Source organism: Mesocricetus auratus, unplaced genomic scaffold (genome assembly GCF_017639785.1).
Source record: "Mesocricetus auratus isolate SY011 unplaced genomic scaffold, BCM_Maur_2.0 Super-Scaffold_4256, whole genome shotgun sequence".
Lineage (NCBI taxonomy): Eukaryota > Metazoa > Chordata > Mammalia > Rodentia > Cricetidae > Mesocricetus > Mesocricetus auratus.
Genome location: NW_024429182.1, coordinates 48532892 through 48600997, shown reverse-complemented (window position 1 = coordinate 48600997; position 68106 = coordinate 48532892). Strand labels below are relative to the sequence as shown.

The following is a 68106-nucleotide window of genomic DNA, read 5'->3' as shown; positions in this document are numbered from 1 at the left end:
CAAAGAACCCAAGTTCAAAGGTTGAGGTAAAATTCTGCTTCTCAGACAGGCTGAATAGCAAGCAGCTCACCTAGTTCACCTCCTTGCATCTCTGGAGAAGTCCTTGTGCATTTTTTTCTATCCCCTTCTTAGAAACCCTTCTTCACCTGACTCCTCCCTACAACTTCCTGTCAGCAAGTTGCTCACCCACCCTCCTGGTGGCAGGGGAGTTTAATTTAATCAAACACATCTTTGCATCATTAAACAAATGTTCCAGGCCATAAACAAAAGTAACGCACCTTAAAATAATATTCCACAACACTACAGCACCTTCCTTACCTCTGAAACCACATGCATGGTCTCTGGTCCCAGCCAGGTATCCAGCGTCTCTTTCAAAGATCGGCCAATCTGGGTCAAAAGGTCAGCTGAGGCCTCCCTCTTCTGCTGGCCAGGTGAGTCTCGATAGGACTGGGATGATGACGAGTGGAACAGGAGGAGGACCACTAGGACAGCTTTGAACACATGCCTGCTCCATGATGGACTGCCGTGTGAGCCGGCCATGTTTGCGTCTGTCAAGAGAGGGTCACAAGGTAAACAATCGGTGATCCAGACCCGATGGATACTTTTACTCTCCCAGCTGATCTGTTATTCCCTTCTCCACCCCCTGGTCCACAGTAAGCATCCCAGTCAAACCTAAAAAGAGCTGTGTGCTGAAGAAAAAAAAAAAGAGGAAACAGGACTTCAGCTCTAAGCTGGCATAATCATCTGATTCACAGTTTCAAAGTAGGCAAGATCTCACTGCAGCCGATTCCTCCAGGGCTAAAATCTGAAGGCCTGTCTCTACGTAGGTCTTAGGCACCATGGACATGAGCGAATTATAAGTCTCTAAAGGCTTCATCCCAAGAAGCTTATAGTGTACTGAAGACAAAGCTGATAGACAAGTGTAACTTAAAAATAGCTGGTAAGTAGGATTACCACTGTAAAATAAAACTCTGTTAACAGAGCATACAAGAATGACTGCCTTTGCAACAGTATCTCAGCAGGGCTGTTTTGCAAGGTGGTTTTTGTCCCTGGCCCCTGTGGGCATAGACATGAGGAAACAGTCTGCAGATGAGCACTTGTGCAAGGTCGCTGGGTTTAGAAGGATTTCAAGCGAAGCCTCTGCTTCCAAATCCTACCCTTGCCTAGGGGTCAGAGTGTTCAGTGGATCTCAAACAGGGCTCGGTGGCATCACCTGAAAGTGGCACAAAGTGCCAATATCTGTGTCCAAGCACACTGGTTCTAATGGCATTGTCTCTCTATGACCTGGTCTTGGGCATGAGCTCCTCAATGATTAGACTATCCAAAGTTGAGAACCATTCTAAGAATATAGGGAAGGGCTAAACTCTTGTTTCTCCTAAACTTTCACTCAACGGTCCACATAAGATTTGTGCTTATTTGTGTGAGGTTTTTTTGTTATGTTTTTTTCTGTTCTCATCCCCAGCAAGCAAGCAATCCATTCCGCACTGGACATCTTCTAATTCAACTTGGTTTTGACACTACCTACTTGGAGGCAGAGTCACATCCATTTGCCTATTTGGGAGTGGGAAGTTGAGGTCATTCTGTGTCAATGGCTATGATACAGTGTACACAAAGACACAGACACACAGACACACACACACACACACACACACACACCAGCAGTTTGGTTTTCATCTATCCTTTCTGGCTTAGAGCTCACAAATCTCACATAACTTAATACAAGGAAAGAACAAAAAATATTTTGTCAAAATAAACAGCCTTTTAGCCAGCCTCTTGCAACATCTTCAGAGGATGAAGGGTGAAAGACAGCCCTTTCCAACATACAGTTTATGTTAATAAGACAAATTTTAGAGATCTCCCCAGATAACCTTAGGATTAGAGGGGTAATTGCCAGCGGGACCAACCATGTCTTAAGAGTGATAAGACTTTCATCCTCAACCTCTGAGGAAAAAGGGTGGCTAATGATTGCATTGATTCCCATGACTAATGGTTTGGTTGAACACAGCTATATAATATGCCCATTCATTGGTGGGTTTTCCTTTCCAAGGTTATTTCCTGTTCTTTTGCCCACTGATATATTACTAACATCTGAAGAGATGCTGTACCACAATGATTAAAATGTTAGCTGTTGTGGGGGGGGGCAGGTAGCTCAATGACAGACAGATGGCTTGCCTAGCATGTGTATAGCCTTAGGTTCAAGCCCTAAAACAGGTAGGTAAATAACTGCTAAATAAAGTTTATATTTACAGAATCCATAACTTCTGGTGATTATTTGGATGTGAAATACCTTTCCTTGTTTTTTTAATCCCGTGCTTCAACTAATAAGAAACATGTAAATAAATGGCTGTGAAGTCTAACTTATAGACAAGTAATGTCTATCTAAAAATTATAGGAACCAGCCCCAGGAGGTTGAAGTCAAGGTCTATCATGATGTTCTTGCTAGAAGGAAAAAAAAGAGGGAGCTGCATGCCTTGGATAAGAAGACTCCACTCAGCATGTTATCACCCCCACCCCCACCATATTTCACTCTCTACAAAACCCTTTTATATATCTGCACTCCATAAGACGGAGATTTGAGGCCAGCAGGCCCCTGTTTTCTCAGAGGCAGGCCCTGAATGAATCTCATTTCCTCCCCACCAATTCTCTCCTGAGTATTTGCTTTCAAGCAAAGAGAGGAAGGACCTGTGTCCACAACTTCAGATTCCAGCCACCAAGTCCCAGCTTATTTAATCTGTTCTCTGTCTGGATATAAAGTCAAGGTTGCTACAACCCCTTTATCAGGTTCAATTAATGGGCTAAAGAGAGTCAAGAGTTCAGGGAAATGTTGTGGAAATTACTTTAACTAGGCAAAGATGTATTACATGTGTTTATGTCGCACTTGTTTAATTATGAAAAGATGTGTTGCAGTTGCACCTTGCCTGTCTAAGGCACCGACTGGTCTAATAAAAAGCTGAACATTCAATAACTACGCAGAAAAAAGGATAGGTGGGGCTGGCGGCAGCGAATGGGTAGGAGGAGAAATCTAGGCTCAGGAGAAGAAGAAAGGAGAGAATGAAGGACACACTGGGGCAGGGAAACCAGACACATGGAGAAGCAGTGAAAGTAAGATTCACAGAAGGAAAGAAAGGTAAAAAGCCCTGAGGCAAAAGGCAGATGAAGACAAACAGGATAATTTACAAGAGTTAGTGGGACAAGCATAAATTAGGCTGAGCACTCATAACTGATAATAAGTCTCTGTCATGATTTGTGAGCTGCTGGGTGCCCCCCACCAAAAAAAAAAAAAAGCCTGGTACAGGAAACCGGCTGGATATTTGCAAATATTTATTATAAAGGATATTGGTGTATAGCACAAGGGATAGGGGAGGGAGTGCAGAGATTCCATGCCCTACCCGGTGTTCCACACTCAGAAGGCCTCCATATGTTTAGTGACAGGAAGCTCTCCAAACCCTGTCTTTTCTGGATTTCCCTAGAAGTTTCATTATATAAGTATGATAAACCAAATCTCTGGCCACCGGGATCAATTCAATCATTAGCCACTCTTCCTCCTCAGAGGCACCAACTCTTTAGATATGGTTGGTCTCCTGGCAATTACCCCTGCCAATTCTGTGGTTAGCTAGGGAGCTTTTTCAAGACATTGCAGAAAGTCAGGTCAAACGGCTAATTTGACAAAAGGTATCGTCCCATATATTAAATTACAAGGGATATGTGAGCTCTGAACCGGGAAGGACAGATGAAAACCAAACCTCTGGGGTGTGTGTGTGTGTGTGTGTGTGTGTGTGTGTGTGTGTGTGTGTGTGTGTTCATGTGTGTGTTCATGTGTGTGTTCGTGTGTGTGTGCATGCGCCCGAGCAAACTGCCGGTATGTGTGTGTTATATCATACCATTAACACAAAATGACCTCAATTTCCTGCCAAAATAAGCAAAGGGTTAAGGAACAGCCCTGAAGGAAAGATTATCATGAACAAAAAGCAGGCACTGCACTAATCTCAACCTCACAGGTACTTACCCAGGTAAGCATTGTTACCCCCTGATGATGAAATCCAGGAAGAATAGGCAGTATGTGGGAAAATCCGGCTGTGAATTCAGGTGCGTCTAACGAGCACTCCTTTGTCCACAGCCACTCTGTTGTGCTGTGTTCAATTTAGAAATTACTGATAAAGTCATATAACAGATTATCCATAAGATAAAATGCACTGGGCATCTACCATCCATCTCAGGGAATTATGGTGAAAATTTACCCAAGCATTTTGTGCTTTCTACTCTGATCTCATTCATTAGCACCATGCCATGGATGAGCTGAGATCCAGCAAGTACCAATTTACTGGCGCGGGTGAGGAGCAGGCAAGAAGGTTCCCAGCGCCTTTTGTGCCATGCTGCTGGAGAAATGTCAAAGGCTCTAGCAGATCCTGTTTTCCCTCAAGCTCAAAAAGGGACCTGCCGTTCCAGAGTCTGTGATTCAGGGCTGATGAACAGAGGCCCAGGCAAGTCCTAAGGGGAGGAAAGGCCAGGTTTTGAAGTGTTTGTGGTTGCCCGGGTACTGCGAGAGTTGGCCACAAACCTAGAACCATCTGGATAGCAGGGAGGGAAAAGAAGATGTTCCCATTTGGGCAGAGAAGGCTCCAAAAAAAAGACTTCTAAAAATACTACATTTGGGGTAACTTCTGGCCCAGAAACAGCTGTCCCTCACCCCTCCCAAGGCCTGTAAGGTCAAGAGCAGTTGCAAAACCCAGAGTTCAAGTGGAGAACCTTAGGCTTGGAATGCCTTCCACTCTTTGGCACAAATCAAGAACCAGATGGCTCCCACCTGCCACTGGTGGGAGATGTGGGAAACGCAGGTGAGCTCCTGAGTTATCTGGGTCATGCTGGGGCCTTAAGGAGCAGGGTTGCTATCTTGGGTTGGGTCCTGTATCCAAGGACCTGCAACAGGAGGAGTCAGGTGCGGCCTCTTCCCTGCCAGAAGGCCAGGGTGATGTGAGCTGCAACCCCCGTGGCAGCCTGCTGTGTTTTCCATGCCAGCTTCAACTGGAAGTAGCCATCTGCCCCAGTCTGGGGGACCCTGAAATAAACCCTCCACAGTGAGGCCAGCACTGTTCTGCCAGGTGACCTGAAGTGTTCTAGAAAATGTCCCTTACAGGGTTCCGGAGAACGTTGGTTGTGAGGACAAATGGCAAGCTGCTCTCTTTACCAGTTCCCTTCCATCTTTCTTTCCTCTGTTTTTCTTTCTTTTCTGAGAGAAACCCAGGCAATATGACTCTCACCCACTACCATCATGCTTCCTCAGGCCTCTTAAGAACTTTAAAGTTTTTTGCCAGGCTTTTGGTGGCGCACGCCTTTAATCCCAGTACTCGGGAGGCAGGGGCAGATGGATCTCTGTAAGTTTGAGGACAGCCTGGTCTACAAAGTGAGTTCCAGGACAGCCAGGGCTACATAGAGAAATCCTGTGGGGGGGGGGGAGACAAAACAAAACAAAACAAAAACAGCAAAACCTTTAAAATTTTGTTGCCTAAGCTAGGGTCTAATGTAGCTAATGCTGGCCTGAACTTCTTATGTATCTGAGGATGACTTTGAACTCCTGATCCTTCTGCTTCTACCTCCCAAGTATTGAGTTTACAAGTTTACATATGTTGCACTGGGGATTGAACCCAGGTCTTTGTGCATAAAGACAAACACTCTACCAAATGAGGTACATTCCAGCCTTCACTGAATTATTATTATTATTATTGATTTTTTGGAGACAGGGATTCTTTGTACCCCCAGCTGTCCTGGAACTTGCTCTGTAGACCAGGCTGGCCTCAAACTCAAGAGACCCAACTGCCTCGGCCTCCTGAGTGCTGAGGTCCTCATCAAATTATTAATGCAGAAAGATGTTATGATCATTAAGAGCCAAACAGCTTGACATCTAAAAGATGGAAGCATGTCTGAAACTTTTTGCTTACTCAGACAAATAGGAGGTACTTAATAGTAAGTGGTAATATGTATAAGTTATCAAAGCTTTGTTTGTATAATGATTTTTAATTATCAAAGTGATTATTATCTACCTCTTGTAATTCTTACGGCAGTGTGTGTGTGGTGTGTGTACCTGGAAATCAAACTGAGAGCTATCACACAGGCTAAGTTACAAAACAGAAGAACAGTGTATGTGTACAAGTGTACACGTGTGGAAGTCAAAGACCAACTTGAGTAAGTTGGTTCTCTCCTTCTGCCATGTGGGTCTCAGGGGTCAAGTTCATCAGGCAGGTGCTGTTTCCCCACGGCGCATCTTACCGGCCTTAATTATCTTTATTGTTATCATTACGCCTCATTTTGCTTAGAGCAGAAGCTGGACTTGTTCCCTGAGCCCAGAAGCTCAGGCTTGCCCTTTTGCTGGTCCCATACTTCAGTAGTGCCTTAGTAATACCTGCTCTCTGCCCACGGGAACACAACAGTCCCACCAACCACCATCGGGCTCAAAGCAGAAGACACCCAAATCTCCCAAGAGGAGCCCTCATAGCAAGAGATGGCCCTCCTGCTGAGTTTGCAGGTTATACACCAAGGAGGTAAGAGGAGACAGCCCAACAGCGCTGGGAGACTGGCCACTCCTATCCAGACAGCTGCAGTTCCGCTCAGGCAGGACAGTCTCAGCTGGGGGAACTGCTTTTACTTACTATGGTGGTGAAAAGTCGATATGTCTTTAGCTGCGGTTTGCTCAGCCAGGGTAGGGTGGGGTTGTCCACACTGCCCCCAGACAGCACTCCTTCCTCTTCTTTTTCCTCTCTCACTATAAATCACTACCAGAGCAGGAACTACTGTGGTGCCCTCTGCTGGCCCCACCTGCCCCTTCACTCCTCAGCAGTCCTGTGGATCGGCGGGCCTCAACACTGGACTGCCCATCTGACCTGCCTGCACAGCCTGTTAAACAAGGATGTCTGCCCCACCCAGACAACCCACTCAGACTCTCCCAGGGAGGAGCTCAGCCTTTTTTTGTTTTTAAAGCGCCCCAGGATTCCTGAGGCAGAATCAGACAGCAATTGCAAAGGTCAGAAGCCCAGAGAAGAAAAGTGTATTTTAAGCAAAGCCTTAGAGTTCTCTCTGTACAAAGGACATAGGCTCAATTCTATCACAAACTAGCTGTCACTACCTTTGCACCTGTTACTTAACTAACCTATCTGATTTTCAGTCTCCTCAAATGTAAATTCTGTTGAAACCGGGTTAAGAGTTGCTTTGAGAAAGTGAATCGTTTGTGCAAGCACCCTGTTCACAGTTTGTGCCACAGCCTCCCAGCAACTCAGTCCAACTTGACGTGAACTTTTCTCGGAAACCTCAGCACCTAACATAGAATGACTAATAAATGCTTGCTAAAAGAATATCAGAAGCCCGCCAAGAAGCCACAAGGGTAAGCCATAAAGACTGGGGGGAAGGGGGTATTTGAATAGTGAATCCAAATATACAACAGCCACAGGAGAAGCAAGGCTGCGTTGGAAGATCCTAAATGCGGCGAAGTCACCACTAAGGAGAATGAAGTCAGCGATCTGGCAGGTCGGAGGCAGCCTTAGCTAAAGCCCTGACAGCTGCTGCCCAGCAACTGTTTGGGGGGCAGGGTAACTGCAAAGGGGGGCAGTCCTGCCGCTCCCTTCCCAAGGCCCAGACTCCCGACGACAGGTTGTCAGTGGCATGTGCTATTTCGAACAACACATGCCCTGCCAAGCGCTTCATAGTGGCGTCGCAAGGCCAGTGAGATCTGGGTGCCCAGAGAGGGGCTCCAACTGGGGTGGCAGGAGGCTGGATCATGGGGCTAGGGTATGGCTCAGCACTGACTTCATTCCTAAATCTGGCAGCTGCTCCCTCTACTGGACCTCAGCTCTCGAACCCACTTTCTCCCGGAAACCCTCTTCTCCTGGGTTACCTAGTAACAACGCCTCCGGTTGCATAGCAACGAGGATTCGGGTTCCAGGCTGGCTAAGCCCCAAGCTCCACGTTCGACCCCTCCCCACTCAGGCTCACAGGCCTCGCGGCTCCGCCCTACTGCCGCTTGCAAATCTGTCCCTTGAGCTGCATCCACAGAACGGATCTCGGCCCGCACTCACCCTGCTCCGGCCACCGCTATCCTTCACGTGCGACTTCGCTGAAAAACGCGCCAGCAAACCCGCGCCTCAACTCCCGGGGTGTTGGTTTAGAGTCTGCGCATGCGCGGGGCGAGTGCGCTGGGAGACAGGCGTGCCCCTTTGCTGCTGGAGAGTACGCCGTGGGCGCATGCGCTTTGCTCGCTCCATTATGGTTTGTGTGTATGCGTTTCCCTCCCAAGCTTTTCCAAGGGAAGAATGGCGTCGGAAATTGGAGCTGGAACGGAAGCAAAGCCTTTGGCAGAAAAGGGGAAAAAACTATCGAAGCCGTGGCGTAGGGAGTGTCGGTGTTTGGTTCGGGATTAGGTGCTGATCCGAGTCTGCCACGCATTTAAGGCAGCACAATTTCCCGAGCCATGGATGCTGCTCCTGCGGCATCTCGGGAAGTGCATTTCTTAGGCGGGGCTCTGGAGAGCACCTGGAAGGTTGAGAAACCTTTTGTGCTGAAAAGGTGCAAAAGGTCTTAGTGGACACTTTAGCAGGGCACTGTCTTGGGGTAATGCATCCGCCACGGGAGAAAGCAAAACCTCACTCCAGTTGTGCAGGTGCCCCCCCAAGCTTTGCTTAGACTTAAAAGCAACCCCAATCCCCCACCCGCCGCCGCCGCCCTAAGGTAGCTTTGTGAATAGGGTAGGCGCAGAGATTTAAAATTTTAACTTACATGTGTTTGTTTTGTGGGGGAGTGTGTGGGAGTTTGCGCACCACAGGACTGCTATGGAGATGAAAGGAGTCTGTTCTGCTGTGTGGATCCCATCGGATTCAGGTTGTCACGCTTGGCAACAAGCTCCTTTATTGCTGTGCCGCCTCAGCTGCCCAGTGTGGTTGCTGTTGTTTTTAATTCCCGTCAGTGGCTGCCATAAGACAGCACCACCCCCCTTTAATGTTAAAAGTCCTTCAAAAGCAAACTCTGCCCCACACCATCCTCGAATCAGCCTTCCAAGTCTCCCTTCACCCCGAATCGGTCGCCTCATGCAGTTGTTTCTCCATCAGATGTTTCTCAGACTCATCGTCTTCATCTACACCTTTGGCTGCTTCCTGCCTCCCAGTCTGGAGTCTTCCAGAATCCGTGCTGGTAGACTCCTCATCCTGGAGTCTTCTAATAGTTGCAACTTGATATTTGCTTGTGAAATTTCTCCTTCCAATTCAGTTTGCCTCTATAGAAAAGATTCCAGGCATGGTGGGGTAGTGGTGGTGCTTCTAGGTTCTTCCCAGATTGCAAGTACCATGGGAAATTAACATAGGGCCAAACTTTGATGTAAGATGGAAAAAAATGGAAATGTATAGGAACATGGGAAGGGAAGGGAGGCCCTCACTCTAAAGTCCAGTTAAAGCCTCCTACTAGCTTAGAATCAAGATTCCAACACAGTTAACAACGACTCAAGGCATTTCTCTCTTCCTAACTGTAAGCCTACAAGTTTCTAGGAACTTCACTAGAAACTCCCATTTACAATAAGAAGGACATGTCGTAATCCTCCCCCACTCTGTGTAACCCTAGTAGATTATATGGCTAACTCAGTCACTTTTGGAGCCACCCTAGAAACTCACTTACTAGAAAGAGAGTAAAGGATAAAAACCATTCTTAACAACCCTTTACTGTAACTTAAGAGCCACCAGAATGTTTTGTAATTGTGACTCGAGATTCCTGTATACATACTTGGTTATGTCTTATTCTTTCCCTGTGTCTTTCTTTCTTAAATCTAGTTCCATATATATATCTTTAATAAACCTCAACTCTGCTTCATACTAGCTAGCCTTAAATTCTTTTCTGGATTGAAAAAAAAAGGATCAAAGGTGTTGCAAGCCTTTAATCCCAGCACTCTGGAGGCAGAGGCAGGTGGATCTCTGTGAGTTGTGAGTTCAAGGCCAGCTTGGTCTACAGAGTGAGTTACAGGACAGGATCAAGTTTTACCTTTCAGGCTCTCTAGAAGATTAAAGGAACTCTCCAACTTTTGTGAGTGGCAGTGTGGAGCCTGCCACCACCAACCCAGGGAAAGAGAACAAGTTCATCTAATCCTCCGCTGTCAACTGTTTCAGCTGGCAGTTTCAGAGACTCTGCTACCTTAGCTAATCCTCTGCTGTTAGTCCTTACCCATGGCTACTGACTCTGCCCAGAAACAGAGATATTTTGGGGGGTTTTGCCAATGTGCCTCCATATTTCCTAAGGAGCAGCAGAAGCTCTTGCTTTAGAACAAGGCAGAGAAGTCCCTTTTGAGGGACTTTCGACACCTTATCACTCCTTATCACCCCTGACTTCCTTGCTGGAATTGAGGAAAATGACTCACCAAAGTATGGCATTTGGCATATGTTCTAGTTTGCTTTCTATTACTATGAAAAACACCATGACCAAAAGCAACTTGGGGAAGGCTTTATTTGGCTTACGTGCCCTGATCACAGTCTATCATTGAGGGAAGACAGGGCAGAAACTAAAGAACTTGGAGGCAGGAACTAAGCAGGAGAGGCCATAGATGAATGCTGCTTCCTGGCTTGCTCAGCCTGCTCTCTTACACAACCCAGGACCACCTGCCTGTGGCACTGCCCCTAGAGGGCTGGGCCCTCCCACCTCTATCATTAATGAATAAATGTCCCATAGATTTGCCTGTGGGACAATCTTGTGGAGACATCTTCTCAATTGAGGTTCATTCTTCCCAGATGGTCCTAACTTGCATCAAGTTGACCAACACTAGCAACAGCTAATGTACCTCTGAACTAGAGACTACCAGGAGCAGGCTGAGAAAGCAATGTCTCTGACCTCTAGATCCTTCTGTCACTTGTCACTTTTCCCCACCCCCAAGTGTAGGGAGGGGCCTTCTCTAAGTATCCATATTGGCCTAAAGATAGTCACCCCCATAAAGGAATCCTGTTGTCATGAGCCCCTTGTCTGGAATTCCAATCAGCCTGGGAAGGTTTCCTCACAGGGAAGAAGACATGTCAATCTAACTCTTCCCCCTTTCTTTCTTTATGTTTGTTTTGTTTTGTTTTGTTTGTTTGTTTTTCAAGACCAGGTTTCATTGTGTAACTCTGGCTATCCTGGATCTTACTCTGTAGACCAGGCTGGCCTTGAACTCAGAGATCCACCTGCCTCTTCCTCCTAAGTGCTGGGATTAAAGGTTTGTGCCATCACTGCCTGACTTCTTTCTTTCTTCCTTTCTTTCTTTCTTTCTCTTTTCTTCCTTCCTTCCTTCCTTCCTTCTTCCTTCTCTTTCTTTCTTCCTTGTTGTTTGTTTTTGTTTTGAGATAGGGTTTCATATAGTTCAGGCTAGCCCCAACTCAACTGTTCAGCTGAGGATGACTCATCTTGCTCCTACCTCCAGAGCACTGAGATTACAGGTGTTTACTGCCATGCCTGCTTCAGTCCTGAGGTGGAACCTGGGGCTTCATGCACACTAGGTAAGCCCTTTAACTAACTGAGCTATGTCCTCAGTTCATAATTACACTTCTGAACATCCTCAGAGCAACTTTTATTATCTGAGAGACTGTGTGTATACAGGAATGGAGCCCCATGACCTTGATAAGTGAGGCAAGTGCTCTGCTCTCTGCCTCTGAGATACATCCCCAGCCATGGTTTATCCCAAGTTCATTTCTCCTCTTTCTTTCTCATTACTTGTCACCACTACACACCCAGAGGCCCTGAGCTCCCACTCCCTACTGCAGCCCAGGATGGTATCAAACCCTCATTTACCTGGCCCGTCACTGCTATAGTTTTGTGGGACTCTGGCTTATATATGTTTAATTAAAATTTGTTTTACTTCTATTTATCTACAACAATTTTATTTCATAGACTCAAGTATTAATATTTAAGAGAATAAAATGGTTTTCTTTCCTTTATGCCCTGAGTCCTTTCCATTGTTAGAGGAGCTGGTCTTTGAAACTAAAAAGGCTTCAGGAGCCTCCCTTTTCCCTGACTTCAGGATACTATTTATATCACAACTATAAGTTCCCTAGTATAGACACACTTCTGATGCTGCTCATGTGATATTACCAATTTGTAATACAATACCTACAAGGCACATGGGACTAATAATCACCAGAGGTCATAGTCTATATTCTGTTTCTGTAACAGAATACTAGAGGCTATTTATAAAACAGCACAGATTTGTTTAGCTCATGTTTTTGAAGGCTAGGAAGTCCAAGTGTTAGGAATAAAGCCAGTGGAGGACCTTGGTGAATTCCATGGTGGGAGGGACAAACATGCCAAGGAGAAAGAGTTTGAGTGGGAAGTTTTACTAGAGAGGTAGGGGAGAGGGGGAGAGAAGAGAAAAAGGAGGAGAGGGGGGAAGGATGCAGGCAGGGAGGGAGGGAGGGAGGAGGGAGGCAGGAAAAGTTCTGCCTGCCTTTTCAGAAGAACATTGGGAAAGAGAATGAAAGTGGGTGGAGTTTGCTCTTTTAAAGGGTCCTTTGCACCTGTGTGCAGACTAGCAGTGATGTAGCCACCTTGGAACACTGGGCTGACCACGGTACTGCCTGAGTGCATTCTGCCAGGTGACAGGTCAGCATAATGCCTGAATCCTTATACCAAGAACAGGTCTCCAACACCTGAAGAGTGCCATAACATATACCACAGCAAACACAGCAGACAGAATCACCTGGTAACTCCAAGCACGTATGCCAGACAGGCGTGTGTGTGTGTGTGTGTGTGTGTGTGTGTGTGTGTGTGTGTGTGTGTGTGTGTGTGTGTGTTTACCACTGTGAGCATGTGGGGGTCAGAGGACAACTTTCTGGAGTTAGTGTCCCCCTCCTTTTTTTAAGGTGGCATCTGGGAACTGAACTTGGGTCATCAGGCTTGAACAGCATATGTGTTTCCGTGCTGAACCACCTGGCTGGACCTATTTTATTTTTGTCCTGCTAGAGATAAAACCCAGGGTCTTGCACTAACTAAGTAGGCACTCTGCTACTGAGCCCTGCCCCCAGGTCTATAGAACACGTTTTTATGACAAAGCCACTCCTTTCATAATCCACTAACTGGTTAATCCCATAGTGTATGGGGTCAGAACCCTCACACTCAGTCACTTCCCAAAGGCCCTCTCTGTCAACACTGCTGTATTGAGGGCCATGCTTCCATCATCTGTGTGTGTGTGTGTGTGTGTGTGTGTGTGTGTGTGGCTTTTCTTGGGGAGATGGCCAAAGAAGTAACTCCATCCAAGCCTAGCTTGGTGAAGTAGTGAGTTTATAGGTGTCACTTAAAGGCCCACGGGTAACTCAAAGTCAACTACGTGACTAAAAAGCCCACCCCAGCATGAAGGCAGACTCACAAGAACTGCTTCTCTGGAGCTCCCCGGCCAACTTGCAAGCAGTTCCACTAAAAGTCTTTCCTCTCCTCAAATAATTTGCTGCTTTATAACAATAGGGAGGACTTCTGACAATCTTGTAACATTCAGAATTTATTGAACCTGGTAACTATCACTAACTCCTTGAGTCTTAGGGTAGCCTCCCTTCTCCCTCTTGAGGAAATGTTTCAACTCAGAGGAAACAGATACTCAAAACTATCCTGTTCCAAACTATTTTGTATGTATCTTCAAGAGGAAACTTCTGAAAGTATGGTTATCAGTTCATAGCTCAAAATGCAGTGTAATGCTACTTTGTTGCCATTGATTTATTTCCTACCCTGTATCTAAATACTTGAGGTGCCTGGCCTGTCAGGCAGCCTGCCATTCAGTAAACAACACTGACAATGTCCCTGCTAAGTGTCAGGCAATGGGAGACACTCTTGAACTCTTGAGAACTAATAAAGAGTAGTACAATCTAGTAGAGGACCCAGATGCCCAAAGGACTTCCCAAATAAAGAATTAAAACAATAGTTACTCAAAGTGTGTTGGAGAATTACAAAAACCTGTGAGAGGTCAAGAAAGGTGCTGCAGAGGAGGCTATACTTAAGATGAGGCTGGGGTTTGCACTGGAGGGTTTGGCCAGGGAGGGGAAAGGGAAGTTGCTCATGTAGACATTTTGAGCCACCACTTGCAGGTATTCTGGGGGCATTGAAGGGCCAGTGTGGCTGAGAAGATGGGGTGAGGCTGTAGAAGAGGTTGGCTCACCAGAAACCTGTGGTCTCAGGACTGACACCTGTCCCTCATTTAGGTCTCAGCAAAAATGTCACCACCTCTGGGCTGGTGAGATGACTCACTGGGGAGAGGAACTTAATGCCGAGTCTGACAACCTGACTTCAATCCCAGGATCAACACGATAGAGGGAGTAAACCAGTTCTCCTTTGACCTCCACACATTCTCTCTCTCTCTCTCTCGCTCTCTCTCTCTCTCTCACCTTAAGTGCTAAAAATAAACATCACTTCCCTGCTGTGGAATAATCCTTCTCTACACTGTGAAAATGTGTTGCTCTCATTGTTAATAAGAAGTTGATTGTCCCAGAGCTAGGCAAGATTTGAGGGGCAGAGAAAATGTTGGAAAGAAGAGAGATGGAGTCTGTGGAGTCATAAGCCAGATGCAGAAGTAACATGAGGAGTTCATAGATGAGGTAAACAAGTCTCGGGGCAGCACACAGATTAATAGAAATGGGTTAATTTAAGTTGTAAGAGCTGACTGGAGCCGGGCAGTGGTGGCACACGCCTTTAATCCCAGCACTTGGGAGGCAGAGGCAGGTGGATCTCTGTGAGTTTGAGACCAGGACAGGCTCCAAAACAATACAGAGAAACCCTGTCTCGAAAAACCAAAAAAACAAAAACAAAAAAACAAACAAAAAAAAAGAGCTGACTGGAGACAAGCCTAAGCTATCGGCCAGGCATTTATAATTAATAGTAAGTCTCTGTGTGTTTATTGGGCAGCTGCAGTCCCTACACCATAGTCATATTAACTTTCCATTCTTATTACTTATTTAGAGACATGTCTGTCTTTCTACATATCCCAGACTGTCCTGGACTGGAATTCGCTCTGTTGACCAGGCTGGCCTTGAACTCACAGAGATCCTCTTGCCTCTGCAGCTGAGTGCTGTGATAAAAGGCGTAAATGAACATGCCCAGAAATTTCCCATTCTTTTAATATCCACACAAGACATTGGAATTACATCCCTTCCAGTCTAGAAAAGAGACTATTTAAAACGTAGCAGGCAACGAAACCAATGGCTTGTCTAAATTCACAGAATAAGAGTAGAGACAGAACCTGGGCAGTGTTAATTTCTTTACCCATTCACAGGGTCACCTGGCATCGTTTCTCAAAAACAGGCCAAGGAACACAGGCCTCAGAATCACGCCCACAGACTCTCTAAGGCAGACCCTAGAAATATGTATTTGTATAAGCTTCTGAGGAAATTGTCCTGCACACGAACGTTTCAAGTACTACTGTGCCCCGGGTGACAGCAGCACAGCGTCAAAAGCAGCCTTGGCCAAATTCCTGGGTTTAAGGTTCCCACGGCCTCATGGGAAATGTAGTTTCGGCTGGCCTTCCCGCCTCCGGCCTCTTGGAGAGCTCGCCGGAAGGAGCCGAGCCAATGCGGAAACAGCCGAGTGTTCCGAGGCGGGCCTTTTCCTGCTCGATTGCATGCTGGGAAAGGGCAGTTTCCGTTAGCTGCTGAAGGCTGCGGCGCGCCACCGGCCACCTCCCCACGTGAAGCAGTTGTCCGAGCATCGCCACGCCGGGCAGCTGTCTGCCCGCGTCCGAGCGCCCCGGAAGCGGCGGGGGACCGGAAGTGGCCCGCGGAGGCTGCAGAGCTAGTCCGGGAGCCCGCTGTGAGGCGACTGGCAGCGCTGCGACGGCGCCATGTCCCTGATCTGCTCGAGTGAGTGCTGGCTGCGGCGGGAGGCGGGAGCGTGGCTGCGGCCGGGGCCCCGCGGCCCGCGGCCCTGCGTGCGGGGTGCATTTGCGCCGCGCTGCGCAATTCACGTAGCTGACCAGAATGACTGTCGCTGTTTTCCTGAGCGGAGACAGGCCTGAACGGGGGGGGGCGCTGAGAGGGGGGAGTTGATGCAGGGAAAAACAGCTCTTGGTGTCGGAAAACCGAGGACGTGTCCAGGATCCACCTTCGGTTGTGATCTGGACTCCAGCGGTCTGGGCCTCAGTTTCCCCATCTGCAGCATTCATTGAAAGCATTGCAGTGGGTTTTGCTTGGGAATGTCGCTTAGGAGTCGGAGTTTCTGCGATTTGCAGAGATCACGCAGTGACTTCGAGACGAGGCTGGGAGCCAGGTGTCTGGCTCCCAGCCTCGCGCAGTATGACTAATGAAAACAACAGCGAACATTTAGAAAACCTGTATTGATTTACGACGCATTTCCAAAAGATGATCTCATTTTATGCTTACAAAAATTGTGTGAATGGAAATAAAGATCCATGATTTAGAGAGAGCGTCAGAAATCTTAGGAAGAATGAGGTTTATCCAGGGATGTGCGGCACAGCTGGGCGATGGAGCTCGGTTCTTTGAGCCCGGATCCATGCTTTCCCATGCTGTGTCCGTCTTGTCTTTGGGTGTTTTATTACGGCATTGCGGGTGTTTACCTTCTTGTTATTTACCACTTTACTAGCTTCCCCTCCCTTTCTATTCTCTTCTCAGAACGGTGCATTAATTCCTAGAGGGGAAGGAAGGAGGGAAATGACAAACAGAAAAGGGAATTCACACTGAAGAAATTGCAGTTTGCAAAGTATTTTCGAACGATTTGTTTCCTTTTAATCTTGAGAGAGCACGCTTAGATGCCCTGGGCCATCCTTTCTTTTGTAGGAGGGGAAAGCTCAAGTGTTCAGTGGTTGAGTATGTGAGATAAGCCAACAGAATAGCACAGGAAAGCTGTGTTTCCTCCCATACTTGATTACTTATACATGGGAGTCCTGCAGAAATAGGTGACTCTAAGGGACGCTTGTACAGACCCCTGTGCCACAGAAGAGAGTAGGAGCTTGAGGCCTCGGGATGGGAAGGTGAACAGAATTATGCGGGGAATAAGAGCTGTTCTGTTCTAAGTCTCAGAAGAGTCTTGAGTGTGGAGGTGGCTTTCACTCATCTGCTGAGATGAACCAATTGTCCCTGCTTAGGGAACATTAGAGAATCAAGAGGGCCTGAGAAGGTCAGAGAGACCTTGGTTCTGAGCTTGCTTTTGAGTTCTTCCTTTTTGGTAGTTCAGCATGCCCAGCCTCCATACTTTGGGATATTTTTATTGAGGTCCAGGACATATGTACTCATTTACCCTGTTCTGATGTTTATCAGTGTCTGCTTAGTATCTGCATTGTCCTGGAGGTCAGTGACAGCTGTGGTGCCCATCTTCAAGGGTACACAGACTATTCTTTCAAGTGCTTAGAATAGAATCTTGCTTGGCACAAAGTAGCAGGCACTATGGAAAAGTTTTTTTAATTTATCAGTGCTTGTCACATTGCTTAGTAATTTTTCTGCCTGTTTATCCATGTAGGGCTCCAGATGAATGGCAGGGGTTTGAGTTGTGCTGTGTGCACTTATTTGTCATGTGCCTAGTCAGTTGTATTTGTTCAAAAATGAGATGGCAGGGCACACTGACCACTCTTTACAAGACTGACACATAGGATCTGGGAGCTATTATTTACTGGCTTTTATTATCAGCAGACTAGAGAATCTAGTTAAGTAGTTGGCAAGCATTCTAGGGCCAAGTACCAGCTGGCTTGCTGTCACAGACCTCGCTTCCTGATAGCTGAGTGTGAGGACAGGGTCTGTGGGGCTGACACAATGAGGAGTTCCCTCTAGCCCAGGCCACCTTTTACCCTGTGCTCATCACCTGCCTTTCTCTATAGTCTCCAACGAAGTGCCAGAGCACCCATGCGTGTCCCCTGTCTCTAATCATGTGTACGAGCGGCGGCTCATTGAGAAGTACATTGCAGAGAATGGCACAGATCCTATCAACAACCAGCCTCTCTCAGAGGAGCAGCTCATCGACATCAAAGGTGCCCGCCCGATAGCCTGAATCCAGGGCCAGCTCAACTCAGCCTTCAGGAGTGGGAGGTGGAGCCAGTCTGGTGGAGAAGATGGTGGCTGTGAATGAATAAAGGAAAGAGGGGGAGGGGGAGGGGAGGGGAGGCCCCCTGGGTTCTGGTTCTTCATACCTGCTTTGCTGCCTTTCTTGGCAGTTGCTCACCCAATTCGGCCCAAGCCTCCCTCTGCCACCAGCATCCCAGCCATTCTGAAAGCCTTGCAGGATGAGTGGGTGAGTTCTGTGAAGAGAATGCGCCTCTGGGCCTGGGGATTGAAAAGATGGGACCTCCCTCCTTTTCTTTTTATTTTATGTGTGTAGGTCTTTTGCTTACATGTATGTCTGTGTATCACTTATGTGCCTGGTGCTTGGGAGGCAGGGGGGAGGGTGTGTGATCCTTCGGAATTGTGGTTACAGACAGTTGTGAGCCACCATGTGGGTTCTGGGAATTGAACCCGGTCCTCTGGAAGAACAGCAAGTGCTTTTAACTTCTGGACCATCTTTCCGGGCTCTCTTATTTTCTTGAGTTAGGACCTTGCTTTGTGGCCTAGACAGGCCTGGAAACTCATAATGCTTCTTCCTCAGCCTTCTAGTGCCTAGGATGACAAGTGCCCACCACCAGGCCTGACTCTGGGGTTACACAGGGCTAATGTAAATGCTGTACCACTGAGCAGCCCCCTCGTTTCTTGCCAGCCGTATTTCATTTGTGAGGAGCAGGATGGCAGCACAAGAGGAGCCTGGTTGTTGGAAGTCTTACAGACCTGGATTCCAAAGTTTTCTCCGCTGTCAGCCTTTCTGACTTGGGGCACACAGCTCAGTCTCTGAGGCTTGACCTTCCTGACTAGGAAGTTCTGTCTGTCTGTACTCTGTAAGAAGTAGAATAAAATTGACAAATTTTCCTTGTGATATCAGGGACTCTTTCATTACGGAGCACTGCACTTGCTGAGGGTAGCCAGAAAATAACCACAGCAGCATTACTATTTCCTTTCAGAGAAGTGATGGCATTAGCGTGTGTGATTTACTGCCGAAGTAAAGCAAAGATTGGGGCTGGAGGAGCCAGATCTTGCTTCTGTCTGTGTGTCCAGGGTGTGGTGTGGGGTAGGAGCCTGAATGCCTTACAGGGCATTCAGGGTCATCATATGTTAGCTTGGGTCTCTGAGTAGCTCGGGTTGGTTTCAGTGTAGAATAGGAGGTGGTGTCCTCTTCTCTAGGGCTGGCCGAGTTCTCCAGCTCTCCCCCAGTCCTCACAGTGGCCTACCCTCTCCCAGGATGCAGTCATGCTGCACAGCTTTACCCTTCGCCAGCAACTGCAGACAACCCGCCAGGAGCTGTCCCATGCTCTGTACCAACATGATGCTGCCTGCCGAGTCATCGCCCGTCTCACCAAGGAAGTCACTGCTGCTCGAGAAGGTGTCTCTTCTTCCCTGCTGTCCCCTACCCTTTGCTGGCTCTGATTTGTAATGTCCCATTTCTAACATCATCTTTTCTCTCAGCTCTGGCTACTCTGAAACCACAGGCTGGTCTCATTGTACCTCAGGCCGTTCCAAGCTCACAGCCCAGTGTTGTAGTAAGTGTTCCCTTCTAAGCCCCAGTAGCTGTCCTTACACAGGTGTCTCTAGTATTGTGAGCTCCTCCCACTCTCCCTTTCTTTTCTCCAGGGTGCAGGAGAGCCCATGGATTTGGGTGAGCTGGTGGGAATGACCCCTGAGATTATCCAGAAGGTGAGTTATATGCTCTTCTGCTGAGACTGCCACACGCCCTCCTAACTTAGTGCCATGGGCCTTGGGGCCAGAGTTAAGAATCCCGCACTCGAGCTTTCTGACTAGGCTTACTTTAGCCTGCCCTTCTCTGTCTCATTTCCCTTGTTCTAAATAGAGTGAGGTGTGGACTTCACAGGCTTGTTGTAGGGAAGATTTAATTACTGATAAGGGTGGCTTGTGTAGCTCTTGCTGTTTTTGTGTTCTTTGCTGATATTAAGCCACTTTGTAACAGGTTTGGGAGCTTTACCTACAAGATAGAAGTTATCTTAGGATAGGGAGTCTGAGACTGCAAAGTCAGAGCTTAGAAGGGGCAGGGCAGGCTTCCAGATGGCATCTCAGGGTTCTGTTGAATTTACAGTCTGCATTTGTGGGGTCCAACAGTGTCTGAGAAGTTTGTCATTTTTGTGCCTTAGGCCTGGTCCCAGAGCACAACAGCCTAGCTCTGCCCCTACTAGCTCTACCATTTGTACTTTAGTGACCTTGACAAGGGGGTTCTTTTGATGTTCAGTTTTCTCAGTTATACCATAAGGTCATGATACCTCACCTTGTAAGACCAGGGTGGAAATGTGACAGCTTTAGCACATAGCTTGGCAAACAGCATGTTTGGTGATACTTATTATACCAGATGCAACAGCACCCAGTGTGCTTTATCCTTGCAAAATCATTTCTCAGAAAATTGTGTTCTCCACAGCTTCAAGACAAGGCCACTGTTCTAACCACGGAGCGTAAGAAGGTGAGTTGATGCCTGGTGTGAACACGTGGCTTTTTGGAGGAGGGGCTAGTTGAAGCCTACATTCAATTGCTGCTCTTTGGGATCTTTCTGTTTTCTCAGAGAGGAAAGACTGTGCCTGAGGAGCTGGTGAAACCCGAAGAGCTCAGCAAGTACCGGCAGGTGGCATCCCATGTGGTAAGTAGCTAGGGCAAGGTGGGCCAGCACAAGGAGCAGGGGAAAATGCTGCTCAGGCCCCTGGCATGGTTTCTTGCCATGCGGTGAGGGAGTTGCTGCATCCAGGCAGCCGGCCAAGCTGGATGGATAAGGGATAAAATTCACTCTTGTTCCTTGGTTCCTTGGCTGAGGAGGAATACCAAAGGCCTGACTGAATTTTGTGTGGTTCTGTCTGCAAAGGGGCTACACAGTGCTAGCATTCCTGGGATCCTTGCTCTGGACCTCTGTCCTTCGGACACCAACAAGATTCTCACTGGTGAGTCTGGGCCTGGCCTGACAGGCCAAGGTGGGGGATGGCAGGAGCAGGGGGAGGTGCAAGCCACTGGTACTCTGCATGGATTTGAGGACAGAAAAACCTTCTTTAGCACAGGGATCCTTATAGGCCTCAATCATTTTTTGTCTTTTTTGGATATTTTCCAGGCGGGGCAGATAAAAACGTTGTTGTCTTTGATAAGAGTACTGAGCAGATCCTGGCCACTCTTAAAGGCCATACCAAGAAGGTCACCAGCGTGGTGTTTCATCCTTCTCAGGTAAGGAACTCTCGTAGCCACTCTTGTCCTTTCCTAAGTCCAGTTCCAGTGGTTTCGAATCTCAAAACCAATCACCCCCAGTCTCTACTGTCTTGATGAACTGAACTGGGCATTGATGGGTCTCTGTGTAGAACCCCAAAGCCATGGCCCTCAAACCAAAGGAGAAGGAAAATAAAACCAACAAAGCACATTCACAACAATTTTGCGTTAGGAAAAGAAACCAAAATCCTAGATCGTTTATAATAAACTACAGACAGTAAAGCTCCATGTAGTCCCGGCTGCCAGGTGTCTGTTCCCGTGACCTTGTAAGGTTGGGCTCAAAATTGAGTGTTGACTGTTGAAAGTGGTGTGAGTTCAAATAGAAAAGAGGATAAAGGCAGCTCATTAGAGGAGATTAGTGGTCTCATAAGAGTTGAGTGCTGTGGCTTGGTATGCAGCTACGTGGGTGCTGCAACAGTGCCTCCCAGTTAAGTCTCTTAGACTTAAGAAACTGAGAAATAGAGGACTGTATGTGTCTTAGTGTTCTGTTGCTATGAAGAGACACCATAACTACAGCAACTCTTAATAAAAGAAAGCATTTAATTGGGGGATTGCTTCTTACAGTTTCAGAGTTTAGTCCATTATCATCATGGCAGGCAGCACGGTGGCAAGCATGGCACTGGGCCAATATCTGTGACAGACACACTCACACTGGGTTTGACATGGCTTTTGAAATCTCAAAACCAACCTACTCCCAGTGAGATACTTCTCCAACAAAGCCACACTTTTAACCCTTTCAAATAGTGCCACTCCCTGGTGATTAAGCAGCCAAATATATGAGCCTATCAGGGCCATTCTCATTCAGACCATCACAGCGATAGCAAACTGAAAAGCTAATTCGGATTGAAAGCACTAGTTTCCTGCTTATTTGGCGTTAATGTGACCTTTGGCTTTTATGAACATGTGTTAATGAAAGAGAATAGTTGCTGCTTTTATCTTCTGGCTGTTACTGTCCTAACTAGTTGAAATAATTTGTTTGGGAAACTAAATAAGCTCTCTGTCTGCCCCAGGTCTTTTGGACAATCAACTTGCCCTTGAAGTCTAAGTGTGAGGAACATGGGAGTATGACCTTATATCCCTTTACAGGCTCAGCGCTGCTCAGATCTGGGCCATCTAGTACAGTAGTCTTTAGCTGCAGGTGGCACATGATTCAGTCCCTCTGTTGCACTAGCCACATTCCACCCAGCTTTAAAGGGGGGTAAAAATAGTTCTCACTGCAGTTGTCCTTGGCCTTTTCAACAGCAGTTTTCTTGTCGTTCTTAGACACTGTAGTTCTGATAGGTGGTTGCAGGCAGACAGGGACTAGAAGGAGAAGCAGTTGCTTGTAGTTGTGGCTGTCTTGTCACTATGGAAAAGGGTGTTATAGTACATCTCACTTTCTGGGGCCTGAGTCTTGCTTGCTTTTCTTTCAGGAACTGGTGTTTTCTGCATCCCCAGATGCGACTATCAGGATTTGGTCGGTCCCAAACACGTCCTGTGTACAGGTTGTTCGAGCCCATGAGAGTGCAGTGACAGGCCTCAGCCTCCATGCTACTGGAGACTATCTCCTGAGCTCCTCTGATGATCAGGTGCAGTCCCATTCAGGGCCCCGAGGAGGCTGCTTACTCACCCTGGGAGGAGGGGCCATCTTGCTGGGGACAGCCAGATTCCCAGAGTTCTGGAAAGGTTTCTTCTCTGTTGTGGGAGCTAACTTTGCCAGTAGGTGCTGAACTGGGATCTCAGCCACCAGATCTACCTTCTTATTGGCTTTTTTGTTTCATCTCCAGTACTGGGCCTTCTCTGACATCCAGACAGGGCGTGTGCTCACCAAGGTGACAGATGAAACTTCCGGCTGCTGTAAGTATCCTTAGAGGCACTGAGCTCTTTTGTTTGCAGTTTGTCTTTAAGTTTTACTTAGTCATTTGCTTATTTGTTCTAAAGACAGTGTGTAGCACTGCACCAGTGTAGAGGCCACAGTGGCTGCTGACTACAGATCCCTGTCCCCTTTCCTCAGCTCTTACCTGTGCGCAGTTCCACCCTGATGGGCTCATCTTTGGAACAGGAACCATGGACTCCCAGATCAAGATCTGGGACTTGAAGGTAGGACATGCAGGCCTCTTCTGGGGTCCAGAGGGAGAAGGAACTGATGAGGTGTGGCAGCAGGTCCCAGGGAATCTCAAGGCTTAGGAGAGCCTGGCTCTGTTTGTGTGGCATGGCAATGCCACCAGGGAATTGTGGGTACACAGGATACGAAGTTTGGTAAGCCCCGTTTCCTTCCTATCTTAATCGTGCATAATAACTTTATTGTCCAACCACCACCTGTAGGAGCGTACCAATGTGGCCAACTTCCCTGGCCACTCTGGCCCTATTACCAGCATCGCCTTCTCTGAGAATGGGTACTACCTGGCCACAGCTGCTGATGACTCCTCAGTCAAGCTCTGGGACTTACGCAAGCTGAAGAACTTCAAGACATTGCAGCTGGACAACAACTTTGAGGTGCACTCCTCCCTGGTCTCAGTTGTTTGTCCTCACTCCCTGATGGTTTCTGAGTTCATGTGAGCTGCTTCTCTTTGTCCCAGTTGCTCTGTGGCTTGTGGTCACTTGTAAAATTGCCTCTCTTTGGGGTTTGGCAGGTGAAGTCACTGATCTTTGACCAGAGTGGTACCTACCTGGCTCTTGGGGGTACAGATGTCCAGATCTACATCTGCAAACAGTGGACAGAGATTCTTCACTTTACAGGTAGAGGCTGGCTGTGGCTTACCAGGGCTTTGTACATCTGCTCTAGAGAAAAGTGGGAAGCTTCACTTGGGGGGAAGCTCTGGGCTTGGCCTAGATATGCCCAAACTATTCCTCCTTTTGCTGTCCTGGGAGTGGAACCTGACCAGGTTTTCTACTACTGAGCCCAACCCCCAGGCTGCTTTTACTTAGGACTGGGGGCAGTAGAGCATTGTGGCCTAGGAAAAGTATTTGTGAGTCTGTTTGGCTGTGAGTAGTGTTACTAGCTGGCCTCTCCCAAGTTGTGTGTTGGGGGGCAAATTATGTAATCTCTCTGGTGCCCTAGAAAAATTGGAATGACAGTCACTCAGTGGGAAATGTAGGGATTTACATGTAAGTGCACGCGACTCGGGTTAGCAGTGTCTTATGGCATGTTTGGTGTTGCCTCTTGATTTGAGCAATGAATAAGAACCAGTCTGGGCAGTAAGGAAGTTTTTATTAATTAATTATTGATTTATTTGATTTTTGAGACAGGGTTTCTGTGTAACAGCCCTGGCTCTCCTGGAACTCACTTGGTAGACCAGGCTAGCCTTGTACTCACAGAGATCCGCCTGTTTTTGTCTACCAAGTGCTGGGACAAAAGGTGTGCACCACCACACCCTTCATGTTCTTTATCTTCTGTGAATGTTTTTGGGGTCTATCGTGGGTGAGTGATGAAGTTTACAGTCAGGTTAGGCAGGACAGGTGGAAGCTGCTTTAACTACAACACAAGAATAACTAGAAGTAATAAAGGGAAGTCAGGCTGACAGTGTTGCACAAGAGAGTTTCTTACCTTAGAGTCACCTATGGCCTTGAGTAGCTAAAGCTTCAACTTTAGGGCATCTTGCTGGATGTGATAGCTCACACCTGTAATCTCCATTTTTTATAGCTAAAGCTAGAGAATCGCCTTGAGTTTAGGCCAGTTGGGAGGACAAGAGGACTTTTGTCTGGAGAGTTAGGGAGATCCGGGTGTTTTCTTAAGTCTGGAAAGAACCTGCCCTGGTTCTCCAGTTATCTGAGTCCTGTGAGGAGGATAGCTCAGCATTGTCTATTCTGGATCCAGCCCTGTGTTATATGCCCTGGACTTTGACATCTTTGAACTAGAACAGGCTAATGGACCATTCTGGGTCCAAGCAAAGAGCTAAAGGTAAACATACAGAGTGAACACTGAGGTTTCCAGCTGAAGTATGCTTACAGAAAGCTCAGATGAAAGGGGATTGGTATTCTTCTGTTAATTTACCCTGCCAGCAAAAGGTTGAGTGCTGCTGCTTCCTGCCAGGTGCCGAGTGCTGGTTAAAAATAAGTGGTGAACAGAACCCTGTCTTTGGGAGGGTGTCTTACAGTGCCTTCCGACCCTTACCATCTGGGCTTGTGCCAGGATCATGGCATTCAGAGTCAGTGTTCAGCCCCAAAGAAGAAACAGCCTTCTTTCTCATAGTTCCCTTTTTTCTCTCCTCAGAACATAGTGGCCTGACCACTGGAGTGGCCTTTGGGCACCACGCCAAGTTCATCGCTTCAACTGGCATGGACAGGAGCCTCAAATTCTACAGTCTGTAGGCCCTATGCCTTCTCACAATTCTGGGCCTCATCTCAGTAGTGGGTTAGAGTTGGGGGGGTGGGGGTGGGACCTTAGGAGGAGGGAGGTCTGGTGGGGCGGGGGCATTCACATCATTTCATTCTGGTCTGGATGATGGTCTGAGCCAGGGCACATGGAACACTGCTATCCATGCAGCCTTCAGGCCTCAGGGAACGGACATGGAGGAACTGTCGCCCTGTAAATGCTCAGAGTCGTAGTCCGGCACCTCCCCCATTAGTGGCAGCTGTTCCAAGCCTGCTCTGTTTCAGCTCTTCTGAGACAGGGAGGTGAGCCAAGGGAACTGTGAAGGGGAGGGGCAGGAGGGCTTGTGCTGGTTTTTGTAAGCAGTGATCTAGTTTCATTAAAAAAAAAAAACCCACTCAGTAAATCCTGTCATCTCCTTGTGTCTGTCTGCCAGAGAGACCCTGAGTTGGGAAGATCAAGGGAGGGACCAAAGTGTGGGACACTGGCTATCAGGAAGCCTCCCCTGCAGCAAAAATAAAGCCTAGAAGCCATTTGTCAAGAGTCTCCCCTACTCAGGCAGGCCTTGACCCTGTTTCCAGTGCCTCCATCAGTCATGCTGTGCGTGCTCCCTGGCTAGGCCCCTCTCACAAGCCTGAGTGAAAGGTGGTGAGCAATTAGATTAGCTTTAGCCTGTTGGTGGGTTGCTGTGAATGGGTTGCCAGGGGTACTTCAGTTGTAGGTGACACAGACTTGTTCCCAGCTGGCAAAAGAGATTTTGACTGGCAGCTAATCCGTTGAAGTAGAGCTGCTCCCCAGGGAGACAGTTAATGCACGGTAAATAAAAGTTAGATGGTAACGTGGGGAAATTAATGTAGGGTCCTGTGACTGCGCTTTATTTAGAAGTTATCTGGGGACAGGGGCTAAAGGGGAGGAGAAAAGTTGTAGGTAGAAGGCAAGAATGTAGGTTATGAGGTTAACATAAAGGAGGCGTGGAACGGAAGGAGTTAAGTGTGGTTCCCCAAGGGTAAGTTACCATTAGGTGTGCCCGGGAGGGCTTTAGGACCATCCCCAGGATGCTGGTGTTGGGAGCCTGCTGTGAGGTTAGGTGTGTGTGCAGAGATGGGGTGAGGGAGGGGAGTTTGTGTACAGATGAGAAACTGCTGGGAAGGAAGAATGAGAAGTGATGTGTCACCTAGAGGTTGTCAACAATCAAGGTAGTCCTTACTGTAAGCACAGCACAAAGCCTCTGGGTATATGCTGCCAGGCAGTCGTGTGATACAGGACATTGGGATTTACCTGATCTGCCAGGATAGACAAAACCATCTGCTGTAGTTACTGTGCAGCCTGCTGCTCCCTGAAAGTGTATCCAGTAAACTTACAGTGACTGGGGACATAGCTCAGTTGGTAAGTGCTTTCTAAGCAAACACAAGGCCCTGAATTCGATCCCCAGTGCCTAATGTAAAAAAGCCAGAAATGGTGTGAAGTATGTGGTATGTGCAGAGATTGGGCAACCCTAGCATATGCCAGAGATGTAGACAAATAGCCACCCTTCTTTATAGCACACCAGTTTGTACCTCAGGACAGAGATGGCCAGGAGGTGCAGGAACGAGTGTCTGGAAATGTGCCGCTGGTCCAGTGGCTCTCCACCCACTCGTGTGAGAGAACATTGACAGTCAATAGGCCCAGTCTTGGGGGTCTCTTATAGTTGCAGCTGCTCTGATGGAAGATCAAACAAGCAACTCTCGGTGGGGACTCCTAAATGGCTCCACCTTCTGTAGGCACCAGCCACACCAATCCTAGTATTTAGGGTTTAGGAACATTACTGGGTGACCAAAGAGAATGTGTTTGCTTTGAAATGGATCAGTGCTGTACTCTAGGAGCATTTGAGTCTCTAGATGTTCAAAGCCATGTCCTTTTGCTGTGGAACTGACAGGGAATCTATATTGTGCTTGAACTTGGAGCATCAACCAAAGAGATCACTTGGGTGCAGTGAAGTTAACCTCTGGCTCCCAACTAACCTGGCACCTTGGCGGAGCTCCTGCATTGCATGCCCTGGCCAGCAGGTGGTGCTAGTACCGTTCTGCAGGTGAGAGTTTCAGAGAAGCATCTTGTGCTAAGGCATCCCATGAGTTGGGATTTTAAGCCTAGTTTCAGAGACAAAGTTAAGGTAGCAATGGGCAGCTAGTGATGTCCACAGGTCTCTGGAGTCATGTTTAGTAGCAACTAGCATCTAGGCCAGATTTGACTCCCAGCTCTCTTTTTACAGTAAGTCTGTGTCAGTTTCTGTATGAGTTTGTGGTGCCCACCTGGAAAGGCTGAGAACTAAGTGAGCTATTTCAAGGAATGAACACAAAGTGGCTTCCCTGCCTTGTGATGGCTACCAGTGACACCTATGGTTGTACAGTTTGGCCTAACATCTCCATCCTTAAGCCTGTTATTAAAGGTTATCAATCCAGCCAGGCTTGGTGGTGCACACCTTTAATCCCAGCACAGACCTCTGAGTTCCAGGACAGACAGACAGGGTTATACAGAGAAACCCCTGTCTTGAACAAGCAAAAAAACCAAACATCAATCCAGGGAGGGAGGCAAGATAAAACAGAATACATCCAAGACTGAAACTTCTACCCCCTCTACCCCCATACTAAGAATTTGTTCAGCACACATTAGGAAAAGAGACACTTCTCGTTACTGGGGCAGAGGATTTTTTTTAAGTCCATCAGCATCTAAATCAGCACGCTTTCTCTTTGCCCACCTCAGTGCACTGGTCTGCCCCTGCCTTACTCTGGATTGAGCCTCTTGGAGCCTACATGTAGACTTTCCTGCCTTTGGCAGGCTCTCAGCTTCACTTTTGGTCTCTGTACTCATCTAGGCGGAATGTCAGCATCGTCAGGATTCTGTAGAAGTTCCCAAAATAGAAGCTGTTTTTGCTTCCCAGAGTTTTGTTTTTGTTTTAATCCCATCTTTATGACTTGTTCTTTTTCCTCTCACATTGGTTCAGCAGTGACTTAAGTGCATAAAAACATAATTTGGTATTTTGTTGTTTACTTCTGTAGACTGGTCTGGCATGTCTCATTATTGGAACAGAAAAGGCCCTTTTGTGGTGCACGTTCCTGCATGAATGTCTGGATAGAGTACAGCTTGAGCTGAAGCAGTCAATTCTGAAATGCTCCTTTTTCATTGTTTTTCTCATGTATGTGTGGCTTGTGCCCTTACACCATGACAAGTGTGGAAGTCAGAACACAGCTTGCAGGGGGTGGTTCTCTCCCACCACACAAGTCCCAGAGACCAAACTCAGTTGATGGTCTTGACAGCAAATTTGTTTACCTGCTGGAGTCTGAGATGTCTGGTCAGCCCTCACCTCCTTTAAGTCAAAGCACATGGAAATAATTTGCCCTCAGTGTCTAGTGGGGAGTGTGAGGAGGCAGGGAACCCCTTGGGTCTCTAGTACCTGTGGCCCAAAGGAAGGAAGAGGAAATCTAATGAGCTGCAAGCAACGCTGCTTTCTGGTCAGGAAGAATGACCGTTTGCCCACCAGGTCTGACAGCCTGTCACAGGCTCAGGGACCTGCTCAGGCAGCAGGTGGAAACAGGGAACTGTTTCTCCCCCCCCCCCCATGCTGAGATTAAAGGTGTGCACCACCGCCAGAGGGAAGCTGATTTCTGTCTCCCTTTCTCTCTGGGATTAAGGGGGGTGCTCCACTGCCGCTAGGGGAGCTTTTTCATTTGAGCATAGTTCACGTAAGATTTTGGTATCTAGGCATGTACCTTCCTAGATACCAAATGTTTCCCACCATTGAGAGCATAGAAAAGTTTGTTGCAGAAAATTTGTTGTTCATGTCTGTTTTTATCCACCGAACCCTTTGATACAGAGGGATTGACAGAACCTATACACCATTTGAATAGTTATTACAGAGTTCCCTATCAAAAATCACTTGCTCATGTAACTAGAAAGAGTAGCCATTGCATTGTCAAAATAAGAGCACCAAAGGACAATTTGGTGTGCTTATGATTATACAGAGGAAGGACTTTGCCATATCCAAAGATAAAAATGTGAGGGAAAATCTGTGGCTATATAATTTTCTTAGAGAGATGAAACACATAAAGCGCCCATGGCCAATTGCTGAGAACTAAGGAGGTTGCTTTTTGGGTTTGTGAATGCTCTGTAGACAAGAAAGAAATGGAGAGGAAAGACACAGCAGGTTATAAGATGTAAGCTATGAAAATGTGTAGCTTCTAATAGCAGAACCAGGGGCTGGAGAAGTGGCTCAGTGGTTAAGAGCACTGGCTGCTCTTCCAGAGGTCCTGGGTTCAATTCCCAGCACTCACATGACTGCTCACAACTATGTAACTCCAGTTCCAGGAAATCTGACACCTTCACATCAATGCTCATAAAATAAAAGTCAAATTTTAAAAGCAACAAAACCACTTTAAGACAGTGGTGGCTGCCTCTGCTGCTCAGATGGACAAAGATCTAGAATCATCAGGAGGGGTAGGGAGGACAGGTCCCCACAGTCTCAGTCTACAGTCATAAGGGATGTGGGCTTCTGTCTGACCTAGGAATTCTACCTAGAGAGCAGTGTGCAAAGAAACCCACACTTGTGAAACTGCATTCAGCAGTTGGTACCTGAAGTGCTCTGCTTGGCTTCCTTCAATAGATCAGATGTGCCCCTAGTTCAGCAGAGAGCTAGACAACATAGATGTTTTAAATGATATGAAATGTGTAGGAAATATATAAGCTAGTTAGCAGTCCTGTTATAATCAAGTATTGTGTACTATGAGTACGTGTGTGTATAGGCCACACTAGTATACACTCAGCACAAACTTGTACGTATCTGTGACACTACATCTCACATCATGGTGGCTGTGGCATCAGGAGTGACTGGAGCGTCTAACTTCTGTTATAGTTTTTACAGAGACACTGTCTTATAGGTGTTGACTGAAATGTTACAGGGTACCTGACTGTGTAATGGCGGTCACGATTCTGAAAACACATCTGACTCCAAGAACAAGTCTCATGTAGCTCACCCCTGCAATCCCATCACTCTGAGGCACAAGAATCACTGAGTTTAAAACCAGCCCAGGCTATAGAGTAAGACCCTGTTCCCTCAAATACACACAACCCTTGGATAAGACATGTGTCAGGTTTCATGACTTCGCCACATCTGCATTCAGTGGTTTTCAAACCAGCCTAGGCTATAGAGTAAGACCCTGTTCCCCCTCAAATACACACAACCCTTGGATAAGACATGCGTCAGGTTTCATGACTTCCCCACATCTGCATTCAGTGGTTTTCAAACAATGGTTTATTGAACCCACTTAACATCTGGTGCCTTCTCAGAGTTTCTGGGCCCAGGCCCAATTCAGACTCACAAAGACATCAGGACCAGGGTGGTGACCAGCAGGAGGAGCAGCACCCAGAGCAGGGGTCTTGAAATAGAGTTCCTGCTGGAGCCTGTCAGAGCAGGGGTGGGGAGGGTACACCTGGAGCTGTCTGTCAGATAAGAGCCTGGGCTATCTTTACTTAGTTTCTCATCTAGTGGAGTTACGCCACCTCTGAACTTCCCTGTTTCCCGTTTCATCAGCATTTTTAGAGAAGGCCATGGCCCTTGGGGCACCCCCAACCCCTGGTACCTGAGGGCTTGAGTTTAGCAGCATCCTCAAAGCCCACTGCTCCTGGAGAACTCACAATGTCCAAGGCATGGACAGTGCTATTGTGGTGACCAGTGGACCGTCGGTGCCCTGCCAAGGAGAAAAACTCTGGCTTCCATCCGGTGGTCTGAGAGTCAGCCACAGGTCTAAGGCTGTATCAAAGAATAACGCTCCCACCCAGACTCACTTGCCATCCCAGAGTCACATACAGTAGAGCATGTTTCTGATCCCTCAGGGTAGCAGACAGAGGCACTACAGAAGAAGTAGACCTGATAGAAAGAAAAGCAGTCAAGGAGTGGACTAGTTTTTTGTTGCAGCTGGGCTGGTAGCACAGAGGCAGGGTTGAGGGATTCCAGTGCAGGACTGCAGGGAAAGACATGGGCCGGCAGACTTAAGACCACAGCTGCTCCATACTGGTGGGGATGCAAACTGTGTTGTTCCCAATTTGGAATTCAGATCTTCCTCTTCCTGAGAGCCCAAACCTGCAGTAGAAGACACTCCCCGCAGGCAGGAACTGCTGCATTCAAGAGAACTACAGCCGCCTGCCTGTTCTCTGCCTTCTGGCCCTAGGAGCAGAACTGTTGCAAGGCAGGGTGTTTTCTCCCCACCCACCCAGTTAACGGGAGCTGAGGTTTAGCCACAGAGCCAGGCAACATGTCTGCTATTTTCTCTACTCCTCTTCAATACCTGGAGGCAGAGGGGAAGACAAGGCACCACTGCTTTCAGGAAGCAGAGCCCAGGGGAGGTGGCCAGAGGCAGCACCAGCCAGAGGCAGCACCCGTAGACCTCAGCCACGGCACCCTCCATATAGGAGGTCAGTGCCTCTTGGCGTGGGAGGCAGTACACAGGCAAGATGGGAAAATGCCAACCTGAGTGACCCTGCCTCAGCTCTGCCTGCCAGTTCATACCGGATTAGTTAAGGGCAGTGATTTAAGCAGGAGAGATCTGTGAACAGTGGGTGATTGATAGGATATGCTGGGCTACCAAGCATGGATTGGACTATATAGTGTTACCTACAGTGTCATCTGTACACCACACAGAAGGTTAAACACCCCAAGTGCATCCATTTTTTTTTTTATCTTTTGGAGAAGTTGCTATGTTATAAGCCAAAACAGAAGAACAAGGAACACGCTATCATTTCTAGAATCAGAAGTGAGGTCACAGGAGAACACCACAACTGGTGTTGAGATTTAGGGTCGATTGAAGCCACACTGGTGTTTCCCTCTAACATGTCTTTTGTACAGATTTGCATGTGTAGGGAAATGTGCATGCCACAGCACACGTGTGAAGGTCAGGCAGTTTGGAGACTCAGTTTTCTCCTTCCACAATGTGTTTCCATCCAGGAATCGAACTTAGGTCACTAGCCTTGGCACCAATTACTTTTACCTGCTGAATCATCTTGTCAGCTACTTCTCCCTTCTTTCCCAAGTTGTTTCCGGGTCCTCTCTCCAAAGCCCTCGCCTCCTACCCTGGCTTCTGTCCACAACACCTGGGGAAAGCCAGCCCCTGTGCTGGGATCTTTGCAGTGTGCTGACTTCCACTCCACAGTGGGACGGGGCCCCGAGGAATGCAAGGTCTTCCTACCAGTCCCCTAAGGGTGCTTCCGGCGCTGGAGTCAAGGAGAGTGAAGGTAGTGACGGTGAAGCGCCGGTAGTGAGACCAGAAGAGCAGCTCCGCCCTGTCCAAGGCCACCATTTGTGTTCTGTAGTTGTCACCCTCGAAGGGACACCTAGATCAAAGAGAAGTCCAGATGCCTCCTTAGGGGGATGTGGCTGGCAGGAGCCCCCTGGGGTACAACTTAGTCACCTGCTGCTACTCACCCATCTGACAGAATGGGCCACTGGGGCTGTTGGAAGGGGTTGGCCGTGGGAGTGGCCCAGCACTGGTGTAGCATCAGGACCATGCCGGGGTCGGTTCTCTGCAGGAGACGGATCTCCACATGGACTGGTTCTTGGAGCAGTCTCGCAAGGGGATAGTCACGCTCCCGATAGTAGGAGCTGAAAGTCTTGTCTGTGGAGAGAGGGGCTTACGAGCCTAGGGCAGACTGCATCAAGGCATTAGAGGCAGGAGGGAAAAAGCAGTGGTGGGCTGGGGTGAGGGAGGGGGCCGTACCCTTGGCAATCCTCAGCTCCAGCCGCAGGGGTCCAGACTGGGTCACAGGGGCAGGTGGTTGGGGTGAGAAGATAGATGCCTGAACAGGCAGGAAGTCACTAGCGTTGAAGATACAGCGAACATGAAGCCTGAAGTCCAAGAGCAGGAAGTTGGGGAAGGCCACATTATCAGAGCACTTTGTTTAATCAACCACATCCCATCCAGGGATGCAGTGGACAGCATCTTCTGCCAGGTGCAGAGATGTTCCCTGAGTCATCACTAGGGTCATGGACATCACTGTTCACCCTTTCCTCTCTTCTGCCCACCTGATCTACACAGCTTGAGCTGGCTCTATCAGGTCCTACTCTGGGTGCCAGGTACCATGGTATCAAGACAACAGGGCTCTGTCCTGACACTTGAGGTCTTTGAAGGCTGGTGTGAAGACCTGGATTGTGGAGCCAGGAACAAGCCTCGTTTATCCCCTTTGCACTACTAAGGGGTTCTAGTGAGGACTGTGTGAGGCCACAGGACTCTCAGGACCTTGCTTTGCTTGTCTTTGCATGTAGCCTACGAATGTCTGGTGTCTCCCTCAGTAGCCTGAGTGTCATGTGGTCACCAATACATGCCTCCAGGGTTCCATGCCCAGTGCCAACTGATGGTGTGTTATGCAGCTGTTGTGAAGGTCCTACCCTCTGCCGTCTTGTACCCCTCTAACCTAACCCTGACAGGCTCCAGCCGTTCCCTACACTTCTGTTCCCCCTCCCCCAAAGTCCCCAGTGCTGTGCTGAAGCTGGTTGCTCCAAGCACTTAAGTCCAAAAGCTTAAAGCATGCCACAAGACTTGTGTCCCCAGCTCTGGGTCATAAGTACTTTGTGCTAAAGTGAAAGACTTTTGTTCTCTGATACCAGTCTCACACCCCAACCCTGTGGCAGATGGAGTCGGGGAGAAAAGGGCTCCCAGGCACTCACATGGTGCCAAGCACAGGCTCTGGACAGCCCATGGCTGATGCACTGGCTGTCTCTGGCAGAACACACTGACCGGAGCTAGCTGCCTTGTTCTGAAATCTCAAAGCCAGGTGTAACAAGGGCAGGCTCCTTTGGGGTCACCCCTCCTGTCAACCCTAGGCAGCTGGGATGGTTGTGGCCCCTGAAAACAAGCACAGGTTCAGGAGGCCTCTCCCTTTAGGGTTCCTCTCCTAGTTCCTTCCTCCACCACATCCTTAGATGCTTCGGTCTGAGGTATAGTCACGTCCTATGTGGTGTCATAATCTGTAGGCAATAACCACAGCTTCCTGGGGCCTGGAAGGGATGCCTTCAGTTACTGAAAGCTTAGTTCTTAGAGGATAAAGGCAGGGCTCACTGGGAGAGCCGCAGTTGGCTTTGCCTGGGCCTCATATACAGATAAACACAAAGGACTTAGCCTCTCATTTGCATGGTAGGGGAGGCTCCAAGACATACATTCGCTCATTTAGGGCCGGTCACACAGATAGGTGACAGCAGAGTTGGGATTTGCCCCAGCTGCCTCCAAATCTGTGCTGAGTTCTCCTGCAGCCCTCTCACTCACCGGAAGACACTGTCCCGAGTGATGGAACCCTTTGGCCCCTTTTGGACGTCAATGTTAGACACCAGCTGGTTCTCATAGATGAGCTGCTCACCAACCACCTAAGGAGGAGGTAGTGAATGAGTGAGATCCCCATTCGCTTCCAGCCTGCAGCCTACCTCTAACTGAGGACGGAGAGGTAGCTAGCAGGTGAGGCCTCCCAAGAGGTGGGATTCACCTCTAGCTCAAGCTCCACTCCTACCTGGATTGTCGTTCCACAGAGGGTTAGAGGAACATGGAAGACCACAAAAGCGCTTGTCTTCTGGGTAGGGGGGCATCTGCTGGGGGCATAGGCCAGGTGGATATTGTTCAGCATGACCCTGTGTGTCAAGGCTGTTTCTTGGGATATGGCCAGGGTGAAGTAACCACTTCTGGAACACTGGAGAGTGGCTAGGACAAAGGCAGATTCAAGAGGCAGATCAGAACATTGGGACTTTGTCTCTCCAGGGCAGAGACGGGACGGGCTCTGTGGGTGACAATTGATTTAATCACTAGCCGGGAGTCAAAGGACCTGAACCCTCTTCTTCCCTGTGGTGGTCTCAGCAAATGCCCTGCTGGGCTGATGGACAGAGCTGATGAACGAGACAGAACTGACTTATGGAATGCAGATGTTTGAGATCTGTAGGTCAGGGTCACTAAGGAGGAGCCTAACAGTTCCCTGGGGCAGGTGCTCTTCCTGACTGAGGGTGTCTGCATGCACCTGGGAGCTGGGTTCTCTTAGGCGGCATGCAAGGCAGTTCAGCTGGGTGGAGGGGAGACTTCCCTGCCATGCCAGGATCCAGAGGAGCATGCTTGGCATGAGAGGTTGTACCTGTGTTGCCATAGTAACAGGGTACTTCTCTGGTGTTGTCGTAGCAGCAGCCAGCCTGCTGACAGGCTTCCTTGGAACTACTTTTTATCATGCAGGGAATGTGCCCAGAGGCTACCTGACACTGCTCCTGGGTCAGATGGGTCCCTAGGGTTAGTGACAGAGCAGTGAGGAAATGATTGCTCAGAGCACAGAGGCCCCAGACACAGGCATGTGCACACAGAGGGCTCCCACATACCTACAGAATCCAGCTTAGTCAATTCCAATGGTTCCAAAGTGCCCCACTGGGGATGAGGCACAGTGGGCCCAGCAGGTCCAGGTCCCGGGGATGGTGGAGCAGGAGTTGAATGGATGAAGCTGTGCTCTGGGTACAATGTGCTGAGAAGAGGCGTGTGGCCAGACCCAGCCAGCGTGTGGCCAGACCCAGCCAGCGTGTGGCCAGAATTGGTATGTGGGACAAAAGTATGAGGTGTAAAAGGTTGAGGTGTAGTGGGTGGAGCCAGGTAGGGGTCCGGAGTCACAGTGTGGTCTGCTTTAGGACAGATCAGAGTGACATCTTGTGCTGTATCCACGTAGCCATTGGGTAGTACAGCTTGCACGAACACTCTCAGGTGGAACCGTCCATCCTGCAGGTGAGAGTGCCGTGGAGAGAAGCTGAGTGTGGCCACCTGACAGGTCAGGTGAGCGCTGGGCTAGAGGCCAGAGCATGGAGCCTGGCTGTTGATCTGTCCACCTAGCCCCGGAATGGTTGCCTGTGGTGTTAATGGGAACTGAGCAGCTCTGATACAGGGAGTCGATTTGTGGCGTCTCAGGACCTAATCTGTCACCTACCCACTCCTCCACCATCATAGGCTCTATTCTTATGACCATGGGGAGCTGTTAGGACAAGCTCCCTCTGTTCTCACAGGTGTGACTGTCCTTACCTTCTGCAGCACATGGCAGCCTCTGTAGTCAGCTGAGAATACTGCAGGGTCATGGGGCTCAGAGATGACCCAGTGGTAGCAGATAGAGCAGTTATTCACCTCAAACCGGTTCCCAAATTCATCTGGGTAAGGGGAGGAGGCAGGAGGACTTGAGGTACTGGAGAGTGAGAGGTTGCTGGGAACTTCTGAAAATCTCTGGACAGAGGCAGGACCTAGTTTTGTTTGCTAGATTGGCTATGTGGCCTTAGGCAAGTGTCTTTCCCTTTCTGGTTTTCACTTCTGCAGGGGTTAAGTGGTCATTGGTTCTTTGTACCTGGGGTAGAGAGTATTCCCAAGGTGTCAGGCAGACTGAACACCTTGTAGTCTAAGTTTAGTTATCTCAGATCTTGACTGAGGCATCCAAGATCCCCAGGAGGCAGAACTTTCTTAGGGGTGGACTAAGGGCAGAGTAAAAAAACCAAGCTTATTTGCCATGTTAAGGGGCCCTGTTAGGTGCTCACTCACTTTGTGAGCTCAGAACAGGAGTACCAAACACCCCACCCTGTGAGCCTGCCCCTCACCTTTCCCTTTCAGGGTACAGGGCAAGTGGGGTGGGGGTCACCTTTGCAGACGGGACTCTGAAGCTGCAGATTCAGTTGTCACACAGAGTCCCCCATCCCTGTTCTCTACATTAAGTTCCATTCCTCAGGGCTCTCGAATTCAGAGTGTGGTTTGTGGGCCTGGAGCTTTGCAGCCATAAGATAAGGCTGGAAATTCAGAGCCCAGTAGTTTTGAGTCATAATGCCCCTTTCTCATAGGTAACCCCTGTGCAAGAAGCCTGGGAAATTCTGCTCTGGTTACCTCCCCATCTCTGGGTGGTGACAGGGCAACAGGCTGGCTGCTGCAACCCTCTGGATGGCCTCTACTCTTCCTGCTCTCCCTTCAGGGAGGAGGTCTAGCTCCCTCCTTGCTGCATGCTGGGCTTGGGGCTGGGACGGAAGTTGGGATAGGCCTATGCCAGCACTCACCCAGCACCTTGAATCGGATAGTCTGGTTTGACCTGGGGATCACCAGCAGCTGCATACCCTGCACCCCACAGTCATAGCTGTATTCAAGGCCAGGCTTGGAGTGTAGATGCTGACCCAACCTCAGGGGAGTTGCCACCAGCAGAAGCACGGCCACAAAGCAACCCCAGGCCATGGCGGAGGCTCCTGCCAGTACACACCACAGACACCCACAGCTGCTAGAACTTCCCTCTCAGCTGGGGAGCCGGGCCCTTATATGGATCAGGTAGCAAGCAGCAGCCTTTGAGGGCTAAGGAGATTCACCTGCTGGGTAGCCACTTAGTTTACAAGGGGCTATGGAGAAACTCCTTCCCCTGAGGCAGCAGAAGGCACCTTCCATCCTGGGTCTATCAGAGATGTTCAGAAAAGCTGCACTTGACCCCTCACTCCGTTCTCTGTGGCAGCTGGGACTGCCTAAGGATTTCTAGTCAAGAGGTTGCAGGCAGGCTATAGGACAACAGTTACATTCCTGAATGCCTCAGTCTACTGGCTGGGTGCTTTCAAAGTCTCTCATGGGTGTGGGAACTTCCTGCCTAGGCAGTCCTCCAGGGTCACCTTCTTCCTGTCCTGGGCCTCAGGACCCTAGGAACTGAATGTAAGGCTACTTCCTGCCCCCATCTGACCCCAGCTTCTGGAAGAGTTGGGAGTGTGCAGGGTGGTGGGTGGTGAGCAATTAAACCAGTGGTAGCACCTTTCAGGGTTCTCTAGGGTTAGACCAGTTAATTGTTAGCTATCACAGGTGGGCATCCTTTGTTTGAAAATGTGACATTCCAAATGCAAGAGTAATCTGAAATCTACGCACAAGCATGATGAAGAAAGTGGAAATCTGTTCTTGACCTTGTGGTGGGTCACTGTGAATATGCAAACATTATATATATATATATATATATATATATGTATATGTATGTATATAGGCTAGGAAGGTGGCTCAGTGGGTGAGAATGCCTGCTGTGCAAGTGTGAGGACCTGAGTTCAAATCCCAGCATCTGTGTAAAAAGTCAGGCATTTGTAACCCCATTGCTTTTGGGGCTCGAGATAAAAGGATTTTTGGGTCTTTCTGGCTGCTAGCCTAGCTCCTGGTTCACTCTCCCAAGGGATTACAGCATAGAGTGATAAAGCAGGTTTGCCCATTCATGTTTTGACACTTGACGCAAGTTAGTCACTTGGGAGGAGGAAGCCTCAACTGAAAAGATGCCCCTATCAGGTTGGCCTGTAGGAAATGTTTCTTGATTGATGAGTGATGTAGGAGGGCCTGGGCACTGTGGGGGTTCTCTGGGCAGGAAGTCCTGGGTTATATAAAAAAGGAAGGCAAGTGAGATATGAGGAGCAAATAAACAGTGTTCTTCTTGGTTTCTTCCTGCCCTGACTTCCCTCAGTGATGAATGATTACCTAAAAGCATCAAATGAAATGAACCTTTCTGCCCCAGGTTTCTTTTGGTCATGGTGTTTATCACAGTAGCAGAAACCAAACTAAGACAGCAGGCTACCAGATGCTGTACTCTGGCCTCTACACACACACACACACACACACACACACACACACACACACACACACACCACTTCTAGTCCCAAGCATTTGGATAAGGGGTACTTAAACCTAATAAATAAGCTAATAAGAATAGATAATGGGGACTGGCTGGAGAGATGGCTCATAGGTTAAGAGCACTGACTGCTCTTCCAGAGGTCCTGAGTTCAATTCCCAGCAACCACATGGTGGCTCACAACCATCCATAATGAGATCTGGTGCCCTCTTCAGGTGTGCAGACATACATGGAGGCAGGATGTTGTATTCATAATAAATCTTAAAAAAAAAGAATAGATAATGGAACAGATGTGGCTTCCTAGATAGACTTAGGGAAAACTCAGGAGATGTATCTACCAGGCTTATTGACAATAATAAATGCCTGGTGTTTTTAGAAGGCAATAACCACAGGGAAAGTGGCGAGGGGTTGCTAGTCACCTAATGTCTTCCCGGTTTTCTGTTCAACAATTGTAAGAGATACATCTATGGATACACAAGAACGGACAGGTGGGTGCCAAGGCTCTGTCAGCTCCTCACTCTCCCCACATCCTCTGAGGGCCTGCATCATCCTCATTTCAGGGCACTAATTCACCCAGAGCCCAGCTGAGCTCAGTGAAGGCTGGTAAGATGGGTCATTAGTGTTGACAGTTTCCTTGCACTGCTGAGAAGCATGTTAGTAGTGGTTAGTGGTTACAGGTTGGCTGCAATCTACCTGCTATGGCTTCTCACCTGTGACCTGGGCATGTCATTTTTCCCCCCAAGCCTAAGCCTTCTCCTTCAGGAATCACATATAATTTGTGCTTTTCTGGCAGGGTGAGCAAGAAGATTCAAAGAGGCCCATATAATGAATGGGTTGAATTATATGCAGCAATGGCTTAATGAATTACTTAATGCATGGCTCTGGTGGCCAGGCTGAGCTGGAGGAAGCTGGGTGGGTGGTTATTTGAGTGCAGTAGGAAGGGGCATCCACCTAGATGGGGTGCAGTAGGGTGGGGTTGAATGAAGCTCCTGGAAGTATTTTTGAAGGAAAGTTAACTTCAAGAATAGGGTCTTGGGCAGGAGAGATGACTCTGCGGCTAAGACCACTTGTTGTTTTTGCAGAGGACCTAGATTCAGTTCCCAGCACCCATATGGCTCACAGTCATCTGTAACTCCAATTCCAATGGATCCAATGCTCTCTTCTGACCTCAGTGGGCATCAGGCATGTTTGTAGAACTCATACATAGATGCTGGCAAAATACTCATCCACGTTAAATAAGTAAGTTGATAAATAAAGAAATTAAGGAAAAAGAACCATCTGCAAGCTATAAAAGAGTGGAGACTTAGGGTTGGAGATGTAGCTCAATTGAGTGTTTGCCTAACATGCATGAGGCCCTGGGTTCAATTCTCAGCACACGCAGGCACATACACACACACACACACACACACACACACACACACACACACACACACACCTGAAGGTGGTGGCACACACCTGTAACCCCAGCACTTTTGTGAAGATGGAGGCAGGAAGATCAGGATTTCAAGGTCATCCTGTTATATAGCAAGATTGAGGCTAGCCTGGGCTATGTAAGACCCTGTCAAACAACAACCGCCCCCAACAAAAACAATAAACAAACAAACACAAAACAAAACAAGAGCAACCCCAAACCACACACACATTAAGGGTGGTAGGAAAGGAAGGGGGTGGAGAGAAGATGAGGCAGAGAGGGAAAAGCAGTCAGTAAAAAACTAGAAGAAAGATGTTTTCTTTTTTCGAGGCAAGTTTTCTCTGTATTGTTTCGGAGACTGTCCTGTAACTCGCTCTGTAGACCAGGCTGGTCTCGAACTCACAGAGATTCACCTGCCTCTGCCTCCTGAATGCTGGGATTAAAGGCGTGCACCACCAACACCCAACTGAAGAAGATGTTTTGCTTTAGTTTACTGTTTGGTGCAAGGCAAGAGCACTCTGCCAAGAGCCACATTCCCGGCTGAAAAGTGGTCACTTGAAAGTAATCTCAGGCTTTCGGAGCTCTCAGAGAAGATCTTACATGTAGCGTTGTCCCACAGTGGTACCCCACTCTTTTTGCATTTGTTCTAGCCTCTATTTTCTCCAGTGTCTGTATGCACTGTGTGTGCACGTTTTCTTCTGTGCTGCTGGAGAGTCCTACAGTGGATTCTTCTTTACCGTTTGTCGTGTACATTAATTATGTAAGTTATCACATGCCGCGCCATTTGATCTCACTGAGAAGCTGGCTCTGATGTGGAGTTGCCCTCCCCCCAATTCAGGCCCAAACACGTTTATGTCAAGTGTCCTCCAAAATTCCCCGACCTGAGTTAGGCTGGTCCTCTACTCTCACACGGAGAAAGGAAGCCAGCCAACAGCCCAGGAGTAAAAACAGTGCACCCTGAAGACTAGCCGAACCGTGCACGATTTGCCGCTGAGGCAAGCACGGCTTATCCCATAACATAAACATTCCTGCTGTGGGAAGAGAAGGCGGATGGATACTGACGCACAGAAGAGTGGTGTGCGCAGCCCAGAACTCTAACACGACTGTTCGGCAGGGCTCCGCAGTTGGTTTCTGCGGGATGTCTGTAAGTGCTGGGTTTGCTGGTGGCAATCTGCTGCTAATTGGTTCTTTCTTTGGAAGTTTCAACCAGGTGGGGCTTCTGTGCACTGCCTGGGACTTTGTCAATTGGGAACTCCCCGATGTCTGCCTCAGTGGGGTTTCCCCAGTCATTTCCTGCTGGAACTCTCTAAAGCCCGGATTTGATGGTGCTACTGCGTTCTCTCTCATTTGGGCTACTCCAGTCTTCTCTGTTGGATGCTCTGAGTGTCCAATCTGATGGTGTTTTGCTGTCACTGCTCTTCATCTGCTCCTCATTGTTTATTCTTTTACTTTACTGTACACTTAAATTCACTCATTCAGAGACCACTCTACAAAACACTTCTAATTACTTGAATGCACATTTTCTTTTGAAAGGATGTATCTGCAGTAAACTGATCAAAATCAGGAAATCAACACTGGTTGAAACTCATTTATCTAATCTATAAACTTTATCATGTAACATTGTTCTGATAAAGACTCACGTGAGTGTGTGTGTGTGTGTGTGTGTGTGTGTGTGTGTGTGTACTGTCATCTACAGGTACATGTGAAAGAAAGTTGATTTCAAGAGTAGGGGTGGCCGGGTGGTGGTGGCACACGCCTTTAATCCCAGCACTCGGGAGGCAGAGGCAGGTGGATCTCTGTGAGTTCGAGGCCGGGCTGGACCGACAGCCTCCAAAACAATACAGAGAAACCCTGTCTCGTAAAACCAAAAAAAAAAAAAAAAAAAAAAAAAAAAAAAAAGAGTAGGGGTGTGGAGCCAAACAAGCAAAGTGGCACACATTTTTAATCTCAGCACTCCAGAGGTTGAGGCAGGTGGATCTCTATGAGTTCAAGGCCAGCCTGGTTTACATAGTGAATCCTAGGATAACCAGAGAGAGAGCTACACAGAGAGGGATTATCTCAAAAAGCCAACCAAAACCAGGCGTTGGTAATACACGCCTTTAATCCCAGCACTCAGGAGGCAGAGGCAGGAGGATCTCTGTGAGTTTGAGACCAGTCTGGTCTGCAAGAGCTAGTTCCAGGACAACCTCCAAAGTCACAGAGAAACCCTGTCTCGAAAAAAAAACCAAAAAAAAAAAAAAAAAAAAAGCCAACCAACCAGAACAGCAACAACAACTAAAACCAAGAGCCAGTGCTCCAGTAGGGAATGCAGCTGAGAAGGTAGAGCTTGGAGTGTGCATGTGACTCCAGGATGCACACAGTCCAGAGATCAGTCTAGGGTGTCATTCTTAGGAGTCATCTACCCTGCTTCTTGAGATAAAGCCTCTTTCTAGCCTGGCAATCACTGTCACCCAGGCTGACTGAGTCCCACACCCCTGCATGTCTGGGCCTCCCCAGCACTGGGTTTCCAGTGCTCACCACCATGCCTGCATCTCTGACTCGGGTTCTCAGGACTGAACTCAGATCCTTGGGCTTGCCAGACAAGTTAACAACAGAGCCCTCTCCTCCAACCCCGATACAGAATTTTGTAGCACAGGACAGTGTTTGCCAGTCTGGGATCCCATCCAGGATGAGGAGGGGGGATGAGGAGTGCCTTCTCTGCAGGGGGGAGGAGGGCAGTCCACCGTCTTCCTTATTATTCACTCCCTCGGCCTTTGAACCAGCTACTTGGCTGTATGGATTTGCCTGGTGTTTTCCCCATTAGACTAGGGAGTTAGATTACACATCTCTGGCAGTTTTAGTCAGCCCTGCTGCTGTAATAAAACACCAAACACCGGCTGCTTGAGCATGGTATTTATTTTTTCTCACAGTTCAAGAGACTACCAAGTCCAAGGTGAAGATGTCGGCAGGTCTGCTTTCTTCTGAGGCCTCGCTCCTGGGCCTGAAGGAACTAAGGCATAGACAAGCCTGGATTTTTGTCTGGTGTTCACTGCCACGCATGAGCAGAGAGACGAGAGGGAGGTCACATAACTGCTTTTCTCTTCTCTGGACAAAAAAGAATGAGAATAGTAGTGGCCAGGGTGGAATTAAGTGATACCCAGAGAGGGGTTTTCTAACCGTGGGCCCATGGAAACAGGAAGCAGAAGAAACGGTAGCTGGCTCACTGCCCAGGCAGATGCTGTTTGTTTAAATGTCCTTCAGAGGACAGGTGCCAAGGGCTTGGTTTCCAGCCTGTGGCACCATTGGGAGGGAGGGTGGAACAGAAGGGAGTGATGGGCAGGGAGGTGATGGCGGTGGTGCACACCTTTAATCCCAGCACTCCAGAGGCAGAGGCAGGCAGATCTTTGTGAGTTCCAGGCCAGTCTGGTCTACAGAGCTACTTCCAGGACGACAGTTAGGGACAACACAGAGAAACCCTGGTTCAAAAAAACAAAACAACAACAAAAACAACCAACCAACCAACCAAACAAACAAAAAACCCAAAGCAGGAGTTATGACAAACATCTTGAAAAGGACATTGGGACGCCAGTCTCTTTGTTTTCTCTCTGCTTCTTGGCCTCACGAGGCAAGCCATTTTTCTGTCACAGTGATCTGCCTCACAGCCAGGCCAGGACAAGGAAGTGAGGAATCGTGGATTGGAGCTCTGAAGTAGTGAGGTAAAAGGCAAAGCTTTGCTCCTATGAGCTGACTTTTTTCAGATGCCTTGTCACAGCCGTGAAAATAGACTCACACAGATGCCTTTGAGAAAATGGTACCAAGCCATCCCGGTTACAATTCCACAGCCTTGTAAGTGCTCTTGGGCACTGGGGATCCAGCTGCTCAACTCACCAACTGGAGGTTGTTGGAAGTGTCTCTTCTCTGCTCTGTGACTTGATTCCCTCCTCTGCAAATGGAGAGAGGGACAGTGTGCAATTCACAGGGTTGCTAGGAAGAGTTTTTCTTTATTCAGTTGTAGACTGGCTGGCCTTGAACTTAGGCTCTTTCCATCTCAGCCTCTCTAGTGATACAATTACAGGTAGGAGTCACGATGCCCAGACCTCACTAAAATTTTTATTTATTTATTTACTTCTATTTATGTATATTTGTTTTGTGTTTGAAACAGGGTCTCACTCTGTACCCCTGACTTGGCTGGAACTGGCTGCATAGTCCAGCTTAGTCTCCAATTTGTGATGTTCCTCCTACTGCTGCCTTCAAGTGTTGGGATTGCAGGAGTTAATTAATTTGTATGTGTGTGTGCACACATGTGCCATGACACACGTGTGGAGCTTAGAGGACACTTTCTGAGGCATCCGCTCTCTTCTGCCGTGAGGGTCCTGGAACTGAACTCAGATCGTCAGGGTTGGCAGCAGACATCTTGATCTGTATTCTTATTTTTATTTATTGGCTTATTTGAGTCAAGATCTCACTACATAGCCATGGCTGTCCTGGAACTTACCCTGTGGTGCAGGCTGGCCTCAAATTCAGATGCCTGCCTTTGCCTTCCAAGCACGGGCATTAAAGGCATGAGCCATTAAACACAGTGTGTTTTTACTTTTAAGAGCTTTGTTTCTTTTCTTTCTTTCCTTCCTCTCTTTTTAGATAAGGTCTTATTATGTAGCCTGGGCTGGTTGGGAACTGGCCATGTAGACCAGGGTGGCTTCGAATGCACAGAGATCCTCCTGCCTCTACCTCCCCAGTTCTGGGATTAAGGAGCTTGCTACCAGACCCAGGATGGAGTTCAGTTTCTTTCTTTGTGTAACAGTCCTTGCTGTTGTCCTGGCACTCACTCTGTGGACCGGGCTGTTTTAATCATGTGCACAGGTCTGTGTTTGTGTGTAGATGTGTGAGTTTGAATGCAGTGCCTGAAGACCCAGCAGAGGGTGTTTGGATGGAGCTGGACTTACAGTGAGCCACCTGACATGAATGCTGGAATCAAACTTGAGTCCTCGAAAGATCAGAATCTGTTTTAGACCACCGGGCCATCTCTCAGTTGCCTAACCTGTAAAGTGAGACTAAGATTGAGGGATGGTGGTGGATGCCTGTAATCCCAGCCTCTGTGAGATGGAGGGAAGAGGATCAGGAGCTCAGAGTGAGTTTGAGGCCAACCCTGAGTTACATGAGATCCTGTCTCAACAAAGTAGCAGTAACAAAGGAACACAAGTGGGGTGCTGTAAGAGTTGAGCATCATTTATCTGTGCCCTACATCTTCTCTGTGGCAGAAGGAGAATAACAGAGCGGGTGGCCGTGAGAGGCCAGCCTGTTGTAGCCATCGGGCCCTTCTGTCAATTCCATTCAGACTTCTCTGGCTTCCAGACTACATGGAGAATAATATTTACCATCAAAAGCCCCCAAGTGTGTGAGGATTTGTTATGACATCACTTGACAGCTACTATGTGGCTATTGCTCGAGGGCCGATTAAAGTGTATGTGGGCAGGGGGTAGGTAGAGGGTGAGCCTAGGCCTGCCTGCTTTTCCTCTGTCTCCTGTTGCTTCTCCTCCCCCTTTTCCCCTAAGACTGGCCTTAAACTCCCAGGAATGATCCTCCTGCCTCCACCTCCCATGTGCTGGGATGACAGGCATGCGATGCCATGCTGGGTGTGTGCAGTGCGAGGGATGGAACTCAGTGTTGGGCCCCAGCCCCATGGGGTCTCTGTGAGTTGCTGGTCAGCCTACAAGTACAACTTGTTTTCCAGTCCAAGTGCTTTCTGTTTTCTAGTCCTGGCTTACTGCCCTGGCCTTGACCCTCTAACATCAACATTCAGCAGGAGGAAAACAACGATCTCTTCTACCTGGGGTTTTTCCACTGTGCTGTAAACCTGTATATAAAGCTCCTCCCTCTTACAAGAGAGAGACCTCTTAGCACTTGCAATGAAGATACACACATACACACACACTCTCTCCTGGCAATAAAGGCAGCACATGCATTCTCTTAGTACAAACAGTTTGTACATCTGATCTCTCTTTCCCTGATACCTTGGAGTTACTTGTGGTGCTGGCGCCACAACTCAGGACTCAGGCGTGCTAGGCAAGCACTCTGCCAACCCAGTCACATCTGCTCTACCTTCTTGCTGTCTGGCCTGCAATAGTTTCTGATGCTGTACTCAGCACAAACAGCAGGCAGAACTGCAGCAGGCCCTGAGCTGGGCACAGGCCCGCCAGATGGAGGAAGTGTCTGGTGGGACCTTTGGGTCTATGCACAGATTCCAGCACTGGAGGTTTGTCTGTTCAGCAGGCATCCTTGGGACTCTCACGTGCCCCATGCCCAGCTTTGGAGCCTAGGAATAAACGTAAGAAGTCTCTCATATTGTTCATCATGAGGGTGGGGTGCAACTGCCGAAAGAGAGTGACCACAGAGGACAAGGGTGGCTGCCTAAAGTGAGGTAAAGACTGGGAAGGACAGAGGAGAGGTGGGGTCTGCTTCCCTGGATGGGCCAGCAAAGATATCATAGAGGAGGCAACTTTTGTACAGGGTTTGAACAAGCGCGATTAGGAGTACACCAAAAGGTGGGGAGGGCACTAATATTCCAGAGCAGGGGACAAACATTGAGAGCCAGGGCATGGGCATGGTCTGGTGTGTACAGAGCAGGCAGGGGTGATGATAAATGCTGACTGCTGATAGAGAGGACTAAGGAGGGGTGGAGAAAGCAGAGGATGAGAGGGGGTACTGGCCATTTGAGGTGGTGGTCTCTTTCCATGGTTGCTACTAGCTTCTGGGTGCCCCCTGTCAGTCTCCCACAAGATGTCATGTAGAATCCCACCAGCACCTCCAGAGCCTGCTGAGCTGGGGCTAGAAGATTTAGGGTTTCCTGGCTGCATCTCACTTCCTCTTTGGCTGACTTCTTTAAAAGTGGCAAGAAAGGAACGCAAAGAACATGCAGGGCCTGAGGGAGGGAGCTTAGCCCTGCTGGGAGGCCACACTAGCCTCTTTTCCCCACAGGCATGGGTGAGCATTCCAGGCAGCAAGATCCAGGCAAAGACAAGCGTCAGGGAGAAGGGTAGGGTAGTTGAGTGTGGAGAACAGGATGCAGGGGCTGGGGAGACACAGTGCTAGATCTGGAGGGGCCTTGGATGCCCCACTAGGTGTTTGGACCACACCTCACACACAGCTCTCCAGGACCCATGCACTAGGAAGCCATGGGCTCTGAGTCTGGGTAGAAGAAGAGGTGCTGGGGTCCTGCTGGCCCTGCTCCTGTTAGTCCCGTAACACTGAGATGGACACCACGAGTGCCGCAATCAGGGACCGGGACCTGCGGCAGTGGGGTGGGCCAGGCGTGGGTGGGAGGGTGGGCAGTGTCTTTCTCCAGGTGTCAGGGATTGCAGACGTGAAACTGTGCATGTAGAGGAGCTGAAGGCCTCCTCCTCCCTGTCCCCTAGCTGCATAGGGAAGCTAGGCCGACTTGGATTTGCAACACCAACCCTGCCCCTTGGGTCAAAAGGCCTCTGACTTAAGTTATTCTTTCCAGTTAACCTGTCACTCTTTAAGGGCAGCTATAGCCACTCAGTCATGCCACCAGGCAGGTTGAGTTCCACCGATGTGCCACATCTTGACAATACCAAGAGATAACCACAGTGGTGTCATGGCCTCCCTCTGGGCCAGGCTGGGACCAAACACTTACTTGGATTATCACTTCTTTTATCCTTTAGGACCAGGGAGAAGTGGCTTTGTCTAACACAGGTTTTTTTGGGGCCCCACATTTTTGCTACAGTGGCTTAGTTCTTTATGTGGTTTGTATGGTCCCCTGTCCAGTAGCAACAGCCCCTCCCCCAACTTGAACAGAAATGCAGATCCCAGGATGTGCCCAAGTCCTCCTGGGTCAGACACCCTAACAGGTAAGGCAGTCCCAGATACTTAGGTTTATTCAGAGCTGGGGATAACGTGTGTGTGTGTGCGCGCGCGCGAGCGCGCACGTGTGTGTGGTGCATGCACATGTGAATGAACATGCCTGTGTATGTACAGGTGGATGCCTGAGCAGCACATTGGGATCTTCCTCTTTCATACCATATTTGCCTCGAGAGAGGCAGGGTCTCTCACAGAATCAAGGGTTCAGCTTAGGCTGGTTGACTAGAGAGCTCTCAGGATTTGTCTCTGCCTCCCAGAGCTGGGGTTATAGATATGCACAACCACAACTGGCTTTTTAAAATAGTTTTTCAAGACAGGTTTCTCTATGTAGGCCTGGTTGTCCTGGAACTCGCTCTGTAGACCAACCTAGCCTCGAGCTCACAGAGATCCACACATCTGTCTTTTTGCATGGTGCTGAGGATGCAAACCCAGGTCCTCATGCTTGGAGAGCAAGTTCTCTTACTCACAGAGACGGCTCCCCAGCCCTCTACTTTCTTCTTCCTAACTAAAAAGTAAATTTTATTTATTTATTTTTCTTATTTTAAATTTTTACATTTAAGTATATTTTGATTATATTCTTCCCTTCCCCCAAGTCCTTCCAGATACTCTCCCTGCCCCTATTCACCCACTTTTAAGTTCTTTCTAAAAACAAAAAACAAAAACAAAAACCCCAATACAACAACAAAATCCTCCCAAGCCAGGAAACAAAGTAAAACACTATTCAAACAAAACAAAACAAAACCCACCAAACTGTAAACACACACACACACACACACACACACACACACACACACACACACACACACCTGTAGAGTCCATTATATGTTGGTCAACTTCTCCTGAACATGATGCCTGCTCTGCCCTGAAGTCTTTTTTGTTTTGTTTTGTTTTTGGAGACAGGTTTTCTCTGTATTGTTTTAGAGGCTGTCCTGGAACTAGCTCTTGTAGACCAGGCTGGTCTCGAACTCACAGAGATCTGCCTGCCTCTGCCTCCCGAGTGCTGGGATTAAAGGCGTGTGCCACCACCGCCTTCAGCTTGCCCTGAAGTCTTGTAGACTCAGTGTCACCCCACTGGAGAAAACTGATTTTTCCCTCTCTTAGCAGGCATAAATGACAGCTTCTCTTAACAGAATGGTTGTCAGGAGCGGGATTGAATTTCCACACAAAATAACAAAAGATTTACAGGAATTTTAGAAACAAAAGAATGGAGAGAAGCACAGATTTTTGGTAGCAGCATTTTCTCAGGTGGGCTCTGTTTTGCTATCGACAAGCCGAGATTCACGTGGCTCGCTTACCGGAGTCTTCCTGACTCGGCATAAAAAGAAAAACAAAACAAAACAAAACAGCAGGGTTGTTTTGAGAGACTCTGCTAATGGCCAGACCCATGCGGGCCCTGTGTTTGCTGTCCCAGTCTGTGAGTTCACATGAGCCTTGCTCATTGATTTAGAGAGCCTGTTCTCCTGGTGTCCTCCATCTCCTCTGGCTCTCACACTCTTTCTGCCTACTCTTCCTCCAGATTCCCTGGGCTCTTAGAGGAGGGATCTGACACCCCATTTAGGGCTAAGTGTTCCAAGGTCTCTCTCTCTGCATAACATCTGGCTGTGGGTCTCTGCTGCTGTAGGAGGAAGCGTTTCTGATGCTGGCTGAGCAAGGCACTGATCTATGAGAATAGATAAAATGTCATTAGGAGTTACTTGTTTTTTTCTTTTTTTAAGAACAGTAGTACTTGGTTTTACCCTAGGTCCCTGGCCAACTAGCCTCATCTAAGAAGTGTCAGGGTGGGTTTATCTTGTGGATGGGACTTAGGTCAAATCAGATGCTGTTTGTTGCTCTCACAAGCTTTGCGCCTCCATTGCATTAGCCTATATTGCAGGCAGCACGCCATTGTAGATAAAAGTTTGTGGCTGGGTTGGTGTTTATCTTTTTTGATAGTGTGCCGCACATCCTCCTGTACCAAGGATGCTGGAGCATAGAGGTGAAGGCTCTGTGTAGGCACCGGTTTGACAGCTCTGTCTTCAATGAGTTGTGTAGGTGTCATCAGCAATGGGGGCTGATGTCAGTTTGTGCAGAGCAAGCAGCCTGTAGTCTTGGCCACAGCCTGGGTTGTTGAGGAATTCCAGTGGGGCTGTTTTGGCCAACAACTGAATTAGATGTAACCCAATATTGGCACTAGAAGCTTCGTTGGGACTCCATCTCCCTGTTATTTGGCAGTTTAATTGAGATTACCTTTATATATGAATATATTTTAGAAAGTTTTTACTGTATTATATTTCCATGCTATTCCTCAAATGCCCCTTTATTTTAGCTGTCTCTCCTCATATTCACTCTCTCCTCCCCCTTTGCCCTTGATCCTCCATGCCAGCCCCACCCAATCCTTCCATAACTATCAATTCTTTTTCTTACTATTCACTACAGTCCCTTACTCTATACCCACCCTCTGTGGTTTTATGTATCTTGTCTTGGTTATCACTGATGTAACAGCTAATATCCACATATAAGTAAATGCATTCCATATTTGTCTTCCCAGACAGTGCGTCTCAGATGAACCCGGAGCTCACCAACTTGTCTAGGCTGGAGGGCCAGTGGGCTCCAGAGACCTGCCTGTCCCCATTACTCCAGCACTGGGATTACAAGTGTTCACTGCTGTGTCTAGCTTTTCATGTGGATTCTAGGGATCCAAACGTAGGTCCTCATGCTGGTGTGGCAAAACACTTTACAGAGTTCTTCCAAGCCTGGGGTAGCTTTGGTCTGTGCTATGCTAGCTCCTTCCTAAGGCTCCAGTCACTGTCATTCACAAGTGCTCCCAGGGAGCATTGAAAGTCTCCTGTCCCCCAGGCTGGCCTAATCCCCTTTGACTGGTCTTTCTCCCCATTGACCAGTCAGGCCTTCTGCCTGTTACTCCCAGTCAGTGAGCCTGGTCCCCAGGACCCTCATTGCTCTGAACACATCAGAGACTCTTGGAGTGGCTAATGCTGAATCAGGTGCTGAGACTCTAGGGTAAGAGCATGAGGCATGAGACGTGCTAACATCCTTTCCAGACACCTCTGCTGGAGGAGCTTGGCTCTGAGGACATACATAGAAGCTGCTTTTGCCACACACAATCATCCAGGATCCCACAAGGCCCTCTGGGACAAGGGGAAGATGCTATGAGCTCTTCATGTCTTCAGAAATTGCCTCAGAGATCTATTCCAGGGAATTCTTTCTTTGGTTTGTTTTTGTAACTTTTTAGGGCTTAGAAACTTTTTTATTTAGCAATAAGACATCCTCAGGGAGAGCTGGGAAGCAAGACATGAGGGTGATGACAGGATTAAAAATGAGAATTGAGAAAAGTCAGGGGATAAAGGCTTTTATCTAGAAAGAAAGCCCCTTAACATGGCTGCCACAAGAATCTGTGCAGGATGTTGACTGCATGCAGGCTCTTGGGGGAGGACTCGGGTGGGCTGAGATCCTGAGGGACGTCTGTACAGGCCTGAGATGTGTCTTTTAGGGAAAGAAGGAAATCTTTCCTAGTTCAGTCGGCAGATTGCACACTAACTCCTGTGAAGGCTGGGACCAGGCATAAGGAAGACTTTGTGAAGACTCATTTTTAATTTTTCATATGTGAGTGTGTGTGCTGTGTCCATGTGCAGACGTGAGTGCAATTGCCTGTGGAGTCTTGAAGAGGGCACTGGGGCTCCTGGAGCTGGGGCTACAGGTGGGTCTAAGCCTTCTCGGACAAGTGCTGGATACAGACTCTGAAGCTGAGGTATCTCTCCAGTCCCAGGAAGACTCGAGACAGCATTTCTCTTGTATTGCTTTGGAGCCTGTCCTGGAGCTCACTCTGTAGACCAGGCTGGCCTTGAACTCACAGAGATCTGCCTGCCCCTGCCTCCTGAGTGCTGGGATCAAAGGCGTGCACCACCAGTGCCTGTCTTCCAGGAAGACCTTTTAAGAGCCATATTTTACTGCTATGGAGTTATTCACCCCAGGTCACGTAGGGAACGGCAGGGCCAGATCCAAATACTGGTAGTCTGGCCTGAAGATCCTTGCCTAACCACTACACCATCTGTGTTATGGCCTTGTCCATGCTTATGTAGGTTGGGCAGCACATTAGTTATGTTTGTGTTGCTGTGACCAAATACATGACATGACTGCTTAATGGAAGGAAGGTGTATTTTGGTCCATGTTTTAGAGAGTTTCAGCCCATCATGGCAGGAAATGCATGGCAGAGCAGTTCAAGTCATAGCAACTGCAGTGTGGGGGGGCTGCTCATATGTCAGAACAGGAATCAAAGTATGAGCCAGGAACTAGGGGATGGATCTAACCACAAAGTCTCACCCATACTGTCTTACTTCCGCCTGGTTAAGTTCCACACCTCCCAAAACTGCACAACCAGCTACAAATCAAAACATGAGCTTATGGGCACAATCCAGACTCGGGCCATAGCAGGGGTAGATGAACATGTGTAGGTCTATGCACTTAGGAAGGACTGTGAGCATCATGGTCCAGGGGAAGAGAAACATTCTGTGTGGTCCTTGCTGATCCATGTCTTGAGGCACTGTGAGGAACACTCATGCTGGCATAGCACTGTCCTCACTCTCTAACCCTGACATATGCCTTAGACAAGTGTGTCAAGAACCCAACCTTCCAGTGAGCAAGGTCTTCTTGCTACAATCTGGGGACACTGACTTTGTCACATTTTTGTTGGGTATGGGATGTTGAAATTGAAGAAAGGTTCCTGACTCCCAGAAACAAAGGAGAAATAAGGACTTAGGTGATGGGCTGGAGAGTTTGGTTGGTAAAGTGCTTGCTGAGAAAGTATGAGGACCTGAATTTGCTGGCCAGACAGATGGTCTAGCCAATTGGTGAGTGGTAGATTCAGTGAGAAGTCAGCCGGGCGTTGGTGGCGCACACCTTTAATCCCAGAACTCGGTAGACAGAGGCAGGCAGATCTCTGTGAGTTCGAGGTCAGCCTGGTCTACAAGAGCTAGTTTCAGGACAGCCTCCAAAACAATACAGAGAAACCCTGTCTCAACCCCCCCCCAAAAAGATACAAACCGCTTAGAGTACTCATTACTTTTACAAACTGCCTGAATCAGATCCCAGCATCCACACTGGCCAGCTCACAATTAATTGCTTGTAACTCCAGTTGCAGGGTATTGGATGATGTCTTCTGTCCTTTGCTGGCACTGGTAAGTATGCTGCACACATAAATTTATGCAGGTGTGCACATACACAAATAAATTTTAAAAAATATATAAGGCAGAGCGATGGCTCAGTGGTTAAGAGCACTGACTGCTCTTCCAGAGGACTGGGATTCAGTTTCCAACACCCACATGTCAGCTCAAAACTCTGTAACTCCACTTCCAGGGGATTCCCATGCCCTATTTTGGCCTCCATAGGTTCTGCATGCACATGCTGCAGAGACATGCATGCAGGCAAAAATACCTGTACACATAAAATACAATGAATAAAGTATGAAAAAGAAAGAACATGGAGGATGATTGAGGAAAGCACCTGATGTTGATCTCTGGTCTATACACACACACACACACACTCACACACACACACACACACACACACACACACACCACCATGTATACATGCACACACACATATACTACACACACACACACAACAATAACAAGGTGAATGACTCCTGAGGACAAACAGCCAGGGTGTCCTCATGACTCCACCTGCACACACACCTGCACACACACCTGCACACACATTAGGGAATAATAAAATTCACACTGCTAAGACTCAACCTTCTCCCACCTTGGACTTGGGGTCTATTTTCATGAGGAACCCTCACTGTGTAGCAGCTACCCACTTTTCCCACTTTTCTGTGGATGGGGAAGAAGCCGCTTTTGTGAGCACTTACTGTGTGCCAGGTGTTCCTGTGACCACCTCATCCCTCCTCACCACTTGCTGTGAGAAGATTTGCTCCTGTTCATAGCTGACAACACCCAGGTGTTCCTGTGACCACCTCATCCCTCCTCACCACTTGCTGTGAGAAGATTTGCTCCTGTTCATAGCTGACAACACCCAGGTGTTCCTGTGACCACCTCATCCCTCCTCACCACTTGCTGTGAGAAGATTTGCTCCTGTTCATAGCTGACAACACCCAGGTGTTCCTGTGACCACCTCATCCCTCCTCACCACTTGCTGTGAGAAGATTTGCTCCTGTTCATAGCTGACAACACCCAGGTGTTCCTGTGACCACCTCATCCCTCCTCACCACTTGCTGTGAGAAGATTTGCTCCTGTTCATAGCTGACAACACCCAGGTGTTCCTGTGACCCACCTCATCCCTCCTCACCACTTGCTGTGAGAAGATTTGCTCCTGTTCATAGCTGACAACACCCAGCAAGGGGAAGCGACCGACCTCCTGGCTAACTGTCTCTATCCTCTTCCCAAGGCCTCACACTGCTTCCTCTGTTCCTTAGGGACAGGGACCCATGCTGCTTTGGGAGCCCAGAAGACCTGGAGTACTTCTCGGCAGAGGATCTTTGTATCATGGTACTGGCAGTTAAAGACTTACACTGCCCTGTGGGTTACAGAATCCTCCATGATGAGAAGGGGCGGACCAGGGGCTTGTGGCCTGGATGGAGATGAAAGACCTTGAATGTAGTGTCCCCGCCCCTGCCCTCTGGGTTGACAGCTATTTCCTCCTTCAGCTCATTCCTCTCCTGCCACTTGCCTGGTGCCCAGTCTTGCTGCTTTCAGGAGCCGCCAGCCTCCCTGGCTCAACCCTTGCTCACTCTGTGGCTAGGTAAGGAGTCAGTCTTCTGGGGGACTGGGCAGCCTTGGTGCCCTCTCAGGACTAGAGAGAGGGCTGCTCCTAGCTAGGATGATAGGGGGATGAGTTTAGGAGCCTGATGAGGTCTGATGCCCAGAAGGAATGCTAGCTAGATGGTAGACACAAAGGTGACCTGTGCAGTCATGGCCATCATGCACAGCAACCTCAGGTGTGGGGACAGGATCACACAGTGAGCTTAGAGAAACGGACAAGATCACCCATCTGGAAGCTGAGGAACTGGGATCTAAGCTCAGGACTTTGGGAAGCTGGGGTTCCCACTATAGCAGTCTTGAGGATGTCTCCATGCAGCCTGAGGATCAGACTGGGTGGTTCCCAAGAATGTAGCAGCACTGTCCTCTGAGCATCCCACATGATAGGGGCACTGTAGTTGACAGGGAGCATCCCAGGGCAGAGAGTGGCTCGCACCTGCCTGCGGGGAGGAGAGCCTCAGTCTCCCTGCAGAGCACTGGCCCAGCTGCTGTGCCTCTGTGAACCACAGTTTCCTCAAGAGCTACTCTCATTGGTCTAAGATGAGTATGACTGCTCTGCAGATATGAAAGCTTAGAAAGAAGGATCAGGAAGAATTCGGTGATCACAGGTCTGTCTGTTCCCACTGGCCTAGCTCCAAGAGGTATCCTGTAAGGGAAATTCTAGCTTGGTGTCCCAGAACCCAACCCTGGGAAGGACACTGGTCCCCGAAACGGAGTAGATTTTTCCATTCTGACCACTCTTTCCGTGGGGAAGAGGAGTCCTGAAGTCCCCAGCACCCTCCTCTTTCTCTGTCATCACTTGCAAGGCTAGAGAGACGGCAGGCTGGGGACTGAACAGTCTCTCTGCCATATGGCTATGTTGGGTGGCGCAACTAGCACTTTAAACACTTGTGTCTCAGTTTTCCCATCTGTGCAATGGGATGGAGAGTGCTGGCATGTTTCTTCCAGAGCCATGAGGAAGCATCAGGACCCCACATTCTCTGGAAGGTCATGGGTGCTTGGCACAACCTGAGTTCCCACAGCCTGCTTTCATTTCCTCCCTTTTGCAGAGTCCCCAACCTGATTCCCTCCACCCTCCCTGACCCCCACTTCATCACAGGGCCTGGGTTTCTCCTTGAAGACGTGAGCATGCACAGTAGCCGGCTTTTCCAGAGTGCCTGAGTCTTTGCTCAACGTGGCTACTGGCCGAGCGTGGGCGTGAGTGAATGGGATGGGTTTCCTGGGACACACAGGACTGAGCTGCCCTCCTGGGTCCCCAGAAACCTCATGTGATAGTTCCTCCAGCCAGGCCTCTCGCTTGTCTCTTATCTTATTTCCTCTCCTTCTATCAGAGGAGGGGCCGGCTCCCCCGATCTCACTCCCAAGCACACCAAGCAGTCACCTCTGAGAAGACAGGCTCTCTAGGAGGAACTGCAACCAGGTAAGGCTTAGAGTGTTGGGTGGTACAGACCTCCCATCTCATATGAGGGGCCACACCCATCCCTCTGTGTTCTGGGGACCAGGAAAATGAGTCCTGCCTGGTCTGACCTTTGTGGTCTTGGACGGGTTCTTAATATTAATCACAGTGGTACTGATACAGTGCCTGCTTTATGCTGGCTCCCTTGTTTGTATGTGTGTGTATATGTGTGTGTGTAAGTCAGAGGTCAACCTTGAGTGTTCCTTAGGAGCAGACACCTTAAAAAGATTATTATTATTATTTTAAAGTATGTATGTGTGTGCGCACATGAATGTAGGTATATGTTTGTGTACGTATAAATCAGATGTCAGCCTTGAGTGCTATTGCTTAAAGAACAGTCCACCTTGAAGAGATTTTTATTCTGCATGCCTTTAGTCCCAGCACTCGGGAGGTAGAGGCAGGCGAAGCTCTGTGAGTTTGAGGTCAGCCTGGTCTACAGAGCAAGTTCCAGGACAGCCTCCAAAACAATACAGAGAAACCCCCCCAAAAAAGATTTTTATTAGCCAGGTGGTGGTGGCACATGCCTTTAATCCCAGCACTTGGGAGGCAGGTGGATCTCTGTGAGTTCAAGGCCAGAGTGGTCTACAAGTGAGTTCCAGGATAGGCTCCAAGGCTACAGAGAAAAACCCTGCCTCAAAAAGCAAACAAACAAAAACAGATTATTATTTTAAAGTGCATGTGTGTGCGAGTGTGTGTGAATGAATGCAGGTGCATAGAGAGGCCACAGGATTCGGATCCCCTGGGACGAAGTTATACATGCAGTTGTGGGCTGCCCAACATGGGTACTGGGAACCAAACATCAGTCCCCTAGAGAAGCAGAATGTGCTTTTCTGTGGAGCCACCTCGCTATCCCGACTATGTTTTTTTTGAGTTATAGTCTCTGGGACCTGGGTTTCACTGATGAATTTAGGCTGCTGATCAGTGAGTCCCCAGGATCCACCTGTCTTTTCCTCTCTAGCACTGCGATTGCAAGCATGTGCCACAATGCCCTACTTTATATCTGGGTGCTGGGATCAAACTCAGATCCTCTTCTGTTTGCCCCGTTTATCTCATATTGTTTTGTTTGTTGAGATTGGGCTTCTCTGTGAAACAGTCTTGGATGTCCTGGAACTCACTCTGTAGACCAGGCTGGCCTTGAACTCACAGAGATCCGCTTGCCTCTGCCTCCCAAGTGCTGGAAGTAAAGGTGTGCACCATCACTGCCCGACCACCTCAAACCCTTTCGAAAAGTTCTCATTTTATTGTTCCAGTAGTCCTACAAGCTAGGGATATGTTAGGAGGACACAAGCTCAGGAAGGCTACACTTGGCTTGCCCAAAACTGCACCGGGGGAAGAGGGCGGCTGGGATATTGGTATCTTGCCTTGCTCAGCCTCACTGACCCAGTATCCATCCTATTGCCAGGCTGTACTGGCAACTCTGAGATAGGTTCCTCTCTTGCCCCCAGGCTACAGGCTTCTGGTTCCCGGGTGCCAGACTCAGCTCTCCTTTCTTCCACCTCACCATGGCCAACATCACACAGAAGCTGCTCTGTCCACTCTTGGAGGAGATGATCCATCTTCCAAGCCACAGCAACTCTAGCATCCGCTATATTGACCACGTGTCGGTGCTGCTGCATGGGCTGGCTGCGTTGCTGGGTCTGGTGGAGAACGGACTCATCCTGTTTGTGGTGGGCTGTCGCATGCACCAGACGGTGGTCACCACCTGGGTGCTGCACCTGGCGCTATCGGACTTGCTAGCCGCTGCCTCCCTGCCCTTCTTCACCTACTTTCTGGCGGTGGGCCACTCATGGGAGCTGGGTACCACCTTTTGCAAGTTTCATTCCTCGGTCTTCTTTCTCAACATGTTTGCCAGCGGCTTCCTGCTCAGCGCCATCAGCCTGGACCGCTGCCTGCAGGTGGTGCGGCCGGTGTGGGCACAGAACCACCGCACGGTGGCGGTCGCACACAGAATCTGCCTGATGCTCTGGGCTTTGGCAGTGCTAAACACAGTACCCTATTTTGTGTTCAGGGACACCATCCCGCGGCTGGACGGCCGCATCATGTGCTATTACAACCTGCTGCTCTTGAACCCAGGACCAGACCGCGAGGCCATATGCAACTACCGCCAGAAGGCCCTGGCGGTCAGCAAGTTCTTGTTGGCCTTCGTGGTGCCTCTGGCCATTATTGCCTTGAGCCACGTTGCTGTGAGCCTGCAACTGCGCCACCGTGGCCGCCAGAGGACAGGCCGTTTCGTGCGTCTGGTGGCAGCCATCGTGGCGGCCTTCGTGCTCTGCTGGGGGCCCTACCATGTCTTCAGTTTGCTGGAGGCGCATGCACATGCTGTCACCACGCTAAGGCACCTTGCCTTACGTGGGCTGCCCTTTGTCACGAGCCTGGCTTTCTTTAACAGCGTGGTCAATCCCCTGCTTTACGTGCTCACCTGTCCGGACATGATGCACAAGTTAAAGCGCTCACTGCGTGCGGTGTTTGAAAGCGTGTTGGTGGAGGACAGCGACTTGAGTGGTGGGCCTGGCAGCCGCCGCCGCCGTGCCTCCTCCACTGCTACCTCAACCTCCACCCTCCTGCTGGCTGGCCGCCGTCCCCAGTTGCATCCTTCACGCTTGATCCGCTGGATGCGTGGTGGTGGTGGTACAGAGCCCCAGAAGAGGGCCCCAGTGCAGTCCCAGGAAAAGCGAGGCTCACTGAACCCCGCGCTGAGCTCCACCTCCGATTAGACAAGCATAGCTGGGATGGCACACCAACACACCCCTGGCATCTCGCCACACTGTTGAAAATGTACATAGCCAATGCTAGGTGAACCGGCTTGTGGAAGTGCCCTAGGCGACTGCATCTTCAGGAGCAAAGTGAACAGAAAGCAACCTTAAACATTTTGATCTTGCAGTGTGGAGCTGGGAGAGAATCCGCCGGGTGCACAAGTGGCCTTTGAATGAGCTACCTGGTTTCTGACCACTTTTGTGATCAGAAGTCCTTGAACTTACAAGGGATCTTGCTAGGGTAACTGATGAGGTAGGGATGAGATTTTGTCCTCCTAATACCTTCCAGGTAACTGGCCCAAGGACAATTGGAGTCACATGGGTTGAACTCACAGCCCACATGTCATTGAGGCACTGTATTGTGGATGGGGAGCAGGCTCTGCTAATGATCTATAGAGGATCTGGGGGTACAGTGGGAGAAGGGTTGAGAAGCAGTTTTCAGCCCACCACCTCCACTTTTAATGCCCAGTTGGCCTTTGAGCCAGATGCTTTTGTTACACAACCTTGCTGGTCAGCTTGCTAGTCTTATAAGGTATGCCAAATGTCAACTCCAGCTCAGGGATCTTTGCTGCCCAGTTTCAGAGCTGCCGTCACCAGAGCCTGCACTGTAGCCTTCAGCACCACAGGTTCAAGTCTATCAGAGAGAACATCCTCCAACTACCCTCAGTATTACAGCTGTCTCACAGGACAGGGCCTGGCAGCTCACTTCCAACCCGCAGGTAGGGCACCTTGCATCAGCCACAGACCTTCCTCCACACTCACCTAACGTCTTCCCCGCCATGGATGGACTGCAGGACAGCTGCCACTCATCTCTGCATCCAGGTGAGGGGAGCTGATGTCCGTGAGTGGTGATGGGAAGAGCAGGTGAGACAATCTCAGCATCTCCCACCACTGAAGGCCAGGCTGGCTGCCAGTTCTGTGTCAAGCAGGCCTCAAGCATGGCAGGTGCTTCTCAAACTGGGCAGTAAACGTCACCCTCCACCCCCTCCTGCTTTACTCAGCACGGCATACCTGTCGTACCATGCGTTTCAGTTGTTTATTGTAAGAATGGAAGCCCAATGGGGCAGGGACTTGTGTCTTTTTGAAAGCCCAGACTGTACTTGTGCAGACATCAATAAACATTTCTATGGAAGACCAGGTGAGCCCAGCTCGAGTCCTAAGGCTTCTACAGTCCAGTGTGGGAAAGGGATGTTAGAGGGGACCCCAGTTCTGCAACCTCCCCACTTTACAGGAAGGGGCTGGTTTCAGTCAGCCGAGTGGACAGAGTGTGAAGAATTCTAGTGGCCAGGTGGCTGGCCTTTGGGAAAATGGAGGAGCAGACTTCTGACATCTGGCCTCCAGGTGTGGGCTAGACCCAGGACCTGAGACGGGGTTAGCCACCAGCTCACTGAGGAACAGGATTCACAGTTCAAGACCTTTTTGTTGTTGTTATTGTTGGAGACAGGGCTTCTGTGTAGCCCTAGTTGTTCTGGAACTCTCTCTGTAGACCAGGTTGGCTTCAAACTCAGAGGTCTGCCTGTCCCTGCACACCCCCTCCCCGGTGCTAGGATTAAAGGTGTGCACCACCACTGCCCTAAGGCACTTTGGCAAAGACCTGAAAAGAGATGGAGACAGCTAAATCTCCCCTGCCCTCTGGGATGCTGGTCCTGTCTTAAAGCTACAGAGATGGTGTGCTGGCCCCAGGAGAGATGTCTGACAGTGAGCTGAGAGGTGGCTTGTGGAGGCTCCGGGCTGTTGTGAGCTCAGACCTTGGCTGCAGGCCTCTGGGGCGGCTGCTTCTGGAGCAAAGCCAGGGCGTCTCTCTTCTCAATGGAGCGCAGCTGCTTCTTCTTCGCCTTCTTGAGCTTGGCGGGGTTTCGGATCTGGGAAAGAGGGGAATAGGAGGCATCAGTGTGGCTGAGGCCTCTATGTCTGTTGCTGGGGCCAGGACTGCAGCAGGACGGTGAACCATGTAAGGCAGGGAGCCTAAGCACCTTAAAGGCCTCTTCCACCCGGCCACGGCCTGAATCTCTTGTATGCGTGTACTCACCACTTGCACGATCTCAGCCTTTCGTTCATTCTCTAGGCGGCGCTTCAGGTTCTCAGCTCGGCGCTCTTTCTTCTCCTGAAACACAGAAGGGGATCTCAGGCTAGGAGCTCTGTGTGCGTGCGTGCGTGTGTCTCAGGACCCTGGTGAGAACTGGCACAACCAGGAGAAGCCTGCTTGGACTTCCAGGTTATTCCTGCGGGGGAGGGGTGGAGGTCTAGGCATTCCTGGGGAAGAACAATGGGGTACAATGTCTATGCTGTAGTCCTGGAGCTGAGGCCTACTGTGTCAAGAGAACCTGGCTCCAAATTAGAAAGGTGGTGTTTAGCTGTCTGAGGGTAGGGGCCTACACAGATGTGGGTGATTTCCCACCCAGAAGTCACACAGAAGAAGGGCCCCTTGCATCATCCCAAGCACTAGCTGCCAGGGGGAGAGCTAGACTGGTTCCCTCCTTTATGCTACTTTCCCAGGTTTCCTTCTGCCCAGGCTCAGGTGGACCAGAATGAGAATGCAAGGCCAGGATACAGCTGGGCTCCGCACCTGGTTCCAGGTAGGGTTGGGCAGGCTGAGCTGTCAAAAGGCTCTGGAGGAACCTGGTCCAGCTTGAGTTTTCATTCTGCTCCTTTCTAACTGGTTACTGTGGCTGAGTCTATGCCTCCACTTCCTCACCTCTACAGTAAGGCTGGCCACAGGATCTATCTCACCAGACTGACTTGAGAAATACACGTGTTCTGGGGTGGGAAGTCCAGGGCTTCCAAGCTAGGCTGCTACTGTACCAGCAAGGCTAGGACAGGGATGGTGGCTCCAACACTAAATGTTGTGGTCAGGACCTTTGTGGCTTTGACAACTTTGAGTCGTTCATTGGGGGAGGAAGTGACCTTTGCTCCTATGTAGGAGGAGGGCCGGGAGGATGTACCTCTCCAGTTGCTCATGAGAAGGCAACTGCACAGGAAAAGAGATGAGGCCTCAGTAACAGATCTGGAGTGACTCAAAGCAAGGCGGAGAATGCCTTAGCGACTGGCCCATCCCTCTTCTCAGTGACCAAGCTGGAACCATAGATGGGCCAGTACTGAGAAAGCAAGGTCAGAAGACCCAAGGTGTAGAAGGAACACTGATCAGTGTCAAACGACTAGTCTTCTGACTAGCAGTGACCCCTGAACTTGGTGCTGGGGGCAGTGCTGCTGACCAGCCCAGCATGACCTTGCTTTCTCAGTACTGTCTGCTACAGTGACAGACACTGGGTCACTTTCCAAGGCTTCCTGGAGGCCAAAGTGCTGGAAATAAGCCTGTGTGGTGCTGGAACCCAAGGCCTCGTGCGTGCCAGTCAAGTGCTCTCCCACTGAGTACGGGTGGCCCTAGCTCGCAGGCGTGAGCCTGTAACAAGGATGCCAGGAAAGTGGACCGCAAGGCAAGTGCAGGGACCACCCACAGGTTGGCGTATGGAGTCTCCTCTAGAACAGCAGCGAATTGAAGACAAGCCTTTTCCTTGTCAGCAGGCTGACTCTACTACACTCAATATCCTGCCGCCAAGATGGCTTGCTGGCCTTCATCCTGGGTTCCTCATTCTACTCCCAGGTCTCCAGCATGGCCTTGAGCCAGAGGTTTAGCCGGATGGTAGAGCAGGATTCCTACGACTCTTCTTCCCCCGGCAGCACACACGTATTTGGCCTGCGTGATCCAGATTTGGCCGGATGTCCTGTTACCTGCCGGCGCCGCTGTTTCTCCTCCTCTAGGTGCCGGGCGAAGTCCTTGGCCAGCTTCCTCTCCTGTCGCTCTTTCATTTTCTGTTGCCAGGAGGTACGCAGGGGCTTGTCCTGAACCATCTGGGAGAACCTTGGAAGGAAAGGAGGCACTTAGGGGATCTCTGTGGGGCGGCATTCACACTCTGCTCTCACTGGCTCTGGGTCTGCTTCCTGGCCTCTCCTGCCTGCCTGGCACTCAGCTTTCTATAGGAACTCAGGATGGAACAGAGCGCTAAGCATGTGGCTCTAACTCTGAGGTGGGCTTGTGCTTCCCATTTCTAGAGGAACAAACCAAGACTCCCAGAGTCTTCTCGTTCCTGAGTATAGGTTGGGACTTGAACCTTTCTGTACCCTCAGCTGTGAGGTTTTGCTGCTACCAAACATGGCATCCCGTGAGTGAATGCCTCTGAAAATGAGATGCTCACTCCCTACAGGGGTGTGGCTGTACTTCCAAACAGCAAGAACAAGGGGGCTTTTCTGTAACAATTCTGATTCTTTCCCAGCTTGGGGCGGGTATGTGTGTGTGTGGAGGAGTGGGATTAGGGGATTTCTGAGAAGTCTGGCTTTTCTGGAGAGTCTAATGTTCTTAGGAGCCATAGAAGAATGGAGGTGACTTCGTAAGAACATATTAAGGTGCACTTAAAACATTCTAGGAGGGTAAAGTGCAGGGCAATGAAGCTGGGCCAGGAAATGCTGAGAACTGTTGAAACTGGTGGTGAGATTCATAAAACTTAGCTCTTCCCATTTCAGTACCATTCAAGAGTTCCATGATAAAAAGTAAAAATAAAATGAGGACAAGTCTCCACATATGGTTTCTCCTCCATCACCTGCCAAGCCTGCTGGGTGTCCCATGGGCCTGTTCTTTCCCCAGAGCTCCACGGCTCCTCAGCAGACCATTTCACAGTGCCGTTTGCTCCTACACTTTGACCTTGACTCCTGCAGGCGTTCCCATTTACCTGTCAGTAGGGTATCTTGAGGCAACCCTGTCTCTGCAGGTCTGGGAGCAGTCTGTTCCTGACCAGATGAAGGTCAACACTGCTCTTCTGAGAGAGAGGTCTGCTCCCTTCCTAGGAGTCTGACACTCATGGTCTGGAACTTGGCCCCAGGCTGCTTCATAAGCTGTCTGATTCTGCCCTGACCCACTGCACTGGTAACTTCTGATCCCCTCCCTTGCCAGGTCCACAGAGGCTTGCTCAAGACCCTGCTCCCCAAAAACAGAGCAGTGGGGTGTGTGGTGGACTTCCTTGCTACCCTTAAAATCTGAGATTCAAGAATCCAGAAGGAATAAGATGATGGAAGCCTGGAGGAGTCATGATGCTATGTCTTTTCAGAGCAGCAGTCCCATGAGAATGTTGCATCATGGAAATGGTCCCCATCTCATGTGTCCTGAAAGGGAGTCACTAAGCACAGGCTGCTGGAGCACTTCAATTGTGGTCCATGTTAAGAAAACTCAAGAGGATCTTTATTTCACTCAATAAAGTCAATGTAAATAGTCACACAAGGCTGGTGTACTCACTGAAGTACTGAGGCAGTGCTGATGGACAGCACCAGTTACTGGAGTGGGAAGACAGGCCTGGAGGTCTGGTCCTGAGCCCATCACTCACTGCCTGTGTAACCCTGCACAAGGAAGCCTCTCCGCCACCGCATCCTCCTGTGTGCAGGTAAAGCGTGTAGAGGGGCAAGAGCTTGGGGGAGCTGGGACCAGGCACCCTCCATCCCTTGCCGGTGGAGTGGTCCAGGCTTACTTCCCACCTCTGCTGACCCTCGTCTTCCTCCCACTCAGCATGGCACAGCCCCTTCACACCCAGTAACCCACCCTCCCCATCTGAGGGTGAGTGCGGGGCCAAAGCTCCACACTGAACTACGCTCACTCACCCTCTCCCCAGCCTGAACCAACACCTTTGGCTGGTTATGTGTGGCCACCAGTGGCCTGGCTACTGTGACTTGCTGACACAGGGAAAGGGGGTGCTTCAAAGTTTCTGTCTTTCTCTCTAAGCTTCACTTGCTTCTGTTTAATAGGTGTGCAAGGGGGGAGGAGCAACACCCAGTACCTAGGGTTTAAGACTATAACAAAGTGCTATCTGTGAAGAGCCTGTGCAAAGCGCGGCTCAGTCCGCCCTCAGTCAATGTCATTTCCTTAAAAAACCCAGGCCCGGTTCCCTTACTGTTATGAATTCTTATCTCTGGCAGAAATTTCAACCGAACTCTACTTCACCTTCCCCAAAGAGGAAATTTCAACTGAACCCCACCCCTTCTTCCCTGTTGTTGCCTAACGATGCCTTTTCCATATGAGCCTCTACATTCCCTCACCCAAAGACACGAACTGAGCATTTATGATGCCCCAGCACTGAAAGGACAAGGAAGACTTCATGTCCTAAGAAGGCTGCGACCTGAGTCAAGTCAGATCAACAGAAGCAGGTTAGTGGGTTCCAATCACAGGCCTTGTAACCAAATCCATGCGCACATCCGGTGTCTCCTTCAGCCTCCCCGAGCCCTGGTTTCCTCAGATGTATAATAACAGTAACACTTGCTCTAAAGGGCAGTGTCTGTCCCTCTGGTCGTCCCTACTGAAGTGTCTGGTGATACATGTTATCACAGACAACCACCAGCAGACAACAGAGGAAAGGACATCACTGTGGTCATGCTTTTCTTGCTCGGCCTCCCTCAACAGATATGGCAGACGAAATAAGTATTTTTGGAACTGAACTCTGGACAAGAGGACCGAAGGGCCTGGTGTGGTGGTGTAAGCCTTTAATTCCAGCACTAGAGAGGCAGACTCGGGCAGATCTCTGTGAATTCCAGGACTGGCAGTGCTACACAATGAGACCCTGTCTCAAAATAAAAAAGATGGAAGGGGGGGAGTTCAAAAGAACCCACCCAAGGGCTGACAACAGTAGAGAAATGACCACTGAGGGTCTCCCTCCCCAACCTCAGGGGATTTTGACATTCTGGTTATGATCGTGTTTGTTAACTTCACTCAGATAAGCTCTTTTCCAACCCTGGGATTGAATTTGGGCGAAGGCAGGGTTCAAACGCACGGAGAACGCTACCCATCGCCCATGCTACCCCCATTTTTTTTTTTTTATGAGACAGGGTTTCTCTGTATTGTTTTGGAGGCTGTCGGTCTAGCCCGGCCTCGAACTCACAGAGATCTGCCTGCCTCTGCCTCCCGAGTGCTGGGATTAAAGGCGTGCGCCACCAACGCCCGGCAGTGCTACCCTACTTTACCTCTTCTTGGAGCGGTCTTTCCACACGCGCCCGGATTTGGGCTTCCCCTTCGGGATTACAGGAAGCTCCTCCTTCTCCTTCAATTTCTTGGGCGCCGGGGCCTGGGGAGAAGGTATAACTCGCTTCTTTACGTCGAGGCCTCCTGTCACCGTCTTGCCAGCCGGAGGTGGCCTGTTTGGTTCCTGCTGGCGCTCTGGGAAGCTGGATGTCTGGGATGTCAGCTCCTGTACTGGCTGAGAGGGCTCGGGACCCGGTGCTTGCTGGCCCGGGCAAGGCTCTGGGGATCCTGGGATCAACTCCTTAGCGTGCACCACCTCTGAGTCCAGTTCTCCTTTTGTGGGAAAAGATTTGGATGACTCCTCTCGTTGGGGGCATTCCGGACTCGGTTCTGTCTGTCCTGCGGGTGACTCCAGGCCCAGATCTTGCTGTGGTTGGAGGGACCCGGGTCCAGGCTCTGGCTGCCTTTGGAGGAGCCCAAAGACTGCATCCTCTTTCAGACAGGGTGATCCGGGACTTGTCTCCGGCCGAGGTTGGGGAGACTTGGGCTCGCTTCTTTCGTCTGGGTTCGACTTGAACTCCACAAGGGCCCGTCTCGCTCGGGAAACTGCGGGGTCACGAAGGGGCTCTACAGACAGAGGTTTTAAGCCTTCAAGCCGCCGGCTGCGCCTCAGCGGTGTATCCATGGCTCACGTGTAGTCTCCGTCGCATTCGGAGCCGCCGGCGCCTCCATATGACGTCAGACGCACTCACTTCCGTACGCGGCAGGAAGCGCACTTGTGGAGGCACGCCGTGGTGGAGGGAGGCTGTGGTGGGATGGCATTTGGAAAGGCAGGGCTGCCTGCCTCTAGGGAGTTGGGCTTAGTAGACGCATGCGTATTGTGCGTGAGCTCATTGTTTCATGAGTCTGGTTGCTGGGCTTCCGGTTTGCGGTTTTTTTTTAATGCTTTTCCTAGGTGCTAGAGAAGGGGTACATTTTTTTTTTCCCCCGAGAGGAGAGGTTGGCAAAAATGCCGAGAGAGCCCATAGGCAGGGCCAAACGATCCTGTTAATTCTAGAACGTCTGGGCCTGCAAACGTTGTGCTTTCTTCGGGACTCGGCTTTCTCTTTTGTAACATAGAGGCTTTGCGTTGTTACAAAGGAGGATGCGCTGGGGCCTCCATGAGTGGGAAATCTAAGTCTTGAGTTCTGTTAAACCTTCCCGCCTTTGCCACCTCCCTGGTCTGTTCCTGCCTCCTCGGTCCCTCTCCGAGGGTCGCTCTGTGGGCTCAGAGCCCTCATGTTCCTGATCCAAGGACAGCTTCAGGGAGTTGTGGCTCAGGCACCAACTCTCCCAGCCTCTCAGTTCTGCTGGAATGGTCCGATACTCAGAACCATGTCGTGGGTTGCGGGGGGACCCTGGACCGGCTTGTACGCCTCCACTCCTGCTCCAGGCTGCCTCGCTCACCCTGCTTCCTGACTCTTACCTCTGTCTGGAGGGGTCGCTTGCAAATGTTGATCAGATCACATTCCCGGTCTACTTAAAATAACTTGGCTAATTTTTGTGTCCTTGTCTGGACAGTGTGTGTGAGAGATGGCTTTTAAATACAGGACTTTGGGTGTGCCTCTGATATGTATGCAAGGTTCCACTTGAGCCCAGCCTGCCATTGTCACTGTATGCAGGGTTCAGGGGAGGCTCCTGAAACTTGTAGTGTAGGGAAA

The 68106-nt window shown here is 49.3% G+C and overlaps 5 protein-coding genes across 9 annotated transcripts in view; 2 read left to right on the top strand and 3 right to left on the bottom strand.

Annotated features, from left to right (window-relative positions):
• Positions 1 to 8216, bottom strand: part of Tmem109 (transmembrane protein 109) — a 12086-nt gene extending 3870 nt beyond the window's left edge. The window contains exons 1-2 of one of the 2 annotated variants that reach the window (XM_005063828.4): positions 8064 to 8216; positions 319 to 548 (exon numbers count right to left, since the gene is read on the bottom strand). In XM_005063828.4, the coding sequence (XP_005063885.1) occupies positions 319 to 540 (222 nt within the window). In that variant the 5' untranslated portion in view covers positions 541 to 548; positions 8064 to 8216. Of the gene's footprint in view, positions 1 to 318; positions 549 to 6644; positions 6869 to 8063 lie in introns of those variants that run through there. The other variant, XM_013117498.3, reaches the window with a different exon arrangement.
• A 7380-nt stretch (positions 8217 to 15596) lies between these two features.
• Positions 15597 to 25936, top strand: Prpf19 (pre-mRNA processing factor 19). Of its 2 annotated transcripts, none has more exons than XM_005063826.4 (16): positions 15597 to 15821; positions 17789 to 17938; positions 18122 to 18198; positions 19176 to 19374; positions 19458 to 19531; positions 19623 to 19685; positions 20416 to 20457; positions 20557 to 20631; positions 20851 to 20926; positions 21091 to 21200; positions 22652 to 22807; positions 23006 to 23075; positions 23233 to 23318; positions 23544 to 23714; positions 23852 to 23957; positions 25432 to 25936. In XM_005063826.4, the coding sequence occupies exons 1-16, from the start codon at positions 15803 to 15805 to the stop codon at positions 25527 to 25529; spliced, it is 1572 nt and encodes a 523-aa protein (XP_005063883.1). In that variant the 5' UTR covers positions 15597 to 15802; the 3' UTR covers positions 25530 to 25936. The 2 variants fall into 2 exon arrangements, with proteins under 2 accessions (XP_005063883.1, XP_005063884.1); XM_005063827.4 differs by having other exon boundaries at positions 15598 to 15821; positions 19233 to 19374.
• Positions 25937 to 30791: 4855 nt separating this feature from the next.
• Positions 30792 to 37815, bottom strand: Zp1 (zona pellucida glycoprotein 1). Its single transcript, NM_001281552.1, is given in 12 exon segments — positions 30792 to 30963; positions 31143 to 31250; positions 31348 to 31429; positions 32745 to 32889; positions 32981 to 33170; positions 33273 to 33400; positions 34815 to 34912; positions 35053 to 35240; positions 35662 to 35805; positions 35897 to 36284; positions 36582 to 36703; positions 37589 to 37815. Coding segments are annotated over 12 exon segments (1851 nt in total). The 5' UTR covers positions 37761 to 37815; the 3' UTR covers positions 30792 to 30877.
• A 3687-nt stretch (positions 37816 to 41502) lies between these two features.
• Positions 41503 to 60544, top strand: Ptgdr2 (prostaglandin D2 receptor 2). 3 transcript variants are annotated; one of them, XM_040747471.1, is made up of 6 exons: positions 41503 to 41720; positions 54861 to 54933; positions 55092 to 55186; positions 56253 to 56400; positions 56535 to 56623; positions 58105 to 60544. In XM_040747471.1, the coding sequence occupies exon 6, from the start codon at positions 58162 to 58164 to the stop codon at positions 59371 to 59373; it is 1212 nt and encodes a 403-aa protein (XP_040603405.1). In that variant the 5' UTR covers positions 41503 to 41720; positions 54861 to 54933; positions 55092 to 55186; positions 56253 to 56400; positions 56535 to 56623; positions 58105 to 58161; the 3' UTR covers positions 59374 to 60544. The 3 variants fall into 3 exon arrangements, with proteins under 3 accessions (XP_040603405.1, XP_021081458.1, XP_021081460.1); XM_021225799.2 differs by lacking the exon at positions 41503 to 41720 and having other exon boundaries at positions 53641 to 54933; XM_021225801.2 differs by lacking the exons at positions 41503 to 41720; positions 56253 to 56400 and having other exon boundaries at positions 53641 to 54933.
• On the bottom strand, positions 60435 to 67147 carry Ccdc86 (coiled-coil domain containing 86). Its single transcript, XM_040747482.1, has 4 exons — positions 66409 to 67147; positions 63142 to 63271; positions 61442 to 61516; positions 60435 to 61274 (listed from the first exon to the last, which is right to left on the bottom strand). Exons 1-4 carry the CDS (start codon positions 67089 to 67091, stop codon positions 61155 to 61157), a joined length of 1008 nt encoding a protein of 335 aa, XP_040603416.1. The 5' UTR covers positions 67092 to 67147; the 3' UTR covers positions 60435 to 61154.
• Positions 67148 to 68106: the final 959 nt, after the last annotated feature.

Excerpts from the sequence above, each read along its gene's own strand:
- Prpf19 (XM_005063826.4), top strand. Across the intron at positions 19,375-19,457 it reads AGTCACTGCTGCTCGAGAAG|CTCTGGCTACTCTGAAACCA; the intron begins GTGTCTCTTCTT and ends CTTTTCTCTCAG. Across the intron at positions 19,686-20,415 it reads CCCCTGAGATTATCCAGAAG|CTTCAAGACAAGGCCACTGT; the intron begins GTGAGTTATATG and ends TGTTCTCCACAG.
- Ccdc86 (XM_040747482.1), bottom strand. The coding sequence starts at position 67,091 with ATGGATACACCGCTGAGGCGCAGCCGGCGGCTTGAAGGCTTAAAACCT. Across the intron at positions 63,272-66,408 it reads AAAGACCGCTCCAAGAAGAG|GTTCTCCCAGATGGTTCAGG; the intron begins GTAAAGTAGGGT and ends TTTCCTTCCAAG. Across the intron at positions 61,517-63,141 it reads AGAAACAGCGGCGCCGGCAG|GAGAAGAAAGAGCGCCGAGC; the intron begins GTAACAGGACAT and ends TCTGTGTTTCAG.
- Ptgdr2 (XM_040747471.1), top strand. The coding sequence starts at position 58,162 with ATGGCCAACATCACACAGAAGCTGCTCTGTCCACTCTTGGAGGAGATG.